Here is a 72,089-nt window from a genome sequence, read left to right as displayed (position 1 = left end):
ATAGGAGGTTAAGTGTGGGAATCTTCTAGATGGCTCTAGAAGATAAGAATATTCCTAGAACCCTATGATTATTTCCCTCAATCTCGCCCAGCATAGGTCAAAGTGGGCCTAAGTGCTTTGGAAAGCACCCTGACATGGGCCTACTTGCACTAAAGCGCACTTACCCCTAACCAATGCTACATTGGTCCTTCAAGGAGGCATTTCTGGAGGGCTTCAGGCTAAGAAACTCTCAGGGAAGGAGGCATTCAAAGTGATGACTTGTCTAGGGCATGTAGCAACTGAATTAGGGTTTGATGAGCCCTAATGGTACTAATCTGAATGATGGGAGTGATGTGCCCAAATGGATCTGTAACAAGCTTCCCAAGGAAATCCTGGACTAGCCAACTATGGATGATTACTTAGAGATAACATAGGAAGCATCATCTATATCTATGCAAGAAGGCTAGGAACCACATCAAATAATGAGGTAGAATTATAGGGCCTAGAACACAGACTAGTAATAGCCTTGAAATTAGAGTCACACCAACTCCTCATGGAGGGTGACTCACTTCTTATCATATCCTTTCTAAAGAAAATTCAACATGGCACACCAATATCCAAGATTTCAGGGAGCTAGAGAATTGAATCCCACATCATCAAAGTCACATCACTTCTTCAGTAGATTCATGCCCCTTCACTCTCTCATGTGTGCCACTCTAGTAATAAACTAGCATATCACCTATCCAATTATGAATTAGATTTTGATGGCCCTGCATTTGAGGCTCACTCATTCCAATCCATCCCAAATAGGTTGTGAGACTCATGCATGACCTTGGCAATTCAATACTTCACCCCTATGGTGGGTGATCATGCAATCTAACACCGGGATAATGATGAAGTAGTTGGGGAAGGAAAGTCACCTGACCTCCTATGACAATTTTTTGGATTCCCAGTACATCGCATTAAAAGTTCACGTATGGTGAGCACCAAATAATTTCGGGTGTGAGTATGCCTAGTTTAACTCTCCCATGATGAAAATGAATCATTACCTAGCAAGGCCCTCCGTGTGCATGGATATGTTCATCACCATTCGTTAGCACTGGACATATACAAAAATTCCTCGGTTCAGGGTTCATTCTTCCATTTTCACAGAGAATTTGGAAATGAAAGGCAAAATCAACTATGCTAGTCATAATTACTCTAGTGTTTCTCTCACAGGTTGGGTCAACAAGAGGGTTTTAGTGGATAACTCAGGCATGGAGTATAGGCGTTTCATTACATCTTACTATGGATTCCATTTTGCTGGGCTCCCTTTCATGGATTCTCAGGGGCACATTTTAACCAACACAACTATTTATGGCAATTCATCTCTCTTTTACCATTTTGATTTTCCAGTGAATGTGAGGTTCTCTCTTTTAGTAGGAATTGTGAATTATAGCTCTCTGATAATAAGTGAGGGAGGGGTTCAGTTGGGTTGGTTCTTCAGTACTATGGTCCTAAAAAAAAAACTAGCAAAGTCCTAACTATGGTAATCACTAGCTTTATAGAGAGTTGGTCTCATCCTTATAATGCTCTGAGCCTGAATGTAACAATTTTGATTTTCAACAAAGAGCTTTGGTATATAGCTCATTCTCAGTGTGCCATTAGAGGCAAAAGAGTGTTTCATTTTTCTGGCATACACTGGCCCAATGCCTTTTTAGGCATGCCACGACTATGCAGTGGATTAGAGCTCCATTCCTCGGCTCGTTTTGAGCCTGCAAGCAACCCTAGCGGGGGGTTCAAGTTTGTTGGGTCTATGGTCATAATGGTTTTCGTGTGCGTGGTCAAGATGGTTGGCAGTGTAGGTGGAACATGCTTGATGGTTTTCAGTCGAGGTGGATCATGGTTGGTGATCCTTGGGCTCATGGCCTCATTTTAGGGAACCTAGGTTCATGGAAGCGGTGGTTTATGGATGTCGAGCTCATGGTCACAAGGGTGGCATGAGGTAACTTGTCCCTTCAAGGATGGGCCTAGCTACCATCTTGGTTGTATGAATATTAATCAAATTCTGTCATGTGGTCTAGATACTTTTGTATATTGTAGTGTCCTATTTTTTACATAGTATAGTTTTGTCACTCCTATCAAGGGTGATTTTTGATGAATTATATGTATGGTAGATTGATCACTTGATTGAGGAATAATATTTTATATACATAGTTACATTTCCTTTTATGTTCATGTATGGAATATTGATCACTGGATTGGGGAACAATGTTTTATATAGTTATATTTCCTCTTATGTGTGGTATCTTTGATTATGTGTATTAGATGGTTTTATTTAAGTAAATTTTATACATATGTTTCTCTTTTTGCATATGATTTATGAAGTAGGTGTATGACATGGATGGTGATCCAGGATTGAGACACATAGACCCATGGATGCTCATGGTTATGCAGAATAGATGGTTAATTATGATTTATGGATGATACATGATTTATGTGATTATATATGTCTAATATTGTACTAAGAAGGATGTGGTAGGGGGCCTGGTCATTTGCCAACAAGGATGTTCAATTATGAATGACTGTGGAAGTCACTTCTTCAAAACCAAAATGATTGTGGAAGTCATGAACCATTCTTGGTAAAATGTGATTAAGTTAATTTCATTATGAAATTCATTTGATTCCTTTGATCTATGAGATTTTAATGTGTGTAGGTCTTTGAACAAGGACTTATGAGCAAACCATCAGATGGGCAAAAGCTCACAATCAGTACCATAATGTGAAACACGAAGTTTCAAAGAACAATAGATGAGAAGGCATGGAAATTAGGGCGTGGAGTCCTAAATCCAAGAAAGATAAAGACGTGTATTCTTGTATATTTAGGGCGTGGAGTCTTGAATATTTAAAAAGATCAAGGTGTGGAATCTTGCATCTTTGGAGTAGATCAGGGCACGGAGTCCTCAATCTACTAAGGCACAGAGATGCATGAAAAAGCGGTGTGAAATCCCTATTCTCTGGAAGGAAAATACCACTCATGGATGTTGAAAATCAACAACTCATAGATGAATTTCCTTAAATAAAATTTCATTCTCACAATTCTGGAATGACTTTCTAAAAATAGAAATTCATGTCTAGCATCTCAAGCATGACTTTCCAAAAATGATAAATTACCTTGGATAAATTGGTAATCAAGCATAGTTGGAGGAAAACCACTTAACTTATCATTAATCAATCCTAATAGTTCAATCTTGACTGAATCCTCGGTATTATTAATATTATTATTATCTTTTATGAGACTACTATTATTATTAAAAAGGAATTACAAGTCAATTTCATCTCCTCAATCACTTCACACCTCTCTCCTCCATGAATCTAATGGCTCTATGTAACTCTCTCTCTCTTTTAAATAATACATTACACTCTATTTTATGCACTCATCAAAGAATGGCATATTCCTCTTACACTCATTAAAGATATGTCATCAAATATTCATCTTACGCTCTATTTAATGCATATGTTACACTCTCCTTAACTAATGCATTCACCCCTATCCTTAATGGCACAAGTTACACTCCTCTAAATGGAATACAAGGCATGCACATTACTTCTCCTTTATGACCAAGAATTGGTTTCTCCTCCTACATACGAGTCTCATGTATTCTCACTTGGGGGGTGGATTATGATGCCAAGAGTGGAAGAGACTTGAGGAAGACGGTGAGAGGGAGAGATATGGAGAGTAGCCAATTTCTTCCAAAATAAATATGAAATTATTACTAAAATCTTGAGAGCTCTAGGTATTGAGGGAACATGAGTGGTATTGAGAGGAAGTGAAATTTTTCTTCCTTATTTTTCCTTGCAAATCTCTCTATTGTTGTCTTTTGGTGTTGCTTGTGCGCTTTGGCAGCTCGAGGGTTCCAGGGGGAGAAGTTCTTCCTAGAAATGGTTGGGAGGAAAACCGAGTGATTTATAATGAGCTAGTAAGGATATTGGAGCTGGAGCATAATCTCACTGAAGCTAGAGCATACTCCCATATATTTGGAGTTGTATAAATTCACTACTAGGTATGTTGACAACATTATATTGTGTTTTTTTTTGTAGTTCATTACATGGTTTTTGCTTATTTGGTTGTTGGATGAAACTTAGACGTATATCAAATGTTGCACACTAAATGCTGAAGAAATTGTGCAATAATTGTAGTTCATTTGATGTAAGTTTTTTTTTGTAGAGTTTCGTTGCAAGTTGATTGACAATAGGTCTTAATGACTAAAGCATTCAGGCTGCCATGAGTTTTATGAAAACATATTAACAACATAAATTTGGTTTTTCCTTCTCCTTTTATAGTTGTAGATAAGTTTGTACATTATATGTTTGAAAAAAATTGATAAATGAGATAGTAGGAATTTGTTTTTGGTTGTGGTTTTAAATAATCCCATTTTTGGGCCTTTATTTTTTTACTCATCTTAACTTTAGTAGGTATCTGTACCTTTAGGCCATGTCACCCGATCTTTGATTTCATAAAACAGAGTTTCAAAATCGAGTTCTCGAATATGGTCTATTTTTCAGATTTGTTGTTGTTTCCTAATGGTTTGTTTTGCTGTTTTTTTAGCTATGATTTACCTGGTAATATTTATTTATGAAATCAATCTATTCTATGAACTTGTAATTATTGTTTTAAAGTCTCAATGGTTAATACATTGATATTTTAAATAACTTGTGACTTCTTGTTTGATAGTTTAATAGTTAGCAGCTTGTTTTGTGGCTGTTAACTGTTGTTCAAAATCCTCCAATGGCTATAGCTACATCGCTGCAAGATATTTGTAAAAATTCCTAAATATTTATAGTCATTAATGTGCCTAAAGTGTTATATATGCAACAATCAATATCGATGATAGTTCTACTTATATATTAGGTTCAATTATTGGCATAATTGACAATGAAAAGAAGTTTTGTAATCTTATATTCATGTTAACTAATTGTTGTGAAATCACCTTAAGGGTTGTGGTTGTAAGTGTTTGAAAAATTGCCTCAATGGATGTACATTTCATACTTGCAAATTGTTTTTCCTAATGATTCAATGGTTAATTACATATATGATTTGTCTGTAATGACTAAGTGAATTTAGGATTTGCAACCAAGGTGTTTCTGGAAATATCTCAATGAATAAGCGTGATAATTCCATTTAATTAAAAATTCATGTTGACAAAGTCAAATTTGGGTATGTGAATTGTTGTAATGTTAGCTCACATATGAATTCATAATCATTAGATACCATTCCTTTAGAAGTTGAATTATCTTGGTTTCTTTCTTTTTTTTACCAAAGAATTCATAAGCATGTTTTTTAGAACAAAATCAATTAGTCACCCTTAAACACATTTAATTGCAATAGAATGAACAATTATCTTATTGGAAATTGTGGTTTGTAAAGATTGATATTATTCATCCCACTAAAGACTCTATCATTTAAATGTAATTTTAAGCTTGAGAAGCAAGTATTATGGTAGTAAGTTTTGGATCTTGATGAACCACGACCCTTATAGCTTTGATGAGAATATTAAAATTACCATGGGTTAGTTAGTTAGTAGAAAGTAGTGTTTAGTGTAAAGGATACCAATGAAGAAAAAAAATAGATATATGACCTTGCATTAACTTTTATGTCTTAAAAACATAAAATAAAATAATATCGCATTTTTAGTCAGCCTTAGTATATTACTGATGGTTGGTAAGGTGGGACCTTACATATGGTACCAGAGCCAAGTTAAAACTCTAGGAACTAGGGCTTGCTTGTTAATAATCAAAGCTAATTACTTTTAGTTATTTACTTACCTGAATTTCCCTTGGTCAAGTTAACTAATCATGGAGAGAACATCAAGGAGGAGGAAGGAAGTCTCATCTCTACCTCCCCAAGCTAAAGAATATGAGCAAATATCCACTTGGGAAGTAAGGGATATGATGTTATCTTTCCAAAAGATGAATGAAGTCTTGATTAGTAGGGTTGGGGGAAATCCTTCAGTGTCTGGTTCTTCATCTCAAGCAGAAAGGCAAGAAATACCATCTGATGGAGATGTACATAAAGAGTTGGAAAAAGTTAAGCTTCCTATATTTAAGGGTACCACAAAAGGGGAGGTAGCAGAAGCTTGGTTGGAAAGTATGTGCCTATGTTTTGAGTTGCAGAACTATTCTAGCAACCAAAAGGCAAAGTTGGCTATATACCAACTTAAGGAGAGTGCATTGTTATAGTAGAGAAACTTAGAATCTCAATTGGGATACTCCATGTCTACCTTAACATGGGAATTATTTGAAGAGGAATTTCGAGCAAAGTATCTTTCTGCTGAATAATTGGAGAGGAAGTTGAATGAGTTCCATGATCTTAAGCAAGGAACTAAGACAATCCTTGAATATGAGGCACAATTCATGGAGTTTCCTAGATTTGCTACCCATCTAAATACCAAAGCCCTCAAGGTAAACAAGTTTTTGTATGTGTTTAATCCTATTATAAAGGAAAATGTGCATATTTTGAGGCTTACTACGTTGCATGAGGCAATGCAACAAACAATTATAGCCGAGGAAGAATTTTTGGGAAACAAAGGTGGAGATAAAACCCCAAATATATCATTCCATGGGAAACCTCCTCAAATGGGAGGCTAAGATGAAAGACATAAGTCGGGTGGTTCACATCATCATGGATTTAAAAAGAATCATACTTTTAAGAACCAAAGAAGTATCCCAAGGAAACATCTTCAGCAAAGTAATGCTCACACTCAAGAATCACCTAATAAAAGGGTCAAATTTATGAAAATTGATCCCACTAATGGATGTTGGTCTTGTGGAGGACTTCATTATGAGCAAGATTTCCCTGAAAACAAGACTAAAGCATAATCAGAGCAGGAACAAGCCACTGTTAGAGATATGGGCAGAGCCCATAGGATTCATGCAGTTGTGCAAAATTTCCAAGTCGAGCATCAATCTACAGTGCTTGAAGCATTTGGTAAGAGAAATGGTATGGTTGTTACAATTTTGATTGATCCTAGTGAAATTGAAAATTTTATTTCTCCTAATGCTTTATTGAAATGTAAATTGGTGGAAATAGAAAAAATGATTTTGATAAGGCTGAGATTCCCTCAGCGTGATCTCAAAAGTTTGAATTATTAGTGCAAGAGTTCCCTTTAGACTTGGGAGTGTGTGTCACAAATGTGAATCTTTATGTGATGCCACTTGGTCATTATGATGTGATAATTGGGATGGACTAGCTCGAATTCTACTGGGCTGTGCTTAATTGTCGAAGCAAAACCCTTCATTTTTTGAGTGATGAGGGAAAATCTATGGTTCTCCATGGGGAAAGGAGGCTTGTTTCTTTAAGACTTATTCATTCTTGTTGATGAACATAAGTCTTAGGAAAAAATTTCAAATGTATGTTGTAATGAATTTAAATGAGGGAGAGCTTTCATCCTTTGAATAATATCCTTTCCATTCAGAATTCTCTGATGTCTTTCAAGAGGAGTTGCTTGGTTTAGCTCTAATGCAAGAGATTGACTTCTCCATAGAGCTAAAGCCTGGTGTTGAACCTATATCCAAAGCTACCTACCGAATGTATATTGTTGAACTTCGTGAGTTGCAAGTGCAACTTCAAGAGTTATTGGACTAGGTTATGATTGGACCTAATGTTTCACCTTGGGGATCTCTTGTGATATTTGTAAAGAAGAACGACAGATATCTTCGACTCTTTGTTGACTACAGGAAATTGAATTGAGTAACTATTCGAAATCAATATCCTTTACTTTGCATTGATGATCTATTTGTTCAAATGAAGGGAGCCACCATATTCTCCAAGATTGATCTTCGATCTAGATATCATCAGTTCATAGTTAAGAAGAGTATATTTCCAAAACTACTTTTCAAACTCGTTTTGGTCATTATGAGTTTGTGTTTGCTCCTTTTGGGTTATATAATTCCCCAGGAGTGTTTATGAGTATGATGAATGGTGTATTTCAGAAGTACTTGGAAAAATTTGTACAAGTGTTCCTCGACGACATCCTAATCTATTCAAAGTCCCCAGAAGAGCATGATCAATACCTGAGATTGGTGTTGCAATGCTTAAGAGAAAATAACTTTATGCAAAAATGTCCAAATGTTCTTTTTTCCAATCAAAAATCCATTATCCTGGAGACATTATCTCTAGTGCTGGCATTGTTGTTGACCGAGCAAAGATCAATGCAATTTCAAAATGGCCAACACCCTCTAATGTGCATGAAGTGCGTAGCTTCATGGGTATGGAAGGATACTATTGGAGATTTTTGGAAAGGTTTTCAAAAATACCTAGCCCAATCACTTCATTGCTTAGGAAGGGAGTACGATTTAATTGGACAAATGAGTGTGAGCAAGCATTTTCCAAGCTCAAACAATGTTTGACTACAACTCTGATACTTAAGGTTCCAGATATGGATAGACCATTTATAGTAAGTACCGATGCGTCAAAAGATAGATTGGGTGCATTATTATCACAATATGGTAGGGTGATTTCATATGCCTCTAGGAAGTTAAGGCTGCATGAGGAAAAATATGCAACCCATGATCTAAAACTAGAAGTTATAGTTCATGCCTTGTGACTTTGGTGACGTTATTTGGTGGGCAAGAAATTTGAATGAAAACAGATCATGGAGGTTTGCAACATATATTTACTCAAAGTGATCTAAATGCTAGGAAAATAAGGTGGTCATAACTCCTAAGTGATTATGATTTTGACATAACTTATATCAAGGGTACATTGAAAAAAGTACCTAATGCACTCAGTCAAAGACCACACATATTTTCAATAATTCCATTGAAGATTGATTTATGAGAGTGCATATTGAGGGCACAAGATGTAGATGAATGTTGCAAGGAAGTTAACATTTCTCTTTGTGGGGAGGAGGCTAAGAAAAGCAAGGTATAAGGGTATTCTTATGATGACGATGGTATGGTGAGATTTATGCAAAAGATTGTAGTTCCAGATCAAGATGGGCTTCGTGAGTTCATTTTGAAAGAAGCTCACCGTGAAACATTTATAGATCACCCGAGAGTCTAGAAGATGTATGTTGATTTAAAGAAAAATTTATTTTGGGCAAGCATGAAGAAGGATGTAGCGAATTTTGTGGCAAAATGTTTCGAATGTCAGCTAGTTAAAGTAGAACATGATCATCTAGTGGGATTGTTGCAGCCACATAACATTCCTGAGTCCAAATGGGAAGAAATATCTATGGACTTTATTGTTGAATTGCTTGAAACAACCAAAAGGCGTAACTCCATTTTGGTGGTGGTAGATCAGCTTAGTAAGAGTGTCCATTTTATACCTGTTAGAGATACTTACAAAGCATCTGAAATAGCACAAGTATTTATCAAGGAGATCATTAGACTTCATGGTTTTGCTAATAAAATCATATCAGATAGGGCCTCTATATTCACAGGAAGATTTTGGACTAGTTTCCAGGGAGCCCTTCAGACATAGTTAAACTTCAGTATAGCTTATCATCCAGAAATTGATAGTCAAATTGAAAGAGTAAATCAAGCGTTGGAGGACATGCTTAGAATGTATGTAATGGATCAACAATATAAGTGGGAATATTATCTTCCTCTAGTGGAGTTTGCTTACAATAACAGTTATCACTGCTCCCATGGTATGGACCTTATGAGCTATTGTATGGAAGACCATGCAAAACACCTTTAAGTTGGATAGATTAGAGGACAAAATCTTGGTAGGTCCTTAAATGCTTCAAGAAATGGAATAACAAGTGTGTCGTATAAAAAAAATATTAAAGGAGGCATAGGATAGACAGAAGAGCTATGTTCATATGCATAGAGTGGATTATAGTTTTAAAGAAGGGGAATTTGTTTTTCTTTCAGTAAAATCTTAGAAAAACTCTATTAGGTCTGGGAAAGGATATAAGCTCTCTCCTCGATTTGTTGGGCCTTTTGAGATCATCGAAAGGATTGGACCTGTGGCATATCATCTTGCTTTACCACCAGTTTTTCATCATATGCATGATGTATTTCATATTTTGATACTACGTAAGTATGTTCATGATCCTTCTCACATTTTAGATTGGCATCAATTACAAGTAACGGACGAAGGGACTCTGAAGGCAGAGCCAGTTTTCATTTTGGACCATCGCACTCGATAGCTTAGATGTCACATGCTGGACCAAGTAAAGGTCCAATGGGACCTATACAATCCTAGTTCCACCACTTAGGAAGGTGCATATTCTATGTGTCTTGAGTTTCCTTTTTTGTTTGGTCAAACTTCGGGCCAAGTTTACTCCAAGAGGGGGAGTATGTAGTGTCCTATTTTTTTTCCTTGTATAGTTTTGTCACTCCTATCAAGGGTGATTTTTGACGAGTTATATATATGGAAGATTGTTCACTTGATTGAGAAATAATGTTTTATATACATAGTTATATTTCCTTTTATGTTCATGTATGGCATATTGATCAATTGGATTGGGGAACAATGTTTTATATAGTTATATTTCCTCTTATGTGTGGTATCTTTGATTATGTGTAATAGATGGTTTTTGTTAAGTAAATGTTATACATATGTTCCTATTTTTGCATTTGAGTTATGAAGAAGGTGTATGACACGGATGGTGATCCCAAATAGACCCATGAATGCTCATGGTTATGTGTAATAGATGGTTAATTATGATTTATGGATGATACATGATTTGTGTGATTAAATATGTCTAATATTGTACTAAGTAGGATGTGCGAGGGGACCTGGTCATTTTCCAACAAGGATGTTCAATTATGAATGACTGTGGAAGTCATGCCCCATTCTTCCTAAAATGTGATTAAGTTAATTTCATTATGAAATTCATTTGATTCCTTTGATCTATAAGATTATAATGTGTGCAGGTCTTTGAACAAGGCCTTACTGACAAACCATCAGATGGACAAAAGCTCACAATCAATACCATAAGGAGAAACGCAAAGTTTCAAAGCACAGTAGATGAGAAGGCATGGAAATTAGGGCGTGGAGTCCTAAATCCAAGAAAGATAAAGACGTGGAGTCTTGTATATTTAGGGCGTGGCATCCTGAATATTTAACAAGATCAAGTTATGATCTCATAGATCTTTGGAGTAGATCAGGGCGCGAAGTCCTCAATCTACTAAGGCATGGAGATGCATGAAAAAGGTGTGCAGAATCCGTATTCTCGGGAAGAAAAATACCACTCAGGGATGTTGAAAATCGGCAGCTCATGGACGAATTTCCTTAAATAAAATTTCATTCTCAGAATTCTAGAATGACTTTCTAAAAATAAAAAGTCATGTCTAACATCTCAAGCACGACTTTCCAAAATTGGTAAATCACCTGGCATAAATTGGTAATCAAGTGTAGTTGAAGGAAAACCACTTAACTTATCATTAATCAATCCTAATAGTTCAATCTTGATTGGATCCTCAATATTATTAATATTATTATTATCTTTTATGAGTATATGATATTATTATTAAAAATGAATTACAAGTCAATTTCATCTCCTCAATCACTTCACACCTCTCTCCTTCATGACTCTCATGGCTCTATGTAACTCTTTCTCTCTTTTAAATAATACATTACACTCTATTTTATGCACTCATAAAATAATAGCATATTCCTCGTACACTCATTAAATATATGTTATAAAATATTCCTCTTACGCTCTCTTTAATGCATATTTACACTCTCCTTAACTAAGGCATGCATACCTCTCCTTAATGGCATAAGTTACACTCCTCTAAATGGAATACAAGGTGTTATCTCAAAATCAGACCCTGGAAGGCTGCAGACCAGGAAGACTTCAAGTAACTATTTCAAACCAACTTTTGGCTGAGGCTTAGCCTCCTCAACCTGAGAGGGCTCTCTCAAAGGTTAATGATTTTGATAAAGATTAGATGGCTAACTCTATGAAACAAGTATGAAAAATATGAATGGTGGAAACACATTAAACAAAACTATCCATTGGGCTTATGGAGTCAACAACACCTCAATATAACAATGAAATCAACCTTACATGGAAGTCAGGGCATTCAGCGTTTAAATATTCAGAACATAAACTCATATGGGACGCACAGTTTATGCATGTATACAGGAAGTCAGAGCACATTCAGTGAATTCTGAGTGATTATACATCCATACCACTGTAAGAATTAAGAAAAAGGACAACATCACATATTCTGAACATGAAAAACCCTTCATGAATCCTGAGAAGCAAAGTCAAGCATCTATTATTGAAAATGAGTCATACATATGCCAAATACAAGTTTTTCCATAAAGATTTCCAACCCTTTGTACATCAGCTCTTCTGCTATATATAGAGCTCTTTACACAACTTAGATTCCTCCTCCAACATGAGGGAAATTCGAATTCATCCTACTATGACACCTATTGATACTCAAAACTAACTATTAAATGCAAATGACACCTAACTAGCAGTCCTAGAGACCTAATACAACTAGGAGTGTAACTCCTTATCATGATTCAACAACCTTATCTAAGCATTTAAAGCATTATTTGACAACTTGAAACCTCAAGGAGTCGAATTTGATGAAGCCTCCCACGTGGTCACCCAACTGCTGATGACAAACCCTAGAAATTAGGGAACATGTTTCCCTATTTTTAGGTTTAGATCCTTGAAAATTTCAGAGCCTTTATCTCTTCATCCATGACACATTTTACGAAACTGAAGGAGGTTTTTGTAGCCCATGTTGTCCAGAACAAAAACCTCCTGGTTTTTTAAAACATTTCTCTAGTTGTCCAGAAACTGTCCTTGAAAAACATGTGGCAAACAGGAAAAATCCGTTTTCTGAAATTAGGGTCTCAATGAAAGCTTAGTATATCCCAACTGAAAACACTTATGAATAAAGTGAGATAGGTTATTGTAGATGGACATTTTATGAAGAGAAACCTCCCTCATAATTCCAAAATACGTCTTCCTGTAACCAAAAACTGATTTTGAAAAAGACTGCTAAAACCAGTAGACAAAGCTTGACTTTCAGCAGTTTCGTAGCGCAAGTTTAACCATAAATTCCTCCCACCTCAGAACGAATTTGAAGAAAATGAAAGAGTTTTTTGTATTTTGGTATGTTAGGAATAAAAGCCTCTTTCAGTTTTCAAAATTAAGTTTTCAGCTACTCAGAACCCCTTCTGGAAATTCACTAGTAAACGCAAAAAACAGAGTTTTTTCTGCTGAAACAGGCTGCTACAGGGGTTTCGCAGCGCGCTGCGAAACTGCTGTGTAATTTCAAAAACACAGCTTACATGCCAAAATTGACTGTCTTGAGCTTCTTCATCTTGAAATTTCCTTCTCATGTGCCTTGGAGCTTTTCAAACTGAATATATATATGGACCCCATTCTTTCCATATGCCTCCACATAACACCAATCATTTGTTGTGCCAACCATTAATGAGAGATTACACATAGGATTCTGGACAGCTGCAGCAACAAACCTATCTAGTGCCTAGTCAATTAAATGGGTTGCAATAATGCCTTCAGTTATCTGAGATTTCCTCAGAATACCATCTAGATCACATGTCACAAACCAACCAATCTGCCAACCAGGAACCATCCATTTCTTCGATATGCTCCCAAGAGTAATTACTGATATAGTTGATGCAAAGAATCCCATTGGAATGAATGGCTTCTTACCAAAGACAATATGAGCATATACTTCATCTGAGATTATTAACAAACCTAACCTTTTAGCTGTCTCTGCAACCTTAGCCAAATGATCATGGGTAAAAGTGGTGCCACATGGGTTGCTTGGATTGATAACAACCATTGCCACTGTGTTGCTGTCTGCAATTGTATGAAGTTGATCTAGATTGATTTCCCAACCCCTTTCTGGAACTGAATCATGATGCCTTGCTTCCTTTTTCTTGCATTGCCAATAAGTGAAGATGACATGAGATATAAGCTTCTATTCTGGCTGAAAAATAGGGCTTGGGACAGAGCTCATAACTTCTCACAAAAACCGTATTTGGAAAAACTGAAGGAGGCTTTTGTGAACCAATCCATGCTGAACAAAAACCTATCTTGGTTTTTTGAAACACCTTCCCTACCGCCCAGAATGTGTCTTTGAAAAACAAGTGTAAAACAGGAGATGAAAAACTGCACCTACAGCAGTTTCGTAGCGCAACTTTGGTCATTAATTTCTCTCAGATCGTAATGGATTTGAGGAAACTGAGGGAGGTTTTTATAGTTCTGTCTGTTAGGAATAAAAACCTCTTTCCATTTCCAAAATAGGCTTTCATTTGCTTTAGGGACCTCCTGGAAGTTGACTACCTTTTCATAATAAAACTTTGGAGTTCATAAATGTATTTCTTTTCATTGCTTCTTTTTGAAACTTGCAACCTGTGCATACCAAGACAACTAATGACCTAATGATGAGGATTCTGCTAAATATGACAGCTGAGTGAGATTTTTTATGGATCAGCACGAAATCACCTAGACAGTTGCGCTGCGAAAACACCTAAAACTGACTTATGCACTACGAAATCACCTAAAGAGCTTTGTAGCACATAATAACCTTTGAACAGAGCTGACACATGGAAATTGTGTGAATTATGTGACCAGTGGTGAATTAGAATGCATAGTGGACTCCTAAGACTTAGACTCTAAGGCAAACAAAAACTCAAACTTGGACTAGCACCGAATCTTTACCATCAAGCTAGTATGAGAAATTTTGGCGTTAGAATTCTTAAGTGATAACACAAGGCATGCACATTACTCCTCATTTATGTCCAGAGTTGGTTTCTCCTTCTATATATGAGTCTCATGTATTCTCACTTGGCGTGTGGATTATGGTACCAAGAGTAGAAGAGACTTGAGGAAGATGGTGAGAGGGAGAGATATGGAGAGTAGAAAATTGCTTCCAAAATAAATCTGAATTTCTTAATAAAATCCTGAGAGCTCTAGCTATTGAGGGAACATGAGTGGTATTGAGAGGAAGTGAAAATTTTCTTCCTTAGTTTGCCTTACAAATCTCTTTATTGTTGTATTTTGGTACTACTTGTGAGCTTTGGCAGCTCGGGGGTTCTAGGGGGAGAAGTTATTCCTGGATATGGTTGGGAGGAAAAATGGGTGGTTCATAATGTGATAAGGATATTGGAGTTGGAACATACTCTCATTGGAGCTGGAGCATACTCCCATCTTTTTGGAGTTGTATAAATTCACTTCCCGGTATGTTGACAACATTATATTGTGTTGTTTTTGTAGTTCATTACATGGTTTTTACTTATTTGGTTTTTGGATGAAACTTGAACATATATCAATTGTTGCACACTAAGTGTTGAAGAAATTTTGCAATAAGTGTAGTTAATTTTATGTAAGTTATTTTTTTACAGTTTCATTGCAAGTTGATTGACAGTAGGTCTTAGTGGCTGAAGCATTCAGGCTGCCATGGATTTTATGAAAACATATTAATAGCATAAATTTGGTTTTTCCTTTTCCTTTTGCAACTGTAGATAATTTTTCACATTATATGTTTGACATAAGTGATAAATGAGATAGTAGGAATTTGTTTTTGGTTGTGGTTTTAAATAATCACGTTTTTGGGCCTTTCTTTTTTGATTCATCTTAGCGTTAGGGGGTATATGTACCCTTTGGCCATGTCACCCCAACTTTTATTTCAAAAAATAGAGTTTCAGAATCTGGTTCTCTAATATCATCTATTTTGCAAATTTGTTGTTGTTACTTAGTGGTTTGTTTTGTTGTTTTTGTTTAGTTGTGATTTACCTGGTAATATTTATTTATGAAATTAGCCTATTCTATGAACTTGGAATTCTTTTTTTTTTTTTAAGTCTCAATGGTCAATACATTGACAGTTTAAATGACTTGTGACTGCTTGTCTGATAGCTTAATAATTAGCAACTTGTTTTGTGGTTGCTAACTGTTGTTCAAAATTATCCAATGGTTGTAGCTATATCGCTGCGAGCTATTTGTAAAATTTCCTAAATGTTTATAGTCATTTATGTGCCTAAAGTATTGTATATGAAATAATGAAGATGGATGATAGTTCTACTTATATATTAGGTTCAATTGTTGGCATTACTGACAATGAAAAAAATGTTATGTAATCTTAGATTCATGTTAACTAATTGTTGTGAAATCACCTTAAGGGTTATGGTTGTAAGTGTTTGACAAAACGCCTCAATGGATGTACATTTTAGACTTGCAAACTATTTGTCATAATGCTTTAATGGTCAATTGCAGCTATGAATTGTCTATAAATATGACTAAGTGAATTTAGGATTTGCAACCAAGGTGTTTATGGAAATATCTCAATGAATAAGTGTGATGATTCCATTGAATTAAAAATTCATGCTAACAAAGTCAAATTTGGGTAAGTGGATTGTTGTAATGCTAGCTCACATATGAATTCATAATCATTAGATACCCTCTAGTATTTGAATTATCTTGTTTTTCTTTCTTTTTTTTACCAAAGAATTCATAGGCATGTTATTTAGAACAAAATCAATTAGTCACCCTTAAACACATTTAATTGCAATAGAATGAACAATTAGCTTATTGGAAATTGTGGTTTGTAAAAATGATATTATTCATCCCACTAAAGACTCTATCATTTAAATGTAATTTTAAGCTTGAGAAGCAAGTATTATGGTTGTAAGTTTTGGATCTTGATGAACCATGACCCCTGCAACTTTGATGAGAATATTAAAATTACCATGGGTTAGTTAGCTAGTAGAAAGTAGTGTGTAGTGTAACAGACACCGATGAAAAAAATATATAGATATATGACCTTGTATTAACCTTTATGTCTTAAAAACTTAAAATAAAATAATATCACATTTTGAGTGAGCCTTAGTATAATACTGATGGTTGGTAAGGTGGGACCTTACATACACTCATAAAATGGATTTTTCCTCAGTCTGAGTCAAATTGGAATTCTAGTAGTGCAAACACAACTAGTAATGGCCTTTGTGCTGGTTTTGTTGTGTATAATTTTGGCATAATTTTGTCATGTCAGATGAAATGATCAAGAAATACCTATGTAATATTAAGACATTGAATCTGTGTTATTGGTTTTATTTCCCTTGAGGAAGACCAGTAACACAATGATATACCATAGGTAATGTTTTCTTAACATAATGAACATATGAGCCTTCACACAAGAAAACTAGCACTAGCCGTGGATGTACCTATAGATTTTTACTATGTAAATTCAACAACTTATGTGATTTGCTAAAACACAAGACAAGAATCTATTGTACTCTTCTTAGCGGAAACCAAAAATGATCAATGAAAACAATAAGCATAAAAGGAAGAATATTAATTGCACATAACACAATATTTCTCTGGGGAAAGCAACTTCTAAAAACCCCAACTATCTACATTGCATTAATACGAAGATTTGAGAATAAAATACAATGCTTGTTCATCGTGAACAATTCCTACACTAGTACAATCTAACTCTCTACTTCACAAGTGAGTTCAAGCCAACAATTAGCCAATTATGTTGTTTGCCAAGCCCCTACTTCCTTACACATACAAGCTCCATGCATAAACTTGTGCTTCCAATTTTTTGGTCTCAAAAACTCGTGCTCACCAAAATAATGATTAAACTTGTGCCTTCATTCCTCCTTTTAAAGGCAATTTCTCTAACTAAGGAATGATTTATTTTGGGACTTCTTCTGATTACATGCACCATCTATACAACTTAGAAAATTATACAACTGATAAAACACTGTTCCTAAACTCTAGTCTCAATTGGGTCTTCCTCTTAACTAGCATGCATGAGTTATTTTGAGTGATTTATCAGTTATCTCATTGATCACTGCATGTGAATTAAATCCAATTTAATTCACTTGACCACTCACTAGTTCCTCCAACAGTTAGACCTAGTTTAACTGAATTTAACTCAGTTAAACCGAATTAAATAATTACAACTCAATAATAAATCAACTTGGGCCCCTAAAATTTAGGGATCACTCTACATGACTCTAGATAGACTTATAACTCGAATTTATTGAGCCAACTAGGTCAAATTAACTTAGTTAACTTCTACAAGTTGTTATGAGAATAGAATTTCGATTTAATTCAAGGAAAAATTAAATTGGAATTTCTAGATGTTATTTTTAACATTTCTTGTTGGAATTTTCAACACTGCCTCTCAACAAGGAATGAATTCAAATCTATCCCGATTTGATACCTTTGGAATGTTATGCATGCAACACTACTCTCTAGTGTTGTTGCTTCTACACTTTCTGAAACTAGAAAAACATTCAACCTGAATCAATATGATGCATCTATCACCAAAGTCTCTGATTGCTACTAGCTCTGCTTCTGTCGACTGAAAACTCTGCACTTTTGCTGACTCTGCCTTTGTGCCATCTGCGTTGTTTTCAACTCTACTATGCACTCCCCAGTATCTGACTGCTGCTAGCCTCTACCTCTTTCAGTCTAATATCTGACTACATCAACCACCATTGGTCCATGTTGAAAATAACAACAAGAAATGATAAAAATAGAATCCAGAAATTCCAATTTTAATTTGTCCTTGAATTAAAATCAAATTTAGTCTCACCAGCTGCTTGGAAATAATTAATTAAGTTATTTCGACTTAATTAGTTAGATAAATTCAAGTTAGAAGTCTTTTTGAAGTCATGCAAGAGTTATCCCTTAAATTAAGGAGATTATCCCTTAATTAAGGAGATAAGATTGTGTTATATTTGAGTTGTAATTAGTTAGCTCAATTCACTAAGTTAAGTCCAGTTAAATTAGTTCCAAACTGTTTGAGGAACTAATTGTGAGTTATCAGTCAGTTGATGCATGCATGCACTCAACTAGTGTACTCCAGTTAACTGAAGATTCCCTCATCAGAAACTCTTGCATGTCTATTATGAGAAAGACCTAGTTGAACTAAATGTCAAGGACAATGTACTATCAGTTGCATGTGTTTTCCTATAAAGGAAACTCATGCATGAAGTCAAGGTAAGGTTCCTTAAGGATTCCGCAGTTCATACAAAGTGTGAGATTAGTGTTCCACTTGGTTGAGAGTTTTCCACTTGGTAACAGGAGGATCACCCACGAGAAACAATGCAAGGAAATAGGAGCTTGGAGGGTAGAGGAGAAGGCTTGTGAGAAGCTTTGATTGTCTGTGAGCATCCAAGAGGATTGTACTGAGAGATGGCTAGCTGTGAGAGCTAAGGCTTTGTATGATTCCTATGTATTTCCACCTTGTATGATAATACAGATACTGGGGTTTTTAGTTGAGGCTTTCCCCAAAGTATTTCCATGTGTCTTTAATGATTGATTCTTCTTCTTTTGGTTATATGTGTACAACTCTGATCCATCTCGATCTTTAAGCTTCCACAAATTGATAGTAGAAGTAGATTATAGTATTTTGCTTTGGTTATATTACATTATCGGGTCAATCTAGAGTCAGATTTTCTACATGGTCTTAGAGCGAGATCTTTAGAGAATTTGCAGAATTTCTACATGGTGTCAGAGCCTAGTTTATCGGAGCTGTGAATAGTATACGGAGGAGAGAATTTGAAGTTTGAAGTTCGGGGTTGCAGGTGAAAATCAAATTCTTATCATACTTCAAGGTTGGCCAATGGCGTTCTATGGCTTAAGACTCGAGTATGCCTTGGAAGGTAGCTCGAATTACATAGCATGGAAAGATCACACGGAGGCTGTATTAGAAGACAATGGCTTGAAGGATTTCATTGATCAAGAAATCCCAAAGCCAGCTTCAACTAATGCACAAGAGTTTGCTGAGTGGAAGAAGTGTGTGGCGAAGGTGAGACAGATCATCCTTGAGGGAGTTCGAGACCATATTGTCTTGAGTCTCCATGGGAAGGATACTCCATTTTCAATGTGGAAGACATTGAAGGACCTCTACCAGAACAGTAGCTACCAAAGGAAATTGGCGCTCAAGGATAAGCTTCGAAGAATCAAGATGGAGAACGACGATACTATTTCCACATATCTGAACAAGCTCGCCACTTGCAGAGATGAGCTTGGTAGTGTGGGAATAACTACTTTCGATGATGATATGGTGAGCCTCACTCTCCTTGGCCTTCTAAAGAGCTAGAATAGCTACCAGGACTCTGTGAATGGAAGGGAGAAATTTCCGGATTGGGAACGATTGTGGTCAGATCTGATGCAGGAGGAGATCAGGAGGAGCACACAAGATGGTTCTTCATCTAAGGATGATGATGAAGAAAATTTGGCCTTAGAAAGTAAGGCAAGGAAAGGGAAGGATAAGGTTTCCCATTCCAAACCGAATTCTTCTCATGGAAGGAAGAAGGGTGACAAGTCTAAAGTGAGATGCTTTAATTGTCACGAGATGGGACATTATGCGACTAATTGCCCATCGAAGAAGTCCAAGAAGGGATCCTCAGAAGGATCGGAAGGTGAGGCATTAGCCTCTTAGTTCGAAATGGACTTTACCCTCATCGCATGCATGGTGTCATCGATGATGGGTTGTGTTTGGTATCTTGACAGTGGAGCCTCATTCCACATGACCAGTGATAAAAGTTTATTCAATGCCTTGGAGGAGAAAGACCTCAAGATGCACATAGAGATGGGTGACAATGGAAGGTATAGTGTTTCAGGAGTGGGCACAGTTGCTTTTCAGAGGGAGCATGGAGCTCCTATCACCTTAACAGATGTAAAGTATGTGCCTGGACTTAAGAAGAACTTGGTATCGGTCACATTGTTGGAGGACAAAGGCTACGATGTTGTCTTTAGTAAGGGAAAGGTTTTCCTTAGACACATTACCATGAGACAGGTGAAACAGATCGGTTCACGAGTTAAGGACCTGTATGCTCTTGAGGTTCAAGATGCATGCAAAACCTTGAGGAGCAAGGCAAATGTTAGAGACTTGGTTGTTGAGAGGAGAGTAAATTACCTCTCAACATGCAATCCCAGAAGAAGTCTCAGACAATTGTGGAGGAGCCACAATTGGAGAAGTGGGCAGAGGGATCACATGCATCGATACCTCTAGGTGTGAGGTGGGGTGATGTGAAGTGTAGTCCCAAGAAGGATAAAATTGGGCAGGGTCCATTGAGAGGTTTTATCTCATGGATCATACATTGCTATGGGAGCCCAAAGTACATAGTAGCGAGAGGAATCAGTGCGATTGATGCAATCAGAGATCAAAGTGACAAAGGCTAGAGTAGTCAGATACTGAAGAGCGCAGAGAAGAATTGACAACAGTGCAGAAAGGCAGAGTCAGAAAAAGAGTAAAATTTTCAGTTGACAAAGGTAATAGCAGTCAAAGACTTTGATGACAAATGCATCATATTGATTCAGGTTGGATGTTTTTATTTGTTTCTGGAGTTGTTGGAGCAACAACACTAGAGAGAAGTGTTGCATGCATAACATTCCAAAGGTTCACGATCAGGATCGAGTTGAATTCCTTTCTTGTTGAGAGGGAGTGTTGAAAATAACAACAAGAAATGATAAAAATAGAATCTAGAAATTCCAATTTTAATTTGTCCTTGAATTAAAATTGAATTTAGTCTCACTAGCTGCTTGGACATAATCAATTAAGTTATTTTGACTTAATTAGTTAGAGAGATAACAAGTTAGAAGTCTTTCTGAAGTCATGCAAGAGTTATCCCTTAAAGTAAGGAGATTATCGCTTAATTAAGGAAATAAGATTGAGTTATATTTGAGTTGTAATTAGTTAGCTCAATTTACTAAGTTAAGTCCAGTTAAATTAGTTCCAAACTGTTTGAGGAACTAATTGTGAGTTATTAGTCAGTTGATGCATGCATGCACTCAACTAGTGTACTCCAGTTAAATGAAGATTCCCTCATTAGAAACTCATGCATGTCTATTCTGAGAAAGACCTAGTTGAGCTAAATGTCAAGGAAAATGTATTATCAGTTGCATGTGTTTTCCTATTAAGGAAAATCATGCATGCAGTCAAGGTAAGGTTCCTTGAGGATTGCATAGTTCATACAGGGTGTGAGATCAGTGTTCCACTTGGTTGAGAGTTTTCCACTTGGTAACAGGAGGATCACCTAGGAGAAACAACGCAAGGAAATAGGAGCTTGGAGGGCAGAGGAGAAGGCTTGTGAGAAGCTTTGATTGCCTGTGATCATCCAAAAGAATTGTACTGAGAGCTAGCTAGCTGTGAGAGCTAAGGCTTTGAATGGTTCCTATGTATTTCCACCTTGTATGATAATACAAATAGTGGGGTTTTTAGCTGAGGCTTTCCCCAAAGTATTTTCATGTGTCTTGAATGATTGATTCTTCTTCTTCTTGTTATATGTGTTCAACTTTGATTCAGCTCGATCTTTGTAGAAATTTCACCATAGATCACCTTTGCTCTGATACCATGTAGAAATTCCACCTGTAGATCACCTGATAATGCAATATACTAAAGAAAAATACTAGATCTACTTCTACAATCAAACTTTGCGGAATCTTAATCAATTTGAGCAAGATCAATTAGAACACATATAACAGAGAAGAAGAATCAATACACATGAAACACAAAAAATACTCTGGGGAAAGCCTCAGCTAAAAACCTCGATCTTTGTATTATCATACAAGTGGAAATATGTTTATATTACACAAAGCCTTAGCTCAAAAGCTATCCAGCTCTCAGTACAATCGCTTTGTTGCTCATAGATAGTCAAAGGCTCTCACAACCTTCTCCTCTGCCCTCCAAGCCCCCTATTTCCTTGCGCAGTTTTTCCTGGGGTCCAATGCTGCCACCTATGTGAATTCGCACCTCACACTGAAATTCCACCTGTACATCACCTGATAATGCAATATACTAAAGAAAAATACTAGATCTACTTCTACAATAAAACTTTGCAGAAGCTTAATCAATTTGAGCAAGATCAATCAAAACACATATAACAGAGAAGAAGAATCAATATACATGAAACACATAAAATACTCTAGGGAAAGCCTCAGCTAAAAACCCCGATCTCTGTATTATCATACAAGTGGAAATATGTCCGGATTACACAAAGCCTTAGCTTGGAAGCTATCCAGCTCTCAGTACAATCCCTCTTCTACTCATAGACAGTCAAAGGCTCTCACAACCTTCTCTTCTGCCCTCCAAGCCTCCTATTTCCTTGCGCATTTTTTCCTGGGGTCCAATGTTGCCACCTGTGTGAATCCCCACCTCACACACTCATCAAAACTCAAAAATAACTGCGCAATCCTGAAGGAGATAATTCCTTCTGCATGGATGAGTTTCTTTTGTAGGAAAAATCGTCCAATTGATAGTACATTGTCCCTTCCTCTGATCTCAACTGGGTCTCTGACTGAACTGACATGCATGAGTTATTTATGAGAGAATATTCAGTTATCTGAAGTGTAGCAGTTACATGCATGCATGCATTAACTAACTGAACTCACAATTAGTTCCACAAACTGTTGGGACTAATCTAATTGGACTTAACTCGGTTAACTGAGCTAACTAATTACAACTCAAAGTACAACTCATCCTGATCTCCTTAATCAAGGGATGACTTCCTCAATCAAAGGGGAGACTATTGCATGTATTTACATAGACTTCATGTTTGATTTTCTCCAACTAATTAACTCAAGATGAATTAATTAATTATTTTTCAAACAGCTACTAAGATCAAATTCGAATTTTAATTCTCAATTTTAATTCAGGGACTAATTAAATTTGGAATCCATCCCAAAATGCTATTTATAGAAAAGCTATTTTTAGCACTTCCATTTTTCATTCCTTGTTGCTATGTCCAACACTGGTATCCGAACTACTATTTATAGCAGTGCTACTTTTAGCATTTCTTGTTTCCATTTTCAACAATCTTTAAGCTTCCACAAATTGATATTAGAAGTAGATTATAGTATTTTGCTTTGGTTATATTGCATTATCGGGTTAATCTACAGTCAGATTTTCTACATGGTCTTAGAGAGAAATTTGTAGAGAATTTGAAAAATTTCTACAGTCCATCTTGCTACTATGTACTATGGGCTCCCGTATCAAGGTAATGATCCATGAGACAAAACCTCTCAATGGACCATGCCAAAATTTTGTACCCTTGGGACTATTACTTCACATCGCCCTGCCTCTCACCTGCAAGTATGGCTGCATGTGCTCCCTCTACCCACTTGGCTCGAAATTTCCCCTTACTAGAGGTCTCTACTTGAGTGGATGCCTCCACTCAGTCTCATCTTTGCTTCTCTAATTGCGGTTATTCCACAACTTTCTGAGGCTTCTTCCGAGGCTACTTTTGAGGTTGCATGTTAAGAGGTAATTCATGCTCCCTCTCAACCACCAAGTTTCTAAACGTTTCCTTACTCCTCAAGGCTTTGCATGCATCTTGTACCTCAAGAGCATACAAGTTATTGGCTTGTACACCAATCTGTTTTATTTGTCTAGCCGTCACAATTTTTTCTTAAAAAAAAAAGAAGCTTCCACAAATTGATAGTAGAAGTAGATTATCGTATTTTTCTTTGGTTATATTGAATTATCGGGTTAATCTACAGTTAGATTTTCTACATGGTCTTAGAGCAAGACTTGTAGAGAATTTGCATAATTTCTACAGTCCATCCTACTACTATGTACTATGGGCTCTCGTATCAAGGTAATGATCCATGAGACAAAACCTCTCAATGGACCATGCCCAAATTTCTGTACCCTTGGGACTATTACTTCACATCGCCTCACCTCTCACCTGCAGGTATGGCTGCATGTGCTCCCTCTACCCACTTGGCTCAAAATTTCCCCTTACTGGAGGCTTCTACTTGAGTGGATGCCTCCACTCAGTCTCATCTTTGCTTCTCTAATTGTGGTTACTCCACAACTTTCTAAGGCTTCTTCTGAGGCTACTTTTGAGGTTGCATGTTAAGAGGTAATTCATGCTCCCTCTCAACCACCAAGTTTCTAAAATTTTCCTTGCTCCTCAATTCTTTGCATGCATCTTGTACCTCAAGAGAATATAGGTTATTGGCTTGCACACCAATTTGTTTCATCTGTCTCGCCATCACAAAATTTTCTAGAAGAAAAAAAGCTTCCGCAAATTGATAGTAGAAGTAGATTATAGTATTTTGCTTTGGTTATATTGCATTATCGAGTTAATCTACAGTCAGATTTTCTACATGGTCTTAGAGTGAGATTTGTAGAGAATTTGCAGAATTTCTACAGTCCATATTGCTACTGTGTACTATGGGCTCCCGTATCAAGGTAATGATCCATGAGACAAAGCCTCTCAATGGACCATGCCCAAATTTTTGTACGCTTGGGACTATTACTTCACATCACCCGACCTCTCACTTGCAAGTATGGCTGCATGTGCTCCCTCTACCCACTTGGCTCGAAATTTCCCCTTCCTGGAGGCCTCTACTTGAGTAGATGCCTCCATTGAGTCTCATCTTTGCTTCTATAATTGTGGTTACTCCACAACTTTCTGAGGCTTCTTCTGAGGATACTTTTGAGGATGCATGTTAAGTGGTAATTCATGCTCCCTCTCAACCACCAAGTGTCTAAACTTTTCCTTGCTCCTCAAGGCTTTGCATGCATCTTGTACCTCAAGAGAATACAGGTTATTGGCTTGCACACCAATTTGTTTCATCTGTCCCGCCGTCACAAAATTTTCTGAAAAAAAAAAAGAAAAAAGAAAAAAAGAAAAAAAAAACTTCCGCAAATTGATAGTAGAAGTAGATTATAGTATTTTGCTTTGGTTATATTGCATTATCGAGTTAATCTATAGTCATATTTTCTACATGGTCTTAGAGCGAGATTTGTAGAGAATTTGTAGAATTTCTACAGTCCATCCTGCTACTGTGTACTATGGGCTCCCGTATCAAGGTAATGATACATGAGACAAAACCTCTCAATGAACCATGCCCAAATTTATGTACCCTTGGGACTATTACTTCACATTGCCCCACCTCTCACCTACAGGTATGGCTATATGTGCTCCCTCTACCCACTTGGCTCGAAATTTCCCCTTACTAGAGGCCTCTACTTGAGTGGATGCCTCCACTCAGTCTCATCTTTGCTTCTCTAATTGTGGTTACTCCACAACTTTCCGAGGCTTCTTCTGAGGCTACTTTTGAGGTTGCATGTTAAGAGGTATTTCATGCTCCCTCTTCACCACCAAGTTTCTAAACTTTTCCTTGCTCCTCAAGGCTTTGCATGCATATTGTACCTCAAGAGCATATAGGTTATTGGCTTGCACACCAATCTGTTTCATCTGTCCCACCATCATAAAATTTTCTATAAAAAAATAAAAAATAAAAATTGATGATATCTCCTTCATCCGAACTCCGATTCAAACGATATTTTTTTTGAATTTTCGTATTTTTTCTCAAGGAATCTAGATTTGTTATTATTTTTGAAAATTTTCAATAATGTTTTTTATATCTACTTTGCAAACTCACCACCCAAAAAAATTATGCTCCTCAATCTGCCAATATCAATGATCACAACTCCTTTTGTGTCACAAAACATTGGCTCACTAATCTGCCCACTAGCAGCCTTATAGCTCCATTAAGAAGTATGCACATAGGGTTTTCTAGATGTTCCCTGAACTAGAGCTCCATTAATCTATGAGGATAACTTCAAATTATTCTCTTCTATACTGTCTTCAGCTCTGATACCATGTATATTTTTACTATGTATATTCAACAACTTATGTGATTTGCTAAAACACAAGACTATAATCTACTCTACTCTTCTTAGCGGAAACCAAAAATGATCGATGAAACAATAAGCAGAAAAGGAAGAATATCAATCACACATAACACATTATTTCGCTGGGGAATGCAACTGCTAAAAACCCTGACTATCTATATTGCATTAACCAGAAGATCTGAGAAGAAAATACAATGCTTGTTCATCCTGAACAATTCTTGCACTAGTACAATCTCACTTTTTGCTTCACAAGCTAGCTCAAACCAACACTTAGCCAATTATGCTGCCTTCCAAACCCCTACTTCCTTGCGCACACAAGCTCCACACACAAAATTGTGCTTCTTATTGCTTGGTATCACCAACTCGTGCTCACCAAAACAATGATTAAACTTGTGCATCCATTCCTCCTTTTAAAGGCAATTTCTCTAATTAGGGAATGATGTATTTTAGGTCTTTATCTGATTATATGCACCATCTGTACAAATTTGAAAATTATACAATTGATAGTACACTATCGTTGAATTCTAATCTCAACTGGGTCTTCCTCTGAAATGACATGCATGATTTATTTTGAGTGATTTATTAGTTATCTCATTTATCACTGCATGTGAATTAAATCCAATTTAATTCACTTGACCACTCACTAGTTCCTCCAACAGTTAGAACTAGTTTAACTGAATTTAACTCAGTTAAACTAAATTAAATAATTAGAACTCAATAATAACTCAAACCGGGCCCCTAAAGTTTAGGGATCACTCTACATGACTCTAGATAGACTGCCAAAATGAATTTTCTGAGCCAACTAAGTCAACTTAACTTAGTTAACTACTACAAGTTGCTATGAGAATAGAATTTTGATTTAATTCACAATTTAATTCGAGGACAAATCAAATTGGAAATTCGATATGCTATTTTTAACATTTTTTGTTGCAATTTTCAACAGTACCTTAAACCTTAGGTTTTCCATGAATGAACCCACAATAATATCACTTTAATTCAAATTTCATCTTTCAGTGATTAAGTTGCTCATTATGCGGTTGGACGATTAGACTACAGTGGGGAATGCCGAGTGGAAAAACTAAAGGTGAAATCTTGGTTATTCCATTATTTTTTTAGTTAATTTCTAATCTTCAAACTAAACTCCAATATAGCCTCTATCGAGCTTTATGAATTTTATGTATAATTTATTGAAGGTTTATTTCAATTACTTGATTCAACTTAAAGTTTTTCAAACCTGAAATCATTTTATTCGATCTACTATGAGATTCGACGAATTTCAAATGTGGAACTTGAAATTTGCCAAATGTGGTGACTTAGCTTATTGTTCGCCAGCTTTAACACATTAAATAGAAAATAATGTTTTCATTACAAGAAATATTATAGGTTAATGAATTCAACATTTAAAACATCAATAGGCTAAAAAGATCGAGAGAAATAAGAGCACCAACAAATTATCCCTCTTGCGACTCATCTTGATAATCCTTTATAAAATAGCAACCTCTAGCATAAATAACAATCCAACGTATATACAATGGTAGTACTAAAATAAACAAAATATATTTACGGAAAAGGGATCATGGGGGGTTGAAACCTATAAACATATTGCCACTAGTTTTAACACATCAAAATTGAAAATAACACAAACTATATGTTCAAGAAAATCCAACATTAAAAATATCGACAAGCTTGGAAATCTAGAGGATTGTGAGCAACGAGAAAACAAACTTTATCCCTCCCACAACTCATCATGATAATCCTTTATAAAATAGCAACCTCTAGCATTGACATAAATCCAATTTTTATACAACAACAATAATAACATGAATGGAATATATCCTATATGATAATACAATATCAATATTTGAAGAGAGTAAAGCGACCTCACCTTCCAGCTGGGTTTTCTCCTGTAAGGGTTTCCCATAGCATAGCTTGTGTCTTATGTGTGTGTGTGATCTTATTTTGTCATTCTCTACTTTTTTGCATAATTTCCATTCACATGCATGCACTAATTACAATTAAATCTACATATCTTAAAGTTTTAATAAAACTGTAATAGTGTAGAAATTCATAATTTTAATATATTATTATCATATCTATTGTGACAAACTATCCAGTGGAATATCCACGACATTTTACGGATCAATTATGAAAAATTGATATAAATTTGATACAGAGAGAAATTCTTTGTTACGTTGCAAATACACAAAAAGAAAACAATAATGGAGGTAAAATTTGTTACTATATATAATTGTAAACTTAAATAACAAAAATGTATTTGATAGGAATCGAGCAGAATGCCTTAAACCTTATTTACCTCTGCAAAAGTCAATGTAACTCCAACAATGGTTACTGCAGCTAGTAACCAAGAAGGAAATATTCATGGAAGCAAACTTAAATTCTCTTAAAAGCAACAAAGGTGATATTTATGAGGAACTTAAGGAATTAAACCTTGGTTGAGTTGCAGAGCAATGTTTTGGTGGAAGAAACAAGGAAATGAATTAAAATTTGGAAAACATAGAGATATTCATTATTCGATCAGAAACCATAACCTAACTCAACATCGTTGATCTTGCAAAACAAATCACAACCATTAAACTGGTAGGTCAAAAAATTGTGCATGGAACCATACTAGAATGAAACACATAAAAGTGGAAAACCCTAAAAAGATCTTGAATAGGTTTTATAATTCACAATGCAAATGTTATAAGATAATTAACACCACATTTAAACAATGAAAGCAAAGCATAAATATTGATGTAGATGGTTATAGTCTCTTGACTTAATAGCATAGATGTATGGTTGAATTAAGGCTTCTGTGATCCATAATCATTTATAAGACATATTTTGGCGTAAATCACATGCAGAAAATATCTGTCGACGCATTTCGAACCAACTAGTGTGGTTCATTGTCAGGACAAGTTGAAGAAACAGATCCGGCTTAGCATGTTAAATAGTCTGAGCAGAGCCTCCAATGGCTAACTTGACCAACGACTGACTATATATGATGTAGTATGAGCATAGATGTAGTATGTTCTAAATATATGATACAAGAGAGATGGTTATAAGTGTAGATTACATTAATTTCATTAGAGCTGATAATAAAAATGACAAATGGTAAGAGTGAAGTTTATAAACGTTTCGATTAGGGTATTGAATAAGAACCACTCTTTAATAAATGAAACTAAATGTTATTACATATAACATTGTTGATCTAATGTACCAAAGGTACATGTAATATAGCTATCGACAAAACCTTTTGCGGACATAGAACACACATGGATTTTGGAAAAGATAACATTTACATATATGAAGACTTGGGAAAAATATCAACATATATATGCATAAACTTTGAACTTTGAAGGAAGTAAAAGTATTTAAATGAAGCTTATTTTGCAAAAAGAGTATAATGATATATAAGGATTTGAAGCACTTGGATACCAACAACACTAGGAGGTAAAAATCAAGTAATCAATAGGAGAAATTTCAAAGGAAAATTAAAAGATATTGTAAATAGATGAAAGTTCAATTATCATTGATACCTCCATTGTTTTGTTGAATTAACAAAAAGGAAACATGTAAATATATACAAAACTTATGGAATTAGAAGATTCTTTGAAGAAAGGGGATATATATATATAGATAAGAGTCATACATTAAGTATAATACCAACAACACTAGGAGGTAAAAATCAAGTAATCAATAGGAGAAATTTCAAAGGAAAATTAAAAGATATTGTAAATAGATGAAAGTTCAATTATCATTGATACCTCCATTGTTTTGTTGAATTAACAAAAAGGAAACATGTAAATATATACAAAACTTATGGTATTAGAAGATTCTTTGAAGAAAGGGGATATATATATATATAGATAAGAGTCATACATTAAGTATATTATAGAATTAAAGTTTTTGTTCTTAGTTAAGCTAATTATGTATTTACAGAATAAAGTTTTTTTTGCACCTTCATTCTCCCACACATATCTCATCCCCTGTACCTTCCTCATTCCACATAGATTCACAATTCTATGCAATTATTCTCTTGCACTGTTAATTTTATAAAAGTTTTAAATGGAAAAGAGCTTAAAATGAAATAATACTATTGGTTTAATAATAGTAATGTACCAAGGCGCATACGAAGTGAGGAAGTTGCACGATGTATCAATGTTTCTTATTCTTGCTCCACACACTCGTTATTCCGCACAACACCTCTTCCTCACATGCACTAAAAAGACCCTTAATTGAATATTCAATAATTAGTATTTAATTCACATGTGTGCGGAAGAAATTCACCAACAAGAAATTTATGTGAAAGTTACACTACGAATTAAAATTTTCATTCCTTGCTCCAAACAGTTGTTTTCCCGCACAACACTACCTGTTCACATGCATTAAAAAAACACACATGTGAAATCACATATGCACATAGTATTTGAAAACCTTGAATACCAAGATTCCTTATTTCTAATTTACAAACCACTCTTTCTAGTTTCAAATTGACCATCCTTATAACAAGTGCATGTTACATTATGAATTAATGTTTTTGTTCCTAGTTAAATCAATTTCATGTCTATGGAATAAAGTTCCCTTTGCACCACCATTCTCCCACACATACCCCATTCCCATCACAGATTCACAACTCTATGCAAATGTTCTTCTGCACAACTAAATCTATAAAAGGTTTAAATGGAAAAGAGCTTAAAAAGAAATAATAAGAGATAAATGCACTAGAAATACTTGTAGTGCTATCAGTGTCAGAGCACTAACCGAAGAAACCCCCACCGCTCTCTTGGTGATGTCAGAACTTACGTAATTACATTATTATGGTTTAATAATAGTAATGTACCGAGGTGCAGACGAAGTAAGGGGGCTACACAATGTATCAATGTTTCCTGTCCTTGATCTGCACAACCATTCCCCTGCACAACACCTCTTCCTCACATGAATTAAAAATACACTTAATTCAATATTCGATAATTATTATTTAATTCACAAATGTAAGAAGAAATGCTGGAGAACGAGTGTGTGGAAGAAATTTGTCGGCGAGAAATTTATGTGAAAGACCACAATATTGCAGATGAAAGTTTATATTACACTACAAATTAAAATTTATGTTCCTAGTTAAATTAATTTTGTCTGCTTAATAAAGTTCCCTTTTCACCCCTAATATCTCGCAGATACCTTGTCCTCTGCACATCCTTCATTCCACACACATTCACAGCTCTGTGGAACTGTTCTCCTGCACCACTAAATTTGTAAAAGTTTTAAATGAAAAAGAGTTTAAAATTAATTTCATGTCTGTGAAATAAAGTTCCTTCTGCACCCTGTTCTCTCGCATGTATTATGTCATCCCGCACATACCCGTCCTCCGCACATCCTTCATTTCGCACAGATTCACAACTCTAAGCAACAATGTTCTTACACACAAATAAATCCGTAAAAGTTTTAAATGGAAAAGTGTTTAAAAATAATTTCATTTATGTGGAATAAATTTCTCTCTCCACCCCCATTGTCCCACACATCCTTCATTCCACATAGATTCACAACTCTATGTAACTTTTCTCCTACACACCTAAATATGTAAAAGTTTTAAATGAAATAATAAAATATAAATGCATTAGTAATACCTATCTTGTTGTTAGTGTCATAGCACTAATCTAATAACAACCCCCACCCCCCCCCCCCCCCCACTTACATAAAGGACCTGCTCAGAGCATTATGTCAATGCCAGTGTCAGAGCACTCACTGATGGAATGGCCACTCACAAAATTAGCCTTTTTTATTTTAAAATAATTTGTCAGGCACTGAAAAATAGCAAAAATAAATTGCTCTCCACCAGGGGAATTATGTTGCATCAAGGTTCGTTCAACCAAGGGAAAGTCAGAAATAAGATTTCCAAAAATTAGAAAATTATTTTTGAATTTATAGGAAAATAGAAATATTCAACATTTTCCGAAAAATTTGGTTAAAATTGCAAAAACTCAGTAAAATAACACAGACTCAACGCACTTTGACCATGAGGCAAATGATATAGTCCCTAGCGAGGCAGGGACTAATAAAGGAAAAATCTAACATAGTACATGGTTAATTTTCCTCATTTAGGATTGATATATGAATGCAATAATGTCTTTATAACATCCCATAGTATGGTTGTTAATATAAGTTCTTTTAAAGATTTCAATAAAGATACTTTCTTTATTCATAATAATGTTCAATTTATGGACATAAACAATAATTTCTTTAATAACATCCCTTAGTATAGTTGTTCATATAAATGCTTTTAAGGATATCAATAAAGATACCTTCTTGGTCATAATAATGTTCAATCTATGGACATAAACTAAAATGCTTTTGTAGTCATGTCTATGGTCACAATAACATTCAAAAGATAATCAATGGTTGCAATAACAACTACCTCATCCAATGATCAAGGAGAACTATATTTAATTGGTACATTTCTTGAGTTGTAAAACACAAAATATTATAGGAGACGGAGAATAAAAATTACATGTTCAAGTATTCTTTCTCTTGCAACAATCAAATTGGGTAATGTGACTTTTCAAATTACCTTATTTACTACTAAATAATATTTAAATATCCAAGAGCATGTTAATTCACAGATGAACTTATTTATCTAATAAGTTCTTTTAATATTGGAAAATGAACTAGTCCCATATGAAGGATTGTTACACTTGCCTCTTTAATTATGGGCATATTACATCCCTATCTATATTAGATAGGGTAGTTGCTAGGGCATATGATCCTCGCCATTTAAGAAGGGATGTCTCTCAAGTTACCTTATTTCCTTCTGTTGTCACCCTCTGCAAAATGTGTTTTCAACTATTAAAAGAGGGCAAAAGAGAAGAGAGTTTTTCAACCATCTTCCAAGATAAAAAATCACTCAAAGCTAAATCGGACCCCCTCTAATGGATAGTGCTCAGAATTATCTTTCTAATGGTATATTGAACTCCTCAAATGGACTATGGAATCAAAAGTTAGAGCAGATTAAAATTACCCCTGAAAAATCAGAAGACAAAGAGAAAATGCCTAAGGGTAAAATCTTGGGTCCTGGCATATTGGCGATCCCGCATATTGGTGATCAGAGGTCCAGGGTGCAACACAACAGTGGAAGCATTTCGCCAATATACAATTAGCGATCCCAGACATCGGAGGTCCAAGGCATCAGAGCATCACAATCGACGATCAAATAGGTGACACCCTTTCAAAGTTGTGATATCGCATAGGGTTCTGATTGCAATTAAATTCATCGGGATTTTAGCCTCTAGCGTTAAAGTGCTGGGAGTGCCTTGAAACATTTAGTAAAGGAAATCAGTCGCAAAACAAGAAGAGGGCTGACCTTTTCTCTCTCCTTGAGGGGGTCACGTGGCAAAACATCATTGGTTCTGATACATGACACTTGGAAACATATGGTTGGTTCCGATAAGGGACACGGGGCAGTTGATGTCAGCATGACGTGGTGGTACGATGGACACGTGGTAGGAAAATTCGACGTCTTAAGGGGTCATAAGGGGCCAAAACATGGCGACATGTGTCACCACTGACAAGGTGACACATGGCAAAGGATGATGTCACATCGGCGATCAACGATCAGAGGATGAGCATTGTCACTCCTAGTGAAACCTTTGATTGTGATCCGCCGATAAAGGGGCTCAGACACAAGGGATGGCCTGTTGTTGCATAAAGAGACAAAGATCCAAGGGCTTAGCGTAGAGGGTGATCGGAAATCGATGATTGACGAAACAATGCATCACTCCATAGTGAAACCTCCAATTATGATCTTCTGATAAGGGGGCTCTGATTTCGTGCTAGCGCATGGTATAGAACAACTTAAAGTACTAGGGGTGCCTAACCATTTACAAAGGAAAATAGTCCCCTGACAGGAATCTAAAGGCCATAGCGCCTTAGGGCTAAGAACCCGATCATAGCCCCCGGTCATATGATGAAGAAGTACTAAAAAGGATCCAAGAAAAATGGTTTCAAAGGGATCAAAGTTCGTTGTTTCGTAGATCTTATTGTGTGTAAATATTTTGACAGGTATAATCACGGATATTACACTGTGGTTGTTTTATGAGGCATGTTATGTTCTGATAGCAGGGTACAGGGCTTTAAAGACGTAATGGGTTGACAAGTGAGGTATTTAATGGAGATATGGGGGCTCAGGAAGACTTAATGGTTCAACATGGAGCTCCACTCAGTCATACAATGAAGGACTGTCAGGACAATCTCCGCTTTTGCTCTGTGACAAGCTACCACAGTTGATTGCTACCAACTCTAGAGAGTGGTGAAGTTAGGTAGTTAAGGTGAAAGTGATGGGAATCGATTGAGCAGCTAGAGGGACACATTATGGCAGAGACATGGCTTAATCAAGGGCCTTCATAGGAATGACAGAAGGATATTTTCCTTAGTCATCTTTCAGTTTTTCTTATTTCTGTTTATTTTGTAATTTTTGTGTATTTTCAAGAAAGGAATCAAATCCTTGGTAATCATTTTAGGCAGCAGAGCTATCGCACGCCGAGACAACTAGTCTATTGGATAGTTGGCCCTTGGCTGAGATATTTTGTAACTGATTCAAAGCTCCCCCTCTCCTTATAAATAGGGGGAAGAAACACTTAATAGAGGTTCCAGAATTCTGCACCTGAGGGGTCCAAATTTTGTGATTCCACTTTTGGTTCTATCTGCCTGTTCAAGAGGGACTTGAGCTATGTATTTCTAAATATAAATGAACTGGTGAATTGGACTCATTGTGAAGGATGAATGAAACTCTTTGGTGATTCCAATCAAAGCAATGTGTAGTATGTTTCCTCTTTGTCTATCACTTCATGTATGTTTTTCTCCCTCTGAAATAGTGTAAAGAAGCTGTCGGTTTCACTCTTATTCACGGTTGTATATTTTGCTGCTAAGTAGTAACAATACTTGTGGTAATTACAAATTTACTTGTGTTATTCGATAGCCTACAGTACCTGTATGAACACAGATTTACATATGCTAATTAGTAGAAAATGTATTCATGATGTATAGATATTAGGAACTTAAATAGTGCTCCACTATTTCTGCCATTCTACCTCTTCAGTCTTCCATACTTCTGTCGGAATATTTTGTATTATTCCTATCCCTATGCATCAGATTCCTTCCTTTCTCTCCTCCTATTCATTTTACTACAACTACAATATTTAGCTACCTATTGTTGTGTGTCTGCCACCAGAACCAAACATTTCCCTTTAATATTTCCCTGTTTTACCCCCGAGGACTTGGATCCATGTATTGGCTTGAGTTTACCTTGATGAAGGCCTATTTAACCAAGCCCCCTTTATTATCTTTTCAAACTACGTGACAATTGGAGTGCAACAGAAAGCCCCATTGATAATCTTCTAAAGCACAGCTCTCTTTAAGATGTCTTAGGCATTGATCTACAATCAACCCAAAGGTTGTCTCTAGGAAGCTTTCGATATCTCCTGAAGCACTTGTGCTACAGGTGGTAGAAAAAGCGACAACACCTCCTATAGATGAATATGAATTAAAGATAACCATTCAAAACTTATGAACAATTTCTTTATAAGTAAAGGAAAAATGATGAATGCTTTATACACCCTATTGCATGTTTTTTTATAATGTTCAAAATGTGTAACTAATGAAACTTCATCCCTACTTATACAACATTAAAATGATAAATAAAACTAAACATAATATTTTACTTATAACTAAGGTAACCTCAATCCTACTTATATTGTTTAAAATGATAAATATAATATTTTACATATAATAATACTATAATATTAAAAGAGGCCACATTAATGTATTTGTGTGTGAATATTCCTTTATAAGTAAAGGAAAAATGATGAATACTTTATACACCCCATGTATTTTTTATAATATTCAAAATGTGTAACTAAATTTGTAACTAATGAAACGTTATCCCTACTTATACAACATTAAAATGATAAATAAAACTAAACATAATATTTTACTTATAACTAAGGTAACCTCAATCTTACTTATATAGTTTAAAATGATAAATATAATATTTTCCATATAATAGTACTATAATATTAAAATAGGCCCCCTGTGTGTGTGGTTTTTCCACTAAATCTGCTCATGGTTGCAGCAAAATACCCAGGAATTTTTACATTGTAATCCAAGATGCTGGTTCTTTAGGGGAGGACAAAATAAAGGAACCAAAATCTTCAATAAGCAAGCTATTGCTAACTTACATTATATCAACTAGGCAACAACTATAAACACAACAAAATTGACCAGACAAAAACATAACTTTGCAGAATGAGATCTTGAGACAGGGGGGATCAATCGACATTTTATTAGATTGGCCTCCAAGGGATTTGCTCCAAATGTTGCATTGATCTCCTTCATTCCTCTGAATTTGAAGCTTGGCCAATTATCTATAGAGGGCATCATCTCATCTCCCTAACTAATGAAACTTAATCCCTACTTATACTACATTAAAATGGTAAATAAAACTAAACATAATATTTTACTTATAACTAAGGTAACCTCAATCCTACTTATATAGTTTAAAATGATAAATATAATATTTTACATATAGTAATACTATAATATTAATAGAGGCCACACTAGTGTATGTGTGTGAACAATTTCTTTATAAGTAAAGGAAAAATGATGAATACTTTATACACCCCATGGATTTTTTATAATATTCAAAATGTGTAACTAAATTTGTAACTAATGAAACTTCATCCCTACTTATACTACATTAAAATGATAAATAAAACTAAACATAATATTTACTTATAATTAAGCTAACCTCAATCCCACTTATATAGTTTAAAATGATAAATATAATATTTTACATATAATAATACTATAATATTAAAATAGCCCCCCTATGTGTGTGTGGTTTTTCCACTAAATCTGCGCCTGGTTGTAGCAAAATACCCAGGAATTTTTACATTGTAATCCAAGATGCAGGTTCTTTAGGGGAGGACAAAATAAAAGAACCAAAATCTTCAACAAACAAGCTATTGCTGACATACATTATATCAACTAGTTGACAACTATAAACACAACAAAATTGACCAGACAAAAACACAACTTTGCAGAATAAGATCTTGAGACAGGGGGTGATCAATCAACATTTTATTAGACTGGCCTCCAAGAGATTTGCTTGGAGTGTTGCATTGATATCCTTCATTCCTTTGAATTTGAAGCTTGGCCAATTGTCTACAGAGGGCATCATCTCATCTCCCTAATGATTCACTTGAGTTTGAAGTCTTCACATTTCCTTGACTAGGAACAAAATAGAGTTGGACTGCTAGAGAATTTTCCTTTGGAGGTCTTTTCTTTCAACATGGAAGTTGACAGGGAGGTGCAAGCGAGGTTGCATGCACTATTACAACTTGAGTTCTCGGGGTTATACCCTCTACTCTCCATAGTAGCTTGAAATAAGGAATAGAGGTTGGATTCTAAACAACAATTGGGCCTGAAGAAAGAATCTAAGGGATTGGAAGAAGGGATGACTAGAGTTGAGGGAGGGCCAGACTTAGAGAAGAGAAAAAGACTCCTCAAATAGGAAGAGTAGGAGAAAACCCAATAGAGTGTCGAAAGTAGGACAAGATAGAGAACAATATTAAAATTAACTACTGAACTAATAATTGGGAACCTTCGTAACATTAGCGTGCCCAAATTGGCATGAAAATTTGCATGCAATAGCTTCCATCCAACATAATCTCCTTTATCCATAGAAAGGATGGTTGGGAGCAAGTAGAGAAGTTGACGGGCTTCAAATGCAATTGAGAAGATAGCAGATAAAATGAGAGGGATATTATAATTGGTTGCTATAACTGCCTGAAGAACCTCCATTGAGCCAAAGGAAAGAAATACCCAACTCCAAGCTAGAAATCAGAAAGAATCACTATTGAAATTGTGCAGGACAGACCCCATAAATGAACCTAAGAGCGTTGAGCTAGACACCTTTCGTAAAATAGAGCAGGATTCCCTCTTTAATGTTGAATTTCATAGGACCTCTAGAGATAGTGCAAATTTGAAGGGTACCTCGACATCCACAAAGGAAAACCAAGCTCCCATACAAAAACCATAAGCATAAATACTCCAAATTCACCTTATTACCACCCTCCATAAATATAATTTCAGAACCTGAGAGCTCACATGCCACAAAAATCTTATCAACCAAATGTTCCCTCCCCCACAGACTTAAATGAGCCAGGTACAAGGGCATAGGAATAAATGTAAAATTGCCATGTCGCTAAGTTCAGCATATGTGAGGAATGGAGAGGCACATGGTGTTCATACCCGCAACATGCCACCTCAACTATGGCCATGATCCCGTACCACATAGCTACTAATCTATTATTCAAATTGTTGAAGGAGGTAATGAACTTATGGGAGAGAGCCTTAAGGATCCCCTCAAAATAATTTTTTATGCTCCCAAACTCGTGAATATTAAAGATGAAGCAATGATTAGGGATCTGCATGGTGTTCATCATGGGATAGTTTTCCATCTGGAATTTCCATTGATGACGATATTTCTTGCCTCCAGTAGACAAGAGGATTTTCCTGTTCATCAACATCCTTGTTTCGATTTCATAAGATGTGGTAGAAGACCTTGCTAGGGAAGGAGTCCAAGATACTAAGAATTCTTTAGAGAAGAAGACTTAGATGGTTATTCTTAGGAAGAGAGCCAATGTAAATGTTGAATGGTGATAAGGGAATCTCCCAAAATTACTATCTTGGAGAGTTCCCTATCCTTAGCCAGTTGAAGACCAAATAAGAGCTTCTACATTTCAGCCAAATTATTTGTCCTTTTTCCAAGACCTCGAGAATACTTTACTACTTGGTTTTCCTCGGGATTCAAGAGAATGCCTCCCTCTCTTGCCACCCCAAAATTCATAATATCTTAAATGTAACATATTACACTTTTTTTGTACGATAATGAGAATATTTATATTAAATGCAAAAATCCACGCTCGAATCATAGTTGTACATTGGGAGTTACATTATGATTTTCTTCCATCTTCAATATCATCTACAAATTCTTAAATCAAAATTATCCTTTAAAGAGGAATACAACCGATACTAAGCATATATAGGCTTTGGAGGTGAATACCTTTCAATAAATCCCCAAAATTAAACTAACCTACTTCAAAATATAATCCTTGATTACAACATATTTCCTCGGATTCATGTTGACTAGCCGCCCCCTTCAAATTTTTTGATATTTGAACATAGTATTCATGCTTAATCCACTAAAGGATGGAGGATGGTCTTAATTTACCATTAACCATCAACTCTCCAAATTTCAAATTGCAACCTTGGTTGACACATTGATTTGCCTCTTGGTTATTATCCCTTAGAATGTGCTCAAAACTCATATTTGGGATATCTTTCGATACCTTCTTAATCCAATTTTGGAGATTATTCAAAAGTTTCTCTATAGAAGATTCTTTGACCAAATACTGAATTATTAAAAGAGAGTCACCCAACACATTGAGAGAAGATAGTTGAATGTTTTTTACTAGAAGAATGATTTGGAGTAAACCATAGGCTTCTACCTAATTATTTGCCATCTTCCCCAAGCCCATCAATACTTTCAAACTTTGGTTTCTCCCTTCCCCTTTTGCCACCCCAAAATGTAACATGTTACACTTAACATAAATGAAAACGAACAATATTCATGAGGATAATTAATTTTTTATTTAAATTTTTTTAGAGTTTATATATATTTATTTAAATTTAAAAATATTATATTTATTTTCAAATTTAATAATTCAAAATATTATATGTTTTTTAATGAGAATTTTTGATATCCTAAATCTTTTTATTTTTTAAACTTTAATTAATTTTATCTATGTAATTTTAATGTTAAAATTTAACATATTTAAAAGTTAAATTTAAAATAACCATGGTATTATATTTATTTCAAATTTAATAATTATGAAAGTTTTTTATATGATAAAATCTTTTTATTTTTTAAACTTTAATTAATCCTATTTATGTATTTGGAAAAAGGTTTTAACATATTTTTTTGAAATGTTTTCGAGATCTATCACATGTGAGAGTATTATTAGTCCCTGCCTGGACTATAGCGATCGATTGATCGTTGACTCTGCATTAATTCATCTTTTGACCGATTTTTTTTTCCGCCTAAACATATTTTAACCAAAGTTTAATGCTGACAATGTGATTCACTGAAATTTTAACCAAAGTTTTCCTTTGAAAAATATTGTACCTCTTATTGCGGCCTTCACGTGGCCCGAGACAAAAATATTGTGGTAACTTTGTTTTATACAAAGTTTTCTAGCACCCTGCAGCAGTGATTTTTTCGTGCCTTCATTTTATCCAAAGTTCATTTTATCCTAAGTGCAGTTGGGGCCACTTTTTATTAAGATGAAACCACGTGTTGGGTTAGCAAAGTTAGAGAGGAAGCCAAGTGTTTGATGCATGTCACTTAGCTGTGGCACATGACATATTTACAATGCCATCAAGAATTTCATCGAGATCTAGTCCTATTCTGGATTGCAGAGATCTCAGAGGGCGGATCGAGCCGAGTTGAATGAAATGTAGATAAACATTGAACACATTCTTTGTATTTCCTGCTCCCAGACAGATTATCATTGTTTTCTCGATGGTTTTTCCCTTCAGATTTCAGGTAGCTTTGTCTGTTTTTCCTTAACGGCTTTCATGTTGGGTTTTTAATGTAATCTGGATCTTTTCATAGCATCAATCTGCATTCACCCTGATATATACACAGTGTATATCTACAACACAGCTTGTATCCAATTTGGTTATGTGGGCGATTAACAGTATCTATTCCCTATATATATTTGATTTTTCCTTTTTCTCGGTTTGGTTATGTGGGTGATTAACAGCTTGCATTCCCCGCATTCTCAACTCGGCATATCTTTGTTTCGTATGCAATGTGCCTTGTGGGTGTCCTTGTTATTCCAATTTATATGCAAAGTTTCAAATCGTTTCTTTCTATGTATTTCAACGCTGAGTTTTGGGAATACTGTAAGTTATTTACGATGAGTTTTGGGAATACTGTAAGTTATTTTTTCCTATATTACGTAAAATATTTAATTTACTCTAGCTCTTTATACAGAGCCTTATTGTGACTCAGAGTTTAATCCTCATTTAGTTTTGCGTTTTAGTTATGAATTTCATAAAAAATTTCTCTGTTAGAAAAAAGGGAAAAACTTCTTTGACAGATCCTTTAGAAATACTACGGGTTTTGCTATCTGATTAGGACTGTAACTCCTTATTTATTTGTGAGTTAAAGTTTCTCTGTTTCTTTTTCTTTCTGTTTGTAGTCATGGGGGCTTTGCTTAATTAGATAGTGTGTTTGCCATGCATTGGTTTGATTATAATACAAGTAAATGATTTTGGTACCATATTTGGGAACCAATTTGAATATGCTAATCTGTAGCATATTTGTTCTCTTTTTGGTTTGAGAGAAATTCCTTCGGTTGAGAGACTAATCTCACTGTTTTTCCTTGTTTAATAAAGGACAGACAAAGGTTTTACTCTATATCTAATATTGTGTTAACAATGTTTACGATCCTATCTCTTTCCATTTTTTTACTTCATATTACAGGGTTTTTGTCACTTGTTGCTACAGGAATTTTGCCATTTTCCAGTTTTACTTCATGTTACAGGAATTTTGTCATTTTCCAATGTACTTCTATATTCAAGTACTATAATAATATTATTGATATCTAGCGATAGTTCTTTTCTGTAATTATAGAGAGGGTTTTCCTTCAGTTTTTTCTATTATTACTATACTTTTACTCTTCAGTTTTTTCTATTATTGCTATACTTTTACTCTGGATGAAATATTTCAAAATTAAAATTAGAAAGAAGAGACTCTGTTCTTTTCAACAGTGATTTACATATATTATCAAGTTAAAATTCGGAGAATAACTTATACCAGAAATTCTTTACTTATCTGTTTACTATGTTCAGGATTGAATCTAAAACAAGATCCGCACTTTAATTTCCCCCTGCCGTGAGATTACATGATTCGGTAAATGTTCAAGAAGGATTGAGTCTAAAACAAGATCCTCACTTTAATTTCCTCCCTGCAGTGAGATTACATGATTTGGTAAACGTTCAAGATTGAATCTAAAACACTATTAAAAATAAAAAATACTAAGATTTAGTTTTGGAACAGATAACTATCTCCATAACTAATTACCTGGTAAAACAATATTTACTCATAACTGCAGAATTTATCATTCCATAATTAAATTCCAAAAATAATTTATAATTTAAAAATATGGAATTCCAAAAATAATTTATAATTTAAAAATAATAACCATATTTGGTGACCATAAAAATAAATAAATATTTGTATCAATGATGGATATTACGGTTTAATTTTATTATTAAATTAAATTTACACCTTTCATATTTTAAAGAAAATAGGATTATAAATCTATATATTAGACATCAAAAATTTATCAAATTTGATTATTGGTTAAATTTGCAAATTGAGTATTTTAAATAATGAGAAAGATAATGTTTTACTTAAAACACTGTTTGATAGGCTTAATATTTACTTGAATTGCATATTTAATTCACTAGTTAATTATGGTATTTCACATTCACTCCACGATTCTTTCATAATTCGATTAATATAAGTAGTTTTCAACTTTCCGTTATGAAAATGAATATATATTCTTTAAATTAAAAATAACTTTCAACTTCAATTAATTTATCTAGTAAATTATGAATTTTTACATTAAATAATTTAAGTTAAAAACATTTACCTACTTCTAACCTCCAATTTCTATCACTCGTTAATTTGTTTAGTAAATCATGAATTTTTATATTAAATCATTTAAGGTAAACACATTTACCTACTTTTAATAAATTATGAATTTTTACATTAAATAATTTAAGTTAAAAACATTTACCTACTTCTAACCTCCAATTTCTATCACTTGTTAATTTATCTAGTAAATTATGAATTTTTATATTAAATCATTTAAGTTAAACACATTTACCTACTTTTAATTTGGTGTACAATATTTTATATTGATTAATATATAGACTATTGGATTTTAATTGTTTTTCAAATCTGAAAAACCATACACCACCTGCCATAACAGTGAACACATCGACCACCATTCAATTATTAACTCTCAATAAGACATTGTTGATTGCAGTAGAATGCATTGTACATATAAAGAAGAAAATGACAAATTGTATAGAGAAATTGTAAATATATAGAACTCTGGCCATACCAAAGTTCCTCAACCCTACACAATAATACATTTTACTGACCATGCTTACATAAGCCCATGTTGAATACCATGGCGAACCTAGAGTTTGTACAATCCTGAATAAAGGCCAGAGTACCATACTACTTTATTATTTATCATCCTAAATTCCTGTGGACATCAATAATTCATCACATGCATCCCCTAAAAGGAAATGGTTTCCGATGGTAATTGCTCAAATAATGCAACCAACCCAACCTACCATCCAAGGTATGCTTTCTTTCTGTATTGATTTCCCTTCTGTCTCTGCCGCTGCCGCTGCCGCTGCCGCTGCTGGTTCATACACAAGTATTGATTAAGGGACTACTACAATTGATATCATTCATTTTAATCTTACTAATTTAGGATTTGATTTACAGAGATGTCGCATCTGGGTCTGGTTGGGTTTTGAATCCTAAGTATTCCTTAAAAATGCAACAACGATTGAATTTTCTTTAATGAAGTTTAATTTACAGAAAAGATTCACTTGAAAAGACAGCTCTTTATAAATTCTAGTGCTCAGACAAGAAGGTTTGACATTCAGATTTCTAAATATTTTTATAAATTATACAAATTATGCAGCTCATCAAGTAAATTTCCCAGCAAAAAGTTTTTAGAATTTTTTAATATTTGTTGTAAAATGCAGGTCAGGCACCAAGTCCAATGCAGGGCATGAATAAAACTTGAAAGTCTAAAAGAGGATCACTCCGATTTTTAATTTTTTCCTTCTTTTTAAAATGCTGCTAATGAAGACGTATTCAGACTTGCAGATTTTTCTTTATAATGCAACTCCTGAATTAAACTTAAATTCACTTTCAACAAGCATTTATATTTTATTTCTTTATATTGCTCTAAGGCAATAAAATTTAATAAAAATCGAATTTACATAAGAAAAAGCAATTGGATATCTATATGGATTTTGACGGAAGATCTACATGACGATGGGGATGGGGTTTGAACTTGTTATTGAAGAAGAGCAAAGGTGCCACGGGACGAGCTATTGCAGCCAACGTGGCACCTACCAAGTACTTCACGATGGCAACAACACCGAATGTTGTTTTTTTTGCAATGCAGGATGGCAACAAGGCCAAATTTAAGTGGTAAGTGCGGATGAGAGCGTATATTAAGGTCAGTTCATCACTTGTCTACTGCTTCTACTGGTTTGGTGGGCCAGGCACTAATTCAAGGTAGAGGTATTGGCTCTTGGGGGACGCTTCGTGGCTCACTATTTGACAAGATTCACATTGTGGGAGACTCCAAAATAGTTATAGATTGGGCTCTGAGCCACAATTTCATTATAATGCCTTGCCTACAACATTGGTTGCAGAATGCTCAAAATCTGATGGCCTCTTTCTCCAACATCACCTTCGAGCATGTTTTTTGGGAGCAGAGTGCTGGTGCTCTCTCCAAACATGATTCGATCCACTTTGACTCTCAAGTGGATGGCTCTGTCCGTGGATCTGGGACTTTCCTCTTCTACCTCTAGTTTTTTTTTTCTTTACTTGCTCTATTTTTCCTCTGATTTTTGGGTTTCTGACGCGGGCTTCTAGATCATGTGGAGGCTTATCGTAGTTCCTTTTTGTTTTGGTAGTTTTAGTTTTTCCTTGTCCCTGATTGGATAGTGGACCAATTTTAGATTGCATGGGGCAATTTTTAGTTCTTCTGGCCCATTGTGGAGCTGTGCCTATGTGCAACATTTGTTATGATGTATTTTTGGCGATTTCTGGAAGGTATGTTCTGGATTACTGCTCTTTCTTTTTGGTTTTCACTGGGCTATGGGGTGCAACATTTGTTATGATGTATTTTTGGCGATTGCTGGAAGGTATGTTCCAGATTACTGCTCTTTCTTTTTGGTTTTCACTGGGCTATGGGGATAATGCGATCTGTATATGTAAACTTTGTTTTTCAATGAAAGCAGTTTGTTTTTTTCCTGTGAAATTGAGAAGGAAGTCAAATTTACAAGGAGGCAATTGCCATGAAAATCCCATGCCCTCCTAATGGTAATGGAAAGGTTGAAGCAAGAACGGATATGTTGATGTTAAAACTGTAGAAAGGGTTATACTTTCGGTCAACGAGCTCATTTTGATATTAAACTTAGTGGGCGGAGGATCAGGACCACGGACAAATAAATGCAATATATTTATCGCAAGTCTTCGTCTGTACTATTTATATTAAAATAAAGTTTATATTTTTGACAAATTAAAAATCAATAGGATTTCATAACAATTGTGATGTAAAAATCATGATTTCATATTTTTAAAAATAAACAGAAATTCGAATGTTTTTTAAAAATTATTTAACTTTAAATTTTTATGTAAAAGGAGTTGATTAAATTATTTATTAATATAAAGGCTATAATAGATAAATTAAATATATATTAAATAAAAGTTTTGGACAATTTGGATTTATTAATTTTTAAAGTTATAAGTAATTTTGATATCTAAATCCATAATTAATATTTTAAAGTGATTTATTGGTTTTTACGGTGAGTCTTTTTTAGTGTGAATTAATCAACTACTATTTAATAATTTTATATCTTAATAGTCATTTATAGGGATTTAATCTGGCTCACCACCACTGCTTTGCCAACAATAGACAAGACATGTTTATTAAAAAATAAAAAAAATTATTGTACTCTGACCAATATAATTCGTTTAAAAACAAATCTGCAAAAATAATTTGAAAACAATTTCAACCGACATCTTGTACTCTGACCAATACAATTTGTTTAAAAACAAATCTGCAAAAATAATTTGAAAACAATTTCGACCGACATCTTTTTATTACAAAATAAAAAATTACTTTTATGATTTCAGTATTTAAAAATAATTTCGAAAAAATTTCGGCCATTATGCCATTTGCAACGTAGACCTTCTGGGAAGCCCCAGCAGGGACTACCGGCTGCATGCAGCACTTGTTTGAACCTAAAAACATTTCTCAAAATTAAATTATTCTTCTCACATAAGCCTATATTCAAACAAATAACATATTTTTTCTTTTGGAAAAAAGTTTTAAACTATTTTAAAAGTTTATCATTAATTCTACCAATGTAATATAGATATTTCTTATTTTAAAATAAAATGAAATACAACTAACATAGCATATAGATATTTCTTACTTTAAAATAAAATGAAATACAACTAACATAGCATAGGGTAATAAAGTGGAATACAACTAACATAGCATAAGGTAATCCCATGACCTCATTGGAGTAGATGATATAATAATTTATAACAAATAAAACCATTGTATCTTTTTTGGTAAATATTCAAGGTTGGAAATTTGACTTGAAGGTAGTTTTGCTATGTTAAAAAAATGGAATGCAACTAACATAGCATAAGGTAATCCCATGACCTCATTGGAGTAGATGATATAATAATTTATAACAAATAAAACCATTGTATCTTTTCGTGGTAACTATTTAATGTTGGAAATTTGACTTGAAGGTAGTTTTTTTCTATTCTTTGTAATATTTAATGTTATAAACTTGTTTGCTAGATAGCTTTTATCTTAAATATTTAATGTTGAAAATTTATTATTTATTTTGTAAGTGATCTGGGAAATTTTAAAGATCAAAGTGGACTAATCTTTCATAATTTTTCTAAAATAAAATCATCAATTTTAAAATGATTTTTTCAAATTTTATAATATAAAATAAATCTATCAAAAAAAAATTCAAAATTTTATAAAATTATTTAAAATTTAAATAATTTTTACTAAATATTCTAAATTTGCAAATTAAAAATTAATAAAAAATTTTCAAAAATTTAAAATAAACTTTTATCTTTAAAATTTTAATATATTATACACTTTCCAAATGATTTACTTTCAAAGTCAAAGGCATGGCTGGAAATGCCATGCCACTCTTGACTAGAGTATGTCATACTCTTGACCAGAGTAGAAAATATTGATGGAATCCTGCACCGAGGAAGTAAAGGATATGGAAAGGAAACGAATGAATAAAATAAGAGGAATTGTGGGAGAAATCCACATCACAAGTGTCGCAAGGCCTTATCTTACAATTTTTACATTTGTATTTTCGATGGTATGACATGAATCGGACAAAGCAGATATGTAAGAGCCGCTAAATGCTATATAAAACTGATAAGGCTTAGATATCTCCTGACACGGCCGCTAAATTCTATATAAAACTCATTTCAGTTGCATCCCATGTGTTCTCCATGAGGGCATAGATCCCTCAACCTCTTCAGGGTGAAGATTGTTCGTCTGTTCTGGGGCAAAACGCCTGTTGCCAGTAAGCTTTCAGTCAGAACAATCCCCTGTTCTCTGTTTTATTTAAATTCATGGAAAACAGTTAATAATCTTTATTGTCAAAACAATATTATTTATTTCTACTTGCAAATTGGGAGCTTCATAGAGTTTTCAGTGGAATTGATTTGCTGTTCTCAGGCATGTATACAAAATTCTTCTTATCATTTCCATAGTACCATTTACTTCCCCCTCTTTTTGTCTCTCAAAATTGTGTCAATTTCAATGTGTTTTGTATCTCATAGCGTGTAGGATTTCCATGTTCATTATTGATGGGGTTTTTGTTTATGATGGTTATTGGGTTGCAGTATGGTGCGTTGTTTATTATGGGTGTTGGTAAATCTTTGAAGCTCATTTTTTAAGTGTTTTTATTCTCATTGTTTTTCATTTTTTACCTGCTTACAATTTTGCTCATAAAAAATGGCCCATATATTCTATATTTCTACTTCATTCGGTTGTTAATAGTAGCAAATGACTCGTGTAATCAGCTTGAGCTCCGTTGATGACAGTATAGTACTAGTCATAAATCCATAGTGATTATAGAGCTAAAGCATGGATAAAATTCTAGCTTGTATAAAGGATCTAATTACAAGATGAAAAGACTGACACAGGTTGAGCTGCTGCCTCGTGGATTCTTGAAAGATAAATTGTTTGTATGTGAGCTTGCTTGAATTAGCTATGCACTATTTATCTTGTTGTAGGCATTGCAAATGAGGGTTAGACGGTGTGTTCATTGTAAACGAGAGTCCCATGGCAGATAACGATGCTTTTGACAAAGGTGGCCAAGGTTTAAATATCTTGACATGGTTTCTGAGCTGTATCTTATGGGGTGGCATGCGGTGATTTGCAGAGTGTAAATACTAAAGACCCAGTGTCACAGACCTAAGAGTCTTGACCAAAATCTCTCTTTTCGTCATTGCTGGTTGTGTGGCATTGCCTTGCCTCAGCCAAAGTGGTTTGACCAACCTGTGCTTATGACAACCAGACTATGTCTGTTCACTTCAAGTCTGTCCATAACTTTACTTTAAGCTACAATTAATTAAATGCACAACTAAGTCCATCACAACCCTTAAAGCAACCACAGGCTTGCCTCCTACAAGTCCTGTCTTCTTCTCATTACTTAGCAAGTGCAATTCGCCCTACTGTGCCTAACCCTGAACTTAGCACAGTGACAAAGTGCCTTTACATTCCTTTTGAATGACTATCACTTATGCCTTGGCACTTTTGAGGCACCCTCTTTTTATACGAGTCTTGTCTTTCACTTGCAAGTCCCTTCACTTTAAGGTTGATCCAAATGCAAGTTATCAACTTGCTTCCTTTGGTGGCTTGTCCATCGACCATTTGCCAAAGTTGTCTCAGTTTGTCCCAAGTTTTCCCAGTTCATCAAAGTTCGTCCAATTATGCCTAAGTGCATCCAATTGTGCCCAAGTGCATCCAATGGTAACTCCAATGTCTAAGGGATGCTTAGCCCCTTAGATTTGCATGTTTAGCTTGTGGACCCAAGGTGTCCCAACTCGTATAAAGACAACATGGAATGGTTGAACGCTCCATCCTTTGATCGAGCTAGCGCTGCAATCTTTTGTAACTTTGTTTAAACCCCCTATGCCCACTTGGGGAATGTACTTATTTTCATCCTTAGGTGGAGGCCTTATATCCTCCCCCACTAAGCTTGTTGCTGTCACAACAACATCAAACTAACACTTGTCTAAGTGCCCTGAGCTTCTGCTTCTCTAAGTCTCGAATTTTGTCTTCATATTGCCACAATGCCTCTTTTTTTTCCCAATTGTTCTCCTCTTTAGGTTCATCTTTCTAGCTGACAAAGTACTCATACATTCGATTCTTACCAAATTGGGAGGTCCTTTGTTTAAGTATCTTGTCTGCTTCCAGCGCTAGCTTGTTTGTGATCAATGCAGAGGTTCTGGATGGTTCAACTTTTCTAGGATCACCTTCATCAACCTTACAAGGCATCAACTGACTAATGTGGAAAATTGGCTGGTGAGCTCTTTTATGGTGTAGCATCTCCAATCTATAAGTGACATTGTCAATCTTCTCAAGTACCTTGAATGGTCCTTCAATCATCGCAGCAAAGCACTAGACATGCCACTTGGTGGCTTGAATTGCTCTCTACCCAATTTAAGTAAGATCAAGTCACCAACTTGAAACTTTGCCTCCCTCCTATCATGATCCTTTCCCAATGATTCATCCTTTCTATTGCATTTATCAATTGAACACGAACCATCTCCAATCTATCTTGCCATCCCTTCATGAACGCCAAGGCTAATGTGTTGCACTCATAAGAGCCTTGTAGAATTGTGTGGTGTCAATGGTTGTTGTCCATTTTCCAACTCAAATGGACTATAGCCTGTTGTGGAACTCTTTTGCATGTTGTAACTGAACTGGGTTGCATCCAACTCTAGCAAGTTCAATTGGTTTGCATGAACAAAATGCCTTAGGTAATAATCCTTGAAAAGGCCATTGATGTGTTTTGTTTGCCCATTAGTTTATGGATGATAACTTGAACTCATAAGCTACTTGGTTCCAACAAACTTGAACAATAATGTCCAAAAGCACCTAGTGAACCTTGTTGCATAAGGCACCTTCATTGGCACAAAGATTTTATATTTGGAAAATCGGTCAACCACCACCATAATCCTATTATACCTTTGTGAAACTGGACATGAATGATGAAATTCATAACCATAATCTCATTATATCTTTGTGAAATTGGACATGAATGATGAAATTCATAGAGATACTTGCTGAAGATCTCTCTGGCATTATCTAAGTTTGTTGTGGATTGATGTACATTTTGGTGTTTTCCTTGTCTTGTTAGCACATAAGACAAGTCTAAATGTATTCTTCCATGTCTTGCCTCATATATTCTCTATAGTAACCTCATTCTAGCAAATGCCATTGTCCTTCATTGCCCTGGGTGGCCTGCCCAAGGCGAATCATGGCACTCCCTCAAGAGTTCCTTATAAAGGTTAGATGACTTAGGCACATAGTTGTGATCCTCATGGGACAAAATCCCATTGTCCATTCAAAACTTCCTTGTTTTTCCCTCCATCTATTTCATGGTATTCAAAGCCATGGGATCCTTGCGCAGTCCCTCTTTGATATTCTTTTGCAAGTTTGTGAAAACATGTGACATGGTTATGCCCCAGCATCTCAAAGACTTCTACCAAGTTCCTCTTATGGTTTTCCATGTTCATTGAACATCGCAATGTCATTTAGGTAGAAAAAAACCACTGACTTGTTCAAGTACAATCTAAACACATTGTTCATCAAGGTACAAAAGATAGTTGGAATATTGTACAACCCAAAAGGCATAACAAGAAATTTAAAATTGCCATACCTTGTTACCATGGTTTCCTTTGCCTCTTATTCTTCCACAATCCTTACTTAATATTATCCATGCCTTAAGTCCAACTTTGAGAAAACCTTGGCCTTAGCCACCTTGTCAAAATAGTCCACTTCCAAGCATAAGGGTTACCGGTTTTTTATCGTCTACTTGTTCAATGCACGATAGTCCAAGCACGTCCTCAATTTTGGGGTGTCCTTCTTTTGGAAGAGGACCGGTGCCCCATATGAGGACCTAGCAGGCCTAATGAAGCTAGACAACAATTTTGGGACTTTGTTATTGTTCACATGTGTTCTTGCTGTTAGCATGTTGCATGGATTGTTTCATTGATTTTAGAATAGATCAATGGGAGAATCTTGTTTGGGTGATAGTTTTTCAAACTTCCTTTTGGAAAGTGTTACTGTACCTTGGATTGATCAGTATGATGGTTGTTTATGGGTTGTTATTTGGAAGTGGCAACGTTTCAACTTTCTTTACTATACTTGGCTAGATTAGTTTCTTTAATTGTTAGCATGTGTGGTCCTTATCAAATTAAAGGGGAATTGGTTTTTGATTTGGTTATAATTAGATTTGTCCTCCAAGCTAAGTTTAGTGGTGATATTGGAATTGTAGGTTCTTGTTGTAAACTCACCTTGTCAATATCTGTAGTTGACAATGAAAATGGAGCTGACTATTAAGGGAGTTGACTTAGGAGTGGACTTGAGTGACCATTGACTGGGCACACAGAGTTGACATAGTCCGATTTGATCTTATAGATCCACATTATATGGATGGTTATGGGATGATCTCCCATTCATTGAGGGTTTTGGGTGTATAACTAAAGTTAAATCTATATATAGATGATCTCTTTGATCAGTCTATCACATCATCTACTTATGGAGCTATGTTCATTGTGCTTTAAGTGCTAATGGTGTTTATTGACACTACCAATACTCTTGGAATCTATGTTTTCACTTTTTCCTTTCTACAAGTTTCAAAGGTAATCCCCACTAGAGACCTAGACACACTTTGATTTCCATAGATGATCTTGTATGGTTTGGGTTTGGTCACTACCAATACTCTTGGAATCTATGTTTTCACTTTTTCCTTTCTACAAGTTTCAAAGGTAATCCCCACTAGAGACCTAGACACACTTTGATTTCCATAGATGATCTTGTATGGTTTGGGTTTGGTCTTTTCGGGGGTGGACCCCAACACAGGGATTGGAGGATTGGAGATATTTTGTCTTCGTGGATGCTTTAGTCCTTGGTCTCCAGGGTTGGACTCATTAGAGCATTGAGGAATTGGAGATCTTTTAAACTTGTAGATGCTCCAAGCAATGGGCTTCAAGGGTGGACCCCACTGGAGGATCAAGGATGTTTCATCTTCATGAATGCTTTGATATAATTTGGGCTTTGGTCTCTAGGGGTTGACCCCACCAAAGAATTGAAGTTATTTTTTTCGTCAAAGGGGAGCTTGTATGCTTTGGTCTCTTGTCTTCAGGGATGAACCCCTCTAGAAGAATGTGGGATTGGAGAAGAGATTTGGTCCTTGGGGGGGATTTGGTATCTTTAGAATCTAGATCTTCTATCTTCAGGGGTGGACCCTAGTGGGAGACCAAAGATGTTTTTTTTTAATTTCTTCAAGAGGGATATGTTTGTATTATGTAAGCTTTGGTGTTTGGCCTTCGGAGGTGGACACCACCAGAGAATTGGGGGACTAGAGAAGTCTTATCCTTGGTGGGGGAATGTTTGTATTCTTTGGGCTTTGCTTTTTTGGGGGTGAACCCTTCTGTGGGCGCAATTATTACTTGAAATTGTCCTTGGGGAATTCAATTCCTAGGGGATTGAATGAACACTTAGGGAAAATGCCAATGTCACCTCAAATAGTCCCTCTTGCTTCGAGCTAGTGCTTGCTAGCCTCAAGAGGCATTCCTAGTGATCTGAAGTAAAAATAATCTCTTGTGCCCTACAACATACTTCAAATCTACAATACTTTCTGAAATCTCCAAATATAACTGAGATTTCTGCAATTAAGTGCTTTATTACAGCGAATACAATTCAGGTTTACACTTACGAGTGTAAACACAGAGCTGCTCTCATGTAAATATGCAAATATTTACTTGTGATCTGCAAGACTGAGTTGTAGATCTGTAAGTATAAATTGAAAAATTCAGTGAAAAAACTTCTTATTTGTACTTATTTTTTACTGGTACCTTAAATCCAATGGGCATGGAGACAAAAAAGAATAGATTAATCGATTGGGAGGGTGATATACCTGAAGCCATTCAATTCTAAAAATTCTACATCAATCAGTTTCGTCCATAAACAAGAATTGGCTACAAAATAGTGTTACCTTTATTCAAGAGTTCTAAATACAAAGTTTGAAGATATCAGCTTTGCACTGTGAGCACTTTGGGGTACAATCTATCATGTCTCAAGTACTTTACTCGCATCATGCTTAGGCACACAATGAAAATTAAACATCATGAGAGGAACCTCCAGTATTCACTTAGAAATTCACTCGATCAATTTGACATGGAAGGTCTCAGAAGTATGGAAATGAAGAATGAATGGCCTCAAGAAAGAACTAATGGTTGTTTCAATAAACTTTCCATCTATTATACAGTGTGAATGAGAATGTACAAAGCAAATAACCAAGAATAGAATGAGTAAAAGCATGCCAGAAATAGAGAAGGGAGGAAAAGCATTCTGAGAATAGAAGAAAGGAGGAGGAAAATCATGCTAGGGATAGAAAAAGGGATCTCCAAGGAATGCATGCAAGTGGAATCCAAAAACACCATTTTCAATGAACAGGGAGCTTTTGCTTTGAGTGAATAGTCACCAAAGGCAACTTCCTAGAATAAAAGCTTTTTAGAAGTGAAAGTCAACTGGGAAAAGCTTGCTCAGAGTGTAAGTCATGTAAAAAATATTATCTTATGTGGGATACACTATCTAAAGACTAAGAGTAGATGCCACATATCAACAAGCTAACTCATCCTCCATGAATCTTCTAAAGTGGGAAAAACTCCTCCCTGGACTCCAAACTAATGACACATGGCCACAGGTCAGATGCATCCCAGCATCCTCAGAAAAAACTTAAAAGCAAAAGAAAAAAGAAGACACCTTGATTTTCCATGGCCTCTGATCATCACCAAAACTGAACCATGTGCATCTCCAAAATGGATATCTACGAATATGATCATATTCCAAAAGTATGGACTTTCTAAAAATAGGAAGTTCCCAGAATAGCATTGGAATCCTAAATTTACTCTTTTGATGCCTATGGCTTTTTCTTCCCATGCATGCACCAAGTACAGCATGCATGGGAAGCCTGCTGAACTCAAGAAGAATGTCACACCCTGTACTACTATGAGTGTGAACTGATGCATTGAATATGACATCCTTTTTTTTTGCTTTGACAAACTCTGGAAAGTGAATTTGGCCTGATTTTAATCTCTCCAAAAGGAATATGATTAGATTGCAAAAGTATTAACTTTCTAAAAAATAGAAATATCCCAAAATAGCAAGTGCTAGTATCCAAAGTTACTCTTTTGAGGCCTTTTCCTCCCCATGCATGCACCAAGTACTGCATGCCAAATGCATCCATGACTCATGAGAAGCTTGCTGAACTCAAGAAGAATGTCGCACCATGTATCGATATGAGTGTGAACTGATGCACTGAATATGATATCCCCCAGTGTGCTTTGACAAACTCTCGAAAAAAGAACTCAGCCTGATTTGAATCACTCCAAAAGAAATATGAGTAGATCCCGAAAGTATGAACATTCTAAAAATATAAAGTTACCAAAATAGCAAGTATCAAAACCCTAAAATTACCCTTTTGAGATCTTCCCTTTCCATGCATGTGCCACGTACTGCATCCATATGCATGCATGAGAAGCCTGCTGAACTCAAGAAGAATGTTGCACCTTGTACTGGTATGAGTGTGAACCGATGCATTGAATATGGCATCCCGCACTGTGCATTAACAAACTCTTGAGAAAAGAACTAAGCCTGATTTCAAAGTTCAAACACCGGAACCAAGAGGATGTGCTCATGAAAGTGCTGGTTTTAACACTCAAACTTGCATGGGCAGATTCAATGTTAACAGGACCAGAGAGAACATTGAGGAAACTCCCCTTTGTTTAACTCCTCTGGGCTTTGGGAGTGGGACCTTTCTTTCTAAAATGAAGGAGGTCTCAAGCAGATTCAAAACCAATTTACCTGAGGCAAGCATACCAAGGGTCTGTGCAAGTTGGTTCAACCTGTAAGATGCTTCTATCTCAGGAATTGTTGGGTTCCCCCCTGCCATGTGCTCCTTACTTAGCTTGGAAAACATCCATATCTTCATCTCTTCATGCGGATTTATGCTTCCTTTCCGATTGCTGCTTCATATTGGCAAGTTATAGTGAGGCAATATTAGGAGAAAGGGAGTTTCTGTTGTCTTTTGATATGTGAATTTCAGATGATAGCGACTTTTCAGGGAGAGATGTGTCCCTTCACACCCCTCCATATCTCTCTTTTCTGTTGTTAAGATTTGAGTTTCTTTGGGTAGTAGAACTCCATTCTATTGATGAACAGAAGGTGTTGTAACTATTTGAGCTGAAATCATGGCTTCTTGGAGAGGGTTTAAACTTTACTGTATCTATGCATGCTTCTGCTCTCTGCATCCATCTGGAAGGCGAATGATCTTTGTGAGGTTTGCTTTCTTTTCAGTGTTTCTTTTATATCTTTCTGTTTCTTTCTGTGGTTTGAAAATGTGGGGTATTTCTTTGTAAGTTGAACTCCTCCACTGTGGAGTGATTGCAATGATGATGTTCTGAGGCCTTCTTACTCATAACAATTGTTATGATTGCTCATGAATTGTACTGATGACACTTTTCCTGAACTGAAATCAGTCTCATTTTGTGCATATGAACTTTATGATATGCACAGGTTCTTTTCCATTATCCTTTTATTGGACATCGAAGATGAAAATATCCATATCTTGGGCATACCATGTCCGTTTCATCCCTGTAAGGTACCATTGGAAAGATCTTGATCTGACCTTTATTCTTATATACTCAGTTTCCACCCAGATCTTATAGGTTTTGAACAGTTTTCTCTTTTGTGATTTTTCTTTTTATTGAAAGATTTTTCTAAACAACAAATTTCTGAACTTTTCACCTCAGAAGATTGTGGAATTTACTCAAGATGGTCTGGTCTGGTCTTTGTCACTCATTAATTCTTTAATCTACCTTCTGTTTGGGCAGCATCCTTATTTTGGCCTTTATTCTATATTCCCGCTCTATTATCCTACACCTAACCTCTGTGCTTGAGTAGGTCAGCATGCTGTGGTTTTGCTCTGATGTAGTTGTTTAGTTCCCTGTGATCTAAGCATGTCTTTATTTTACTTCTTCTTCGGATCAGAGGGGTTATCAGGGATTCTAATAATTCGCATGCCATTCGAATATGTTCACCATCATGCATTAAATTCATGCTTTGTTTGTAAGCCCTGGAAAAGGTGTGTTTGAGAATTGAACTCTTGTATATAGACATTCTGACTTGCTTCCAAGATGCTTTGAAACATCTCTCTATATGTTATCACCAGTGTAAAATTTATGAACACAAGAGGATGGTATATATTCTTGACTGAATATTCTTAAAATATCAATCCCTCGTGTCTTTCAACCTGTGGTTTTTGGAAAATATTTTCATTTGATTCTCTTCATCTCCGTGAAGTTTCTTATATCAGTCCATGTTCAAGACATAGAATGCATTAAAGTCTTGTTCCTCTATTTCTCTGTTTAAGGCCAAAAATCTATCCTCATTCATGACTTAGTCTTTTTCATCATTGCTGGATGCTGGCCATTGCAAGTTGTCTTCCTTTGGTCATACCAAGGGGAATCCATGATGCAAATCTTTGAACTTGTTCCCTAAATCAACTTCCATTCTCTGTTCTTTCTCTCAATTAGGGTGCAATATTTTTTAGGGTGAGCTTCTAACTTCGATGGCTTCTCCTTAACAGATTGGAATTCCTGTACTTTTTCCTCACTTTCTCTTACTTTTGGTTGTTGGCTCGATTGTACAATGTTTAGTTGAGGAAGATTTCTCTTAGGTAGTTGAAGAAGTTGCATATGTAGGTCCTTGGTTATGATTGGTTTTTTGACATTTCTGGGTAGATTAAAGGTGAAGACAGGTTTCTGTGATTAACTTTTGGTCAGAAATTTCCATTTACTGGGACTGATGTGGGATTGTATGTCATTTTTTTGGGTTGTAGAGTTGCATATGGAACTGTGAAGGGTAATGGAGGTTGTATGTTTGACACAGTAGTGGTTTTGCAGCTGAAGAGAGTCAGTGACGTTTTGAACATTTGCATGAGATGTATGTAAACTGGAGTTCAAGATGTTTGATCATATATATATATATATATATATACAGTAGTGGTTTTGCAGCTGAAGAGAATACCATGGTATACATTTCTAGCGATGATGATTTCATTAATCACTTGTATTGCACTATGAGCGTTTTAGGTGATAACAATGTTGCTACAAAAACATCCTTTTGTTTGAATGAAATGCCAGTCTTAGAATCTTGTCTGTACATGCCAGCAGAAAGAAGACTTTGGTCACTGGTTTTTATTTGTCATGTCTTTAAATTCAAGTTTGTCTGTGCCATCATGGAGGATAAAATATTCTATTTCAGATCTCTCAATAAGCTGCCTAAGCAACTGGAACAATGAAGGCAGAGCATCTTAATGTTATACAGGAAATCCATTGATATTTCTCCTAAGTTTCATATTATTGTTGTCTTGGCCTTACGATTTCTTCTTTCAAGACCAGCATTCCATTATATTCTTTGTATTTTACCAGGGATGTTTATGTCATTTGTGTCCATGACTTAACAGATTTCCTGTCAATGTACTAAACAACTTCATCGTAGGTCCAACCAATACGGAGGGGATTTTGAGTTCACTTTTGTTCATCCTTCACAGTCGTATCCTCAACACAACACCTCAAGCTCAAATAGGATTACAATAGGATCTCCATACTTTTTTTCCAATAAACTATGATAGTACTAGAGGGATTGTTCTTCCTCTTCTCAATAAGTCATCGTTCATGCCTAGCAAAATAGGGAAGTTGGATGATTGCTGATATCTTTACATCTGTTCATGGTTACTGGGGAAAGATGCCTTCATTCGATACTTTTGAAGGGGAGATGTTCTCACTCCACGCAAAAAGGAATGGAGGGCTGCATACACGATTTCTCCTTTCTCCTCTGTTTAATAAATGATACGAGTGTTCATCTCTTTGATGTCTTCAAAAAGTTTAAGATGCTGACATCTGTAACAATAATGCCAAAATGTCAAGTAGATTCAGGGGTCAAAATTCTTCGCTCAAAATCCTCTTATAGACTTGTCCAAATGTTGAATCTCGCATGTACACTTCTAACAAAACTTTCAACTCCCCAACCTTTGGAAGACGAGGGTGGATCTTTGGTATGTGTTTATTAATATCAGTAAACTATTGAAGAGTTTAAATTTTAAAGCTACAAAATCTTTGCTACTTCATGCATGAGCTTCTTACAAAATGGAGGGGAAACTGAATTAAATGTCATCGAAATTAAGAAAGGAAAAATATTGAAACCAAAATAAACCCAAAACTACATACAGTGAGAGGAAGGGGATAGATTATCCTGTTCTTCAATGGGGGCTCTCCAAGTGACAACCTAAATATCGGACGCTTCATCTCCATGACAGTTCCATTCATATAGGCAATATAAGCTAAAAACTGATATTCAATTCCTTATCTTTTCTGCCTTCGAAAGTGGAAGGGGAGAGAAATATTACAAAATGCTAAAAGTTATATTGTTTCATTTATGACCTTTGGATTGATGCCTTTTCATGAAGAATTAACCAACCTACCCTAAGTTCCTAACCACTAGTGGATTTAACCTACACAAAGTGTAAATTTGTATAAAATCGTAAGGAACTAGTGGTTTAGGCTAGCTAAGCCTAAATACAAATTTATGATGGTAAAAGCTCTGTTTTATTGTGATCATAAGTTATCACTGAGATCTTATCGATTTTGAAGCTATCATTTCTTTAGCAATTTTCCTTGAAGCTTGCTGATGCTTTAGGCCCTTGGTGACCTTAGGTTATTCTATGATAAATTTCAATGCCATTTTTTAATGGTTGTATGGCACTTGTGTTCATAAGTATTTGGTACTTTTTCTTATTGATTTGTTTAATAACTAGGTTCTTTTTAGTTTGAAATATCCTTTACTTCCATGTCTGTATTTTCCACTGATTATCCTTCTTCCAAGGAAAACCTCATGACGAAACCCAAGGGATTCTTCCCCACATTCATGGATGGGATTCCTAGTAAAACCATCAGCATAGATTAGTGCACCTCACCTAAGGGGATTTGAACGAGGCACCTGCTGGCATGGAACTAGCTAAAATGCCTAATAACATTGGCAACAACTCGTTGAACTAACCCCTTAATCTACAATGTTTGGAAACATCTTGCCCCGCCCTCAAGCACTTAAGCAAGAGTGAAAATGCTGCTACCTTGTGAACCCCAGTTGACCCACAAAGGGAAAACATGTCACAAGTGGGATTTGAACTTTGAACTTGGGTGGGGAAGATAACATATAGTCTTAACTACCAAAGCTACACCCAATTGACATTCCAATGATTATTGACTGTATGATCTTTAGAATTACAGTATGTGATTATATCATTGGTTCACCGATATGTTACATGTTGAGTAACTGGTTACCTTCCACATGACACCGTGACAGTTACCTAGCACCATTTGATTATATAGCCTGGTGCATAACTCACAGGATCACATGGGATTTTTCTGACCTTTCTGGACCAGTTCTCACCTACGTGATTTTTCTAACCTTTCTGGACCAGTTCTCGCCTATGTGAAAATATATCTTCAAAGCCCTGATTTATTCTTATTACATTAACATACTTCTCAAGCCCACAGATCGATCTTCATATTTCTATAGGCTCTACATCGTGTCAGTAGTTTTGAACTGGAGAGTTGAGATCTCTGGGATCTAATTTACTTGAGAAATCATTTTAATTGCACTCTTTACATGTTAGTATCCACTGTATCTACAATATTGAAGATGATAAAGGAAAAAAAGTTCTTTCTTTTCTTGTTCTTCCTCGCAGAACTTTCGAAAAAAACCACCCTAGGCCTGTTAATACATTCACAGCATAACGATCCCATGTGTTGGTAAGTAGCTAGTAATTTAAAGTTTTCAAAAATTACAATAGTTTTAGTGGTGTCAGACTCGATAGTTTGTCAAATCTCAATCACTCTTAGATCATGAAATATGCTTTGTTGGTCTTAGCCACAGGATTTGGAGATTTGTAGATCAAAATGGATTTCTTTACTTTGTCACTTTTTTTCTTTGCTGTATTGCTAGTTGGGGATTATTTACAATTATGTAATGCACTATTTTTGGAGATGCCACTAGTGTTGGTTCTTGAGGGCAACCAGTGATTTAGTATCTATTTTTTGGACAGTAATCTCAAGGGGAATGCTTTCCATGCTGTTTCTTTCTTATCCCAACAAGAACTAAGGAACATTTCAAGGTGGTATTAGTTAAAGTAACAGTAGAGTTTCTTCACAATTTTACATCTGTTTCTGGAATTGAAATGTTAACAAAAAACTGTGGCTAGTCAGTCATCAACGAGAGTTATTGACACACCTATTGTTTTAGTTTGCATAAAATTTCAGTAAGAAAGAAGTAAAAGCTCTCTTCATTTTCTAATGCTTATAAGCTTCTGTCGTTTGTAGTCTAGCTGCATTGAGCTTTCTTTAGAGGTAAGCTGAAGGAAATAATTTTTGATCATTATTCTTAAGTTCATGAAAGTTCTTGACATTCTAAGATTTTGCATTTTTTCATCTTCCTGATCAATTGCTAATTTTTCCCTTGAAGCATAGTTTGGATATTAGTTCACAGCTGTGACTAGGCACAGAAGTACCAAAGTGATGGGTTCGTTAGATGCAACCAGAGCAGAACTTGCTCTCCTTGTCTTGTATTTGAACAAAGCAGAAGCCAGAGATAAAATCTGTAGAGCTATTCAATATGGCTCAAAGTTCCTCAGCAATGGTGAGCCTGGCACAGCACAAAATGTTGACAATTCCACAAGTTTGGCACGAAAAGTTTTTCGGCTTTTCAAGGTTTGTATTGTACATATTGATGATTTCCTGGTTTAATTGAAATCATCCACATATGTTAAACTAATTTCTAGGAGAACTAATGTGGGCTAGTGTATATGCAGTTCGTGAACGATCTACATGCTCTTCTTACACCACTGCCAAAGTCAACTCCACTTCCTCTTGTTTTGCTTGGGAAGGTATATATTATCAGTGTGGTTGCAGTGATGTTTCTTATTATGTCTTGCTTTCGTCTTTTATAGACGACGTTTGTTAGCCATATATGTCTCTTACCATCCTTTGCATACAGTCCAAAAATGCTCTGCTGTCAACTTTTCTGGCATTGGATCAAGTTGTCTGGGCAGGAAGAACTGGTATCTACAAGGTAAATATTAGCATTGTAACACCATATTCTGTTAAGCCATTATTTTTAGTGAAGTTAAATTTCACAGCTCTATATAGTAAAAATAAGTTATGGTTTATATTGGTCTTTTTATCATTCTCCAGAACAAAGAGCGCGTTGACCTTATTTCCAGGATCTCAAATTATTGCTGGTTGAGTTCCTCCGTGTGCACAACTTTGATAGAGGTTAGCATACTTCTATTTGTTTCACGTTGTTATTAACCCAGTCTTGGCATTGGACTCTTTGATTCTATATATTTTAAAAGTTAAAATTCCAAGGCTTGTGGGGATGCTTCGCAGATCTCAGAGCTTGGGCGATTAACTGTATCTATAAGAAAGCTAGAGAAAGCGCTGAACCAAGCTACAAACAGTGAAGGAAATTTAGTAAGTGGAGTTAAATTTGTTTGGCTAATGAAGAAGTTAAAGTATACAAATGTGTACAAATTCAGAGCAGGTTTATTCAAAGGGCCTGTTCTTGTGAGTGTTATTTTAGTGAAGGGAGGATTAATCAGCATTTTAGGACACGGAATCCTTGCAAACTTTAAGATGCCTGCTTGTATTAGCAACTTTGTCTGAAGTTTCTGATGACTATCTTCTTTGGTGATAACTGTAGAATGAGCAATACATTTCCAAGCTCAAGCAGTCAAATAATAGGCTGTTAAGCTTGGTTAAGTCATCAATGGATGTTGTAGTTGCCGTAGGGCTACTTCAGTTGGCACCAAAGAAAGTCACGCCACGTGTTACCGGAGCCTTTGGTTTCGTATCCTCTCTTATCTCTTGCTATCAGGTATGGGTTCTGGTGAAGATGAAATTATGATTATGTTCTTTTCGAGAAAAGTGTTGGATCTTGCAATTTCCTTCTCATCTTTAGCTCTTGAACCTGAAAACCGCTGTTGTGGATTTTGCAGTTGCTGCCTCCACCATCAAAGGCGAAGGCTCAGTAGACAAATCGGTGTTGCCTCTCTTTAAAGTCAAGACTGTTCTTGTACCTTAGATATATTTATAATTTCTTCTGAGAACATTCGTAGTCTTCGAGGAACCCTGTTTGTATATTCTTATGGCTTAAAACAAAATCAGGATAAGATTATATTGGTGTTTTCCTGTAATTAGAAACATATTTTTGCTATTTTGTTATAATTGTGGATATGTGTTTGCATAGATATCAATGCTCGTGGCTTGCATGCCACATATCTACACCTGTCCTGCAATAGAGTCATTGTATTAATTGAATCGCAAGCTGTTATATTAAACTTGCTGTATATGTGCATTCAAAATAGTAGATATCTCTATGCTTTTGAAGTTTTCTATCCCTGTGTTTCAGAAACCAGATTAAACCAATCGTCTCGTTGATGGAGGTGTGCGATCATTCTATAAAATGACAGATTATATTACCTTCAGACATTTTGTCCATCTTTTTTAATTGTACCATTTCCCTATTTGGTTCTAACTTTTGAATTGGGTTTGCCTGGATGTCGTATTGCATAATTTGGTTCTAATTTTTGAATTGGGTTTGCCAGGATGTCGTATTGCATAATTCCGATACTGCAGAGTCATCTGCCTTTTGCCGGAGGAGTTTGGAAATACCTTTTAATCGTATATTTCTGGAAATGCTAAGAATTCTTCTTTGAGTGAAATTATGAATATTAAATGTTAATATTAACTCACCCTTGGATATTCCTTGAAGGAAAAAAAAAAGAGTATGATATTTGTAGGGTTATTGGAATTTAAATCTAATTTAATTATTAATAATTATTAAATGGAAATGGATGGTAAGAATATTGGAATTTAAATCTAATTATCGATAATTATTAGATAGATGGTAGAGATTTAACTTTGATAGAATATTTTATAGTATCTTATAATAGAATACACAAATCAATAGTTAAGATATATTTTCAAAGTAGTTATGTTTTTTTTCACTCTTTTAATTAAATTGATTAATTGAAAAAATGTCGTTTGAAAAGAGTTAAGTTTTTTACGTGTGGTATTGATAAAGCCATGATAATGGTCCATAATATTGTAATTTGTAAAAAAGACTATTTAGAGATTAAAAATCTCCATAGTAAAGCCGAGTATATGTTTAAATTATATATTAATTATTTTTACCATTAGTAATAATTGAAAATAAAGTTATAATTTAGTTAGTCTTTATATGGTTGTGCTAGTTCTAAGATGAAATCAGAATATACATTCTGCAACCTTCACATACTCAAAAGAAAAAATAATCCTAGGGACTAAAATTTCACTGGTCTCTCTATAGTCCCTATCTACTTATTGAGTCTCCCAGTAATATCATACAAGTGGAAAATAGTTTGAATTACACAAAGCCTTAGCTCAGAAGCTATCCAGCTCTTAGCACAATCTCTCTGCTGCTCATAGACAGTCAAAGGCTTTTCACAAACCTTCTCCTCTGCCCTCCAAGCCTCCTATTTCCTTGCGCAATTTTTCTTGGGTCCAGTGCTTCCACTTGTGTGAATTCCCACCTCACACTGCTCACTTGGCTCAGTAGTAACTACGCAATCTTAAAGGAGATGATTCCTTTTGCATGGATGAGTTTCCTTTATAGAAAAATTCCTCCAACTGATAGTACACTGTCCCTTCCTCTGATCTCAACTGGGTCTCACTAAACTGACATGCATGAGTTATTTATGACAGAATATTCAGTTATCTGGAGAGCAACAGTTACATGCATACAAGCATTAACTAACTGAACTCACAATTAATTTTACAAACTATTGGAACTAATCTAATTGGACTTAACTCAGTTAATTGAGCTAACTAATTACAACTCAAAGTACAACTCATCTTGATCTCCTTTAATCAAGGGATAACTTCCTCAATCATTGGAGAAACTGTTGCGTGTCTTCACAAACTTCATGTTTGATTTCCTACAACCAATTAACTCAAGATGAATTAATTAATTATTTTACAAATAGCTAGTAAGATCAAATTCGAATTTTACTTCTCAATTTTAGTTCAGGGACTAGCTAAAATTGGAATCCATCTAGAAATGCTATTTATAGCAATGTTATTTTTAGCACTTCCATTTTTTATTCCTTGTTGCTATGTCCAACACTGGTATTCAAACTGCTATTTATAGCAATGTTATTTTTAGCATTTCTTGTTGCTATTTTCAACGCTCCCTCTCAACAAGAAAGACATTCAACTCGAACCCGATCCTGAACCTTTGGAATGTTCTACATGCAACACTTCTCCCAAGTGTTGTTACTCTAGCAACTTTAGAAACAAAAAAACTCCCAACTGACCTCCCTGTTGGGCTAGAAACATCATCTGATGTTGAAGCTCCATTTACCGCTGACAACTGCTCCCTCTGTGACCTCTGAGCTGCTGCAACACTCCATGCATCTCGCATTGTTGCACACCTCTCTGTGCCATCCTGCATTGGTGCAACACCCCTGTGCCTCTCGCATTGCTGCAGCCTGCTAGCTCTGCGTTGTCTTGGGACTCCTACACTGTAGCTCTCTCTGCCGCTCCATCTGCATCTATCTCTACCCACTTAGCCAGTCCTGCTACTCCTCGTCGGGGCTCCCGTAGCAAGGTCTAATCAAAGAGGTCGGGTACCTCAATGATTCTGCCCCTATTCCAGCCTTCTTAGGACTGTCACTCCACATCACCCCACCTCCGCCTTGGAGGTATGGATGCATGTGATCCCTCAGCCTACTTGGCTCGAAATTTCCCCCTAATGGAGGTCTCTGCATGAATGGATGCCTCCACTCTGTCTCCTCTCGGCTTCTCTAGTTGTGGCTGCTCCACAACTTCCTGAAGTTGCTTCACCAATCGTGGCTCCTCCACAATCGTCTGAGACTTCTCCTGTGGCTGCATGTTGAGAGGTAATGTACTCTCCCTCTTAACCACCAAGTCTCCAACAGTTGCCTTGCTCCTCAAGGCTTTGCATGCATCTTGAACCTCAAGAGCATACAGGTTCTTGACTCGTGAATCGATCTGCTTCACTTGTCTCGTGGTGATGTGTCGAAAGAAAACCTTTCCCTTACTGAAGACTACATCATAGCCTTTGTCTTCCAGCATTGCAATCGACACCAAATTTCTCCTCAGTCCTGGTACACACTTAACATCGGTCAAGGTAATGCGAGCTCCATGCTCCCTCTCAAAAACAATCGTGCCTAAACCTGAGACATTATACTTTTCATCATTACCCATCGCTACAAGTATCTGGAGATCTTTCTCCTCCAAGGTACTGAACAAACTCTTGTCGCCGGTGATGTGGAAAGAAGCTCCACTGTCAAGAAACCAACCACATCCCACCATGGATGAAACCATGCATGCGAAAAGAGTGAAATCCAACTCGAACGTGAGGCCAATGCCTCACCTTCAGATCCTTCCTTGGATCCCATCTTGGATTTCTTCAGTGGACAATTTGTAGCAAAATGGCCCATCTCATGACAATGAAAGCATCACACTTTCGATTTGTCAAACTTCTTCCCACCATGGGAAGAACTCGATTTGGGATGAGAATCCTTCTCCTTCCCTTTCTTCGCCTTCCTCGCTAAGGTTCAATTTTCTTCATCCTCCTTAGATGAAGAACCGTCTCTGGTGCTTCTTCTTATCTCCTCTTGCATCAGATCCGACCAAAGGCATTCCCAATCTGGCAGTTTCTCTCTTCCATTTACCGAGTCTTGGTAGCTATGCTAGCTCTTAGGAAGACTGAGGAGCGCAAGACTCACTATGTCATCATCGGCTGTCGTGATCCCTACACTTCCAAGCTCATCCCTGCAGGGGGTGAGCTTGTTCAGATATGTAGAGATCGTGTCGCCCTTTTCACACTTGATTTTCCAAAGCTTGTCTTTCAGTGCCAACTTCCTCTGATTGCTGCTGTTCTGATATAGATCTTTCAATGTTTTCCACATCGAAAATGGTGTCTCCTTCCCATGGAGATTCGAGACTATGTGGTCTCCAACTCCCTCTAGAAGGATTCTTCTTGCTCTAGCCACACATTTCTTCCATTCCGCCAATTCTGTAGCATTAGTCGCTGCCGACTTGGGGACTTCTTGATCAATGAAGTCCTTTAGACCGTTATTCTCTAATACTTCTTCCATGTGATCCTTCCAGGCTATATAATTCAAGCTGCCATCAAGGGCATACTTGAGTCTTAAACCGTTGAACGCCATTGGTGAAATTGAGATGTGATAAGAACTCGATTTCTATATTCAGGAACCTCAAACTTTGAACTTTTCCCTTCTTGTATATTGTTCTTTCCTTTGATCACCTTTTCTCCGATACCATGTAGAATTTCCCACTGTAGATCAATAGATTATGCAATATACTAAAGCAAAATACAAGATCTACTTCTACAACAAACTTTGCGGAAGCTTAATCGAATATGAGCAAGATCAATAAGAACACATATAATTGAGAATGAGAAAGAAATCACACATGAACACAGAGGAATACTCTGGGGAAAGTCTCAGCCTAAAACCCCGACCTCTGTAATATCATACAAGTGGAAAATAGTCTGGATTACACAAAGCCTTATCTCATAAACTATCCAACTCTCAGTACAATCCCTCTGCTGCTCATAGACAGTGAAAGGCTTCTCACAAACCTTCTCCTCTGCCCTCCAAGCCTCCTATTTCCTTGCGCAGTTTTTCCTGGGATCCAGTGCTTCCATTTGTGTGAATTCCCACCACACACTGCTCACTTGGCTCAGTAGTAACTGTGCAATCCTGAAGGAGATGATTCCTTCTGCATGGATGAGTTTCCTTTAAAGGAAAATTCCTCCAACTGATAGTACATTGTCCCTTCCTCTGATCTCAACTGGGTCTCTGACTGAACTGACATGCATGAGTTATTTATGAGAGAATATTTAGTTATCTGGAGAGCAACAGTTACATGCATGCAAGCATTAACTCACTTAACTCACAATTAATTCTACAAACTGTTGGAACTAATCTAACTAGATTTAACTCAGTTAACTGAGCTAACTAATTACAACTCAAAGTACAACTCATCCTGATCTCCTTTAATCAAGGGATAACTTCCTCAATCAATGGAGAAACTGTTGCATGTCTTCACATAGACTTCATGTTTGATTTCTTACAACTAATTAACTCAAGATGAAGTAATTAATTATTTTACAAACAACTAGTAAGATCAAATTCGAATTTTACTTCTCAATTTTAGTTCAGGGACTAACTAAAATTGGAATCCATCTCGAAATGCTATTTATAGCAATGTTATTCTTATCACTTCCATTTTTCATTCCTTGTTGCTATGTCCAACATTGGTACCCGAACTGCTATTCATAGCAGTGCTATTTTTAGCATTTCTTGTTGCTAATTTCAACACCATATTGGCTACGTAAATCATGCTATTATAGACAAACAAAAAATGTCTCAAACAAAAAACCTCATAATAAGACACATTCCCCTAATAAAAATTAGAAGAGATTAGAACGGGTTTCTAAAGCAAGAGTTCCATTTTTAAAAATGTTAAAACCCTTTTTTCTAAGAAAAATTTTCTGAACTAGCCATATTGGTTACGTAAACCATGCTATTATAGACAAACAAAAAATGTCTCAAACAAAAACCCTCATAAGAAGACACATTCCCCTAATAAAAGTTAAAAGAGATTAGAACTGGTTTCTAAAGCAAGAGTTCCATTTTTAAAAATGTTAAAACTCTTTTTTCTAATAGCAAACCATCCTTATAGCTGATCTACATGTATATGGTACTCTTGGTAGATATCAATAAAGTTAGACGACTTTAAAATATTCTCTTACCTACAAAATGGTTCATAATAGGATTTAGCAGCAAACTATTTCGCCTAGAACTGGTTTCTAAAGCAAGAGTTCCATTTTAAAAAATGGTAAACCCCTTTTTTCTAATAGCAAACCATCCTTATAGTTGATCTACATGTATATGGTACTCTTGGTAGATATCAATAAAGTTAGATGACTTTAAAATATTCTCTTACCTACAAAATGGTTCATAATAGGATCTAGCAACAAACTATTTCGCCTACATTTCTGCTTTGCTTAATACACTATCAACTTTGAATCGTTGAACATTTCAAGAACTTTAATAATTTAATCTATTGTTGTTATCAATGAAAACCACATGACTTATAATTTGTAGTTGTTATTTGTCCCTAGGCCGGCAACCACAACTGCGCACTACAAGGATCACTCTGACTTGCTCCATTAAAGTACTGCCTCTCCGATCAAAAGCAATTTTTGGTTTTTTAAAGCTCTGACTGGTATTACTTTAGGTGAAATCCAATTACCATTTCCAACAATCTTGTTTATGTATGTAATTTTAGCTAGATAAAAATCCAGATCTTGAAAGATCATTTCGTTCCTAGATATTCAAATACTTGAAATCACATAACAAGGAAGAGCTATACAAGTTTTCACTGATTTGTCTAAAACTCAAACATGAAAAAAATGAAGCAATGACGTATGCTCCCATTTATTCCTCCCGTTTGTAACCTGTAAGATATCACTCCAAATTGCTCTTACAAATGGACAAGAAACAAACAAAAGACATTCGGGCTCTTGAATATATCATTTTTAATAGTTGTCCCAAGTTAAGATTTTATTATCTAAAGCTAACCAAATTTTTTATTTTTTGCTTTCAAAGGAATTTCAATCTTCTAGATTAAGGACCACCACCAAGATCTCTTTCCTTCAAAATCTTCATTCATTTTTTCTTTATAACCTAGCTTTCTAGAGTATTCAACTATTACTTGATTTTTGGACCACATAAGTTAGTCTTTTTTTATTTCAAAGTTTCATAGCATTAATTGATAATCCCCCTACACATTGTTCCATTCCTGAGCTTTTGCTCCCTCTTTGGTCAATTTCTAGCCCTCAGACTATATTCAAACCAATATTAGAAGTTGCATCGTCGAAGGAATAAATTCCTAAGAGATGACGGTCTATTATTTGGCTAATTGCCAACTCTCGGACCATACATCCAAACCAATATTAGAAGTTGCATCATCCAAGGAATAAATTCCTAAGAGATGAAAGTCTCTTATCAAATTATCTAACAATCTAAATTTCTTTTGCAATCAATCCAGGTATCTTCCCCTCTTCTCACATTATTTTTTTGTCCAATTTTCCCAATTGGTCGTTTCCGAACTAAGGGAAAATCCTTTACCAAAGAATTCCAACCAATAGAACCACATTTTGAATTCTTGTTTGTTTGCATAAACTAATGTGCTATAGAAATCCTTCTCAAATATTTTCCTTCATAACTTTATTGCAAGTACCGTCATTATAAATAAGTCTCCCCAAACTTTTTGCAACAAAAGTCACATTAAAAAAATTGAATGTTCTCTAAAACCCGATCTCCCATTGCTTTCAAATTTGCCACTTTCTTCCATTTGACTAAGGTATTCCTTCCCTTTTTCTCATACCATTTTAAAGAAAGCTAAAGCATTTCTTTCTAATTTTTGTTTAGAATGGTTTTAAGGATATGTGAGATGGCCATCTAGTGTACTAGGATGCTTTCTAACACTTCTTTGACTAAGATTAATCTCCCTCCTTTGAACAACCATCTATTACACCATAAAGAAACCCTTGCTTAAATTTTATTGTGCAACCATAGTTAGTCCTTGGTCTTGTACTTATTAGATTTCGTGTTCAAATTGTTCACTAAGGATTGCAATTGAGAATATCCCTTATAACATGTTGGCTATGATTTTGGAGATCGATTTGTAACCCACATTGTAGAATGATATTGGCCCTAATTCATCCAAACAAATTGAATATTGATTTTTTTAGGATTGGAACTATGAATGTAGAGTTAATAGCTCCCAACAATCTACCCAAAGTGTTGTATTTCTCTACTATTCATTTAAGATCTATCACCAAATCATGAAAACCAATGAAGGATTTTTCGGACCAACCACGACGCTTAGGTCTTTTTGCTTTTTTTGAAAGGACTTAAAATTTATGTACTTTCTTCTTTAGGTAGCTTTGTCTTCAGATTGAAGTTCTTTCGCTCATCGATCAACCTTGGAAATAATATAATGATTTTCATAGTTTCTTTTATATTAGCGTCCTCAAGATCCTTACGCAATATTTTGAAATATTGCTTACCCATTTCAACATTCTCGTTCTAGGATCCCACTCTAGAGCCACCTAAAGAGTTAATCTCCCATATCATGGCATTAATTTTCTTTATATGATTAACATATATATGAAAAAACTTCATATTCCTATCACCCTTGGACGTTGATTTTTGAGTAGCATGGGAGGCACTCCAAGCCCTAGGGTTCAAGGTTTGGAGGGTGGAGCACCACAAGAGCCACCTGTGGGCTTGGAACCCAAGGTTGGGGTTTTGCACCCATCATGTTTGGGCTAAAACCATGGATACATTTCAACATGTGATGGATGAGGATGATAGTACTCGTTGAGACGAATCTGATGCATCGAAGATCATCCGATTTCGAGTTGTAGAAATGGAGTTATGAATTTTCGAAGGTTATGTGTGGGAATGGTGGCACTAGGTCAAAATTGGCTTGATGTTAATAAGCCTTATGACAACGTGTCAAGCCCTAGAATGGTGTTTTGAAGGATCCCTTGTATTTGGTATAAATATAAGGTGTATGTGAGCTCATTTATCCATCCAAGGGCATCAAATATCATTATACATCTATGAAATTAGGCCGAGCTCTAGCCTAGAGGATAGAACATGGGAATAAAGGATTGTTTTGGAGAGAAATTGTGTCCACAACAGGGCCAAGATAGCACAACAAGATAATTGCAAGTCTGGAGGTAAGTTTTGGGTAGTTTGTGGGTGATTAGGTGTTAATTGTAGGTCTAAATTGAGTGTTGGAGACATCCTCTTGGAGAAAGGGTGTTCAAGACTGTTTAAGGGTGGTTTTGTGAGGGTGTTACCTCTGTTCATGAGGCCACAGAAGACTGAAGTAGGTTGCAGGCCTTACTTTCCCTAGAATATGGATTCGTGAGGGGATTAAGGGTTGAAAAGGTGTCTCAAGGAGAAGTGTAATAGAGGAGGAAGCTTAGGAAACTAAGCCGCAACTGTTAAGGGAAATTTTGGTGTAAAAAGGAGGAGATATAACA

The 72,089-nt window shown here is 35.6% G+C and overlaps 1 protein-coding gene across 6 annotated transcripts; it reads left to right on the top strand.

Moving 5' to 3' along the window:
- Positions 1–47,823: 47,823 nt before the first annotated feature.
- On the top strand, positions 47,824–63,327 carry LOC149178460 (peroxisomal membrane protein 11C-like). Of its 6 annotated transcripts, none has more exons than XM_089420342.1 (10): positions 47,824–48,099; positions 60,982–61,050; positions 61,256–61,282; positions 61,403–61,642; positions 61,744–61,818; positions 61,929–62,003; positions 62,126–62,206; positions 62,321–62,404; positions 62,634–62,807; positions 62,929–63,327. In XM_089420342.1, exons 4-10 carry the CDS (start codon positions 61,451–61,453, stop codon positions 62,962–62,964), a joined length of 717 nt encoding a protein of 238 aa, XP_089276468.1. In that variant the 5' UTR covers positions 47,824–48,099; positions 60,982–61,050; positions 61,256–61,282; positions 61,403–61,450; the 3' UTR covers positions 62,965–63,327. The 6 variants fall into 6 exon arrangements, with proteins under 6 accessions (XP_089276468.1, XP_089276469.1, XP_089276471.1 ...); XM_089420343.1 differs by having other exon boundaries at positions 61,398–61,642; XM_089420345.1 differs by lacking the exon at positions 60,982–61,050.
- Positions 63,328–72,089: the final 8,762 nt, after the last annotated feature.

This window comes from Pinus tabuliformis, chromosome 4_1 (assembly GCF_031772625.1).
Source record: "Pinus tabuliformis cultivar Carrire ecotype Pingquan chromosome 4_1, CPIR1, whole genome shotgun sequence".
NCBI lineage: Eukaryota > Viridiplantae > Streptophyta > Pinopsida > Pinales > Pinaceae > Pinus > Pinus tabuliformis.
This window is presented reverse-complemented; position numbering and strand designations above follow the sequence as displayed.

Coding starts and splice junctions, on each gene's coding strand:
- LOC149178460 (XM_089420345.1), top strand. CDS start 61,451: ATGGGTTCGTTAGATGCAACCAGAGCAGAACTTGCTCTCCTTGTCTTG. Junction 61,819..61,928: donor CTCTTGTTTTGCTTGGGAAG/GTATATATTATC, acceptor CTTTGCATACAG/TCCAAAAATGCTCTGCTGTC. Junction 62,808..62,928: donor CTCTTATCTCTTGCTATCAG/GTATGGGTTCTG, acceptor TGGATTTTGCAG/TTGCTGCCTCCACCATCAAA.